This window comes from Poromitra crassiceps (genome assembly GCF_964638095.1).
Source record: "Poromitra crassiceps genome assembly, chromosome: 11".
Lineage (NCBI taxonomy): Eukaryota > Metazoa > Chordata > Actinopteri > Beryciformes > Melamphaidae > Poromitra > Poromitra crassiceps.
This window is the reverse complement of record NC_139643.1, coordinates 49,611,838-49,667,489: the sequence shown is the minus strand read 5'-3', so window position 1 is coordinate 49,667,489 and position 55,652 is coordinate 49,611,838. Positions and strand designations below refer to the sequence as shown.

Genomic DNA, 55,652 nt, shown 5'->3' with positions numbered 1-55,652 from the left:
TGCTTAGATAAGACCCTGGCTTCTGTCTATCCAGTGAGAGGTGCTTAGATAAGACCCTGGGTTCTGTCTATCCAGTGAGAGGTGCTTAGATAAGACCCGGCTTCTGTCTATCCAGTGAGAGGTGCTTAGATAAGACCCGGCTTCTGTCTATCCAGTGAGAGGTGCTTAGATAAGACCCGGCTTCTGTCTATCCAGTGAGAGGTGCTTAGATAAGACCCTGGGTTCTGTCTATCCAGTGAGAGGTGCTTAGATAAGACCCTGGCTTCTGTCTATCCAGTGAGAGGTGCTTAGATAAGACCCTTGGTTCTGTCTATCCAGTGAGAGGTGCTTAGATAAGACCCTGGCTTCTGTCTATCCAGTGAGAGGTGCTTAGATAAGACCCGGCTTCTGTCTATCCAGTGAGAGGTGCTTAGATAAGACCCTGGGTTCTGTCTATCCAGTGAGAGGTGCTTAGATAAGACCCTGGGTTCTGTCTATCCAGTGAGAGGTGCTTAGATAAGACCCTGGGTTCTGTCTATCCAGTGAGAGGTGCTTAGATAAGACCCTGGCTTCTGTCTATCCAGTGAGAGGTGCTTAGATAAGACCCTGGGTTCAGTCTATCCAGTGAGAGGTGCTTAGATAAGACCCTGGGTTCTGTCTATCCAGTGAGAGGTGCTTAGATAAGACCCTGGGTTCTGTCTATCCAGTGAGAGGTGCTTAGATAAGACCCTGGCTTCTGTCTATCCAGTGAGAGGTGCTTAGATAAGACCCTGGGTTCTGTCTATCCAGTGAGAGGTGCTTAGATAAGACCCGGCTTCTGTCTATCCAGTGAGAGGTGCTTAGATAAGACCCTGGGTTCTGTCTATCCAGTGAGGGGTGCTTAGATACGACCCTGGGTTCAGTCTATCCAGTGAGAGGTGCTTAGATAAGACCCTGGGTTCAGTCTATCCAGTGAGAGGTGCTTAGATAAGACCCTGGGTTCTGTCTATCCAGTGAGAGGTGCTTAGATAAGACCCTGGGTTCTGTCTATCCAGTGAGAGGTGCTTAGATAAGACCCTGGGTTCTGTCTATCCAGTGAGAGGTGCTTAGCAGTGGTGGCTGGTGAGCTTGGAAACAGGGGAGGAAGCTAGTGCGGCACTAGCCCCTTTTCCTTTTATAAAAGTAAAAGGTTTTCTGTGCAAGGCGAATAGAAACTCACGTCATATTAATATAATTCAAATACTATTCAACTTAAAAGGTCCCTTCAAAACATATTTTAAGATGCATAAAGACTATACTTTAATCGTCTAGTCTTAATCACTATGGCCCACTAGCTCAGAGAGTTGGATTGCTGTCTAGCAGTTTGGTGCTTGTGGGTTTGAGCCACAGTGACTTTTGAGGTTGTGGGTTCGAGCCTCAGTCAGTTTTGAATGTCGACAGCCAGAGGAAAGAGTCATTTAAAGCCCTGAGAAAACCTCATTCAATCAGTCTGACTTGGTGGCACAGAGTAGGCTTGCTGCCCGGCAATATTGAGGCCTCAGCCACTTTTGCGGTCGTGGGTTCGAGCCTCAGTCAGTTTTGAATAATGACAGGCAGAGGGAAGAGACAAGAGCGCCCGGAGAAGAGCTGTGAGTGTGAAGGGCAGCTGGTGGTGTGAAGGAATAATACACACAGTGACACCGGGGCCAGAGGTTGTGGGTTCTAATCCCGTTCAGCTGGCACTGCCTGGATCTAAGGGGGGGGATGTTCTCCCCCCCTGACCTCTGCAGAGACATGAGCTGAGGGTTATGAGACAGAAAACCACAGAGAGCTGAAATTTTACTGACATCGGAAATATGTTTTATGTAACTGTTCTGGTTGCTCCTCCTGGCTGCTGCTAGGCGTAAAAATAACTTTTTGAAACACTGCTCTAGACTCAGTATATGACATGTCTGGATCTCTTTGCAGTCTGTCCACAGTGTCCATTTCAGTGGATCTGTAGGAGGCGCTGTGTCGCTCTGTGTATCTGCCTGTAGGAGGCGCTACGCTGGTGATGTTAAAGACAGGGCAGTGCTGTAATATGTCTCCTACATCAGGAATCGAACCAACAGTCTACCTGTCAGACAGAGACAGCGACACAGCCGCTCAGCTGACTGAGCTATGAGCTGTTGGGAGTTAAACTTCTGATTTCTACACACTGTATTAACACTGACAATAACACAACATAAAGAGTGAGACAGGTGAGATTTCTACCAGTGAGTTTAGCTAGAGTCAGGGACTGACTAGTCTCCTTCATCAGCTTATTTATATCAGTGTTCAAACTACTGGTGATGATAAAGAAGGATCACTGCTGCAGCTTATAATGTACTGCCCAAAAAAATTTGGGTGTTTTTTTTTTCCGTGTGCGCGCCATACCTGTATACAGTGTGGCATAATTGTGCTTTAAGTAAAACAGTTGTCTAATGGTAAAGTAAAGGCGAAATGAATTATGCAAAGGACAAATAATATGAAAACGAATAAGCAAGAATATGAAAATGGATTAAAAAATGCACATTTTAAATTGCATTTTGCAAATCAGCATCAGTCTTTCATTTGTCAAATTAATTAATTTAATTTAAATGGCTCATTTATAAGCATTTTCATTAATAAGGTTTATAAATAGTTTTATCAAACAGCTCATTTAAAAGCATTTTTTTCTTCTAGAAGCCGTCTGGAAGGTGATGTAGCCTACAGTAACCTAAGCGAAAAGCACATTAGATTGTGCACAAAAGAAATCCATGCAGTCAGCAGAGAAATCCTTATCCAAAGCAAAAGATTCCCACCAGGAATAAAAGAACAGACACCGAATTGGGCACTGGGTGGGCAATTTCTCTCTCTCTCTCTCTCTCTCTCTCTCTCTCTCTGCTGTCCTCTTCCCCCTTATGTCTAGCTTGACGGTGCAGCTGAGCTGATAAATGCCGACTTGTTCAACGAGCAACAGGTTAGCGGATGTGATAGATAACATCATTATCAGTACAGGGGGACACACTCTCAACAGTGCTGCTGCATCAACATGTTAGTTACATTCCAATTCATCAACTTTGGAGCGTTATTTACCCCCCCCTTCCCGACATCCTAGGTCAGCGATCCTCAAAGTCCGGACTCCGGTCCGCATCCGGACCCAGACGCCGTCCTATCCGGACCGAGCCCTATAACCTACAAATCACTGAATAGTGACATTTTCACGGAGCGTTTCTATTTTAACCGGCACAGGCTTTTCTAGCCTTTACGGTACTGGTTTATCTGTCAGGAAGCTCACAGACCAATGCATGCATTGTAAATCATCACACGTGATGCTACTCAGCCAATCAACAAGCGAATCGATTCTGCCTGCTGCTGCTGCGGGAGAGTTGACACGGACGGATAGGAGGAAAGGCGAGACTCTGAATGCGGAAATGCGAGAAAAGTAACTTCACATCGCGTGCTCAAAAGAAACGGGTAGACCGCGAAAACAAAGCTTTAGTTTGAATCCAGAGCAGACAGACTCATGTTCATTCATTGGTCTGACGAGCAGTTCAAAACCAGTATGTCTCATGAAGTGTGATGCGATCCTGACCAGCTGTCTATGGAAGCGCCACACATGAGCAAACACACACACACACACACACACACACACACACACACACACACACACTCAAATCCAGGGCACAGGCACACATTCACTGCCGAATGGCATGCGAAGTTTGCATTGCGAGTGATTGCGAGCGACTGATAGATAGATAGAAAGACAGACAGACAGGCAGGCAGGCACAGACAAACAGACAGAGTGGGAGCTCACTTCTATCAAGAGAAAAGGAAGTTTGTTGGCTGAGAGCCTGACTGATAAAATGTGAAATGGAGTTAAGAAAAGGGGGAACTTATTTTTCTAAAATGAAAGCACTTTATTTTAAGATGCACATTTTTCCAAAGCACTCTGTTGTGTTATTTCTAAATGCAGCCATTATTTTACTTGAAATGAGAAAAGAACGTATTTATTATTAGTGTAGGCTAGTTATTTATAATTAATCCAGTTAAATATGAAAACTGTAAATAAACATTGTTGTTTTTTATTTTGATTTAACAGTCAGTCATTGACTACATACAGACATTGTACCATTAGGCTACTGCAATCATTGAAGTAGCCTAAGTTCAATGGCACTGAATCATAACGCAAGCTCAATGTTCCGGACCTTCGCTTGAGGAAATTTTCTCTATCTGGACCTCTTTGAATTTTAATTGAGTGCCCCTGTCCTAGGTTGACATGCTTCGTCCCAATCGATTCCTTATTTTTTCTAAATTATTAGGCTACAGACCGCTTTATAGATCCACACTGTTACAGCAGGCAACATCAAACTTAAGTTAGTTAGTTAGTCTGTCAGTAAAAGGCTTGATGGATGAACAAATCAATCAAAAACACTTCACTACGTCCAACATAGGCTACAAGATTCGTTGCAATTTGCTATGCAAATTGCTGTTTCGTTCCACGCTGGTTCCGCGCTGCCAAATTCAGTTAAAAAATGTGCGAGTTTAAGATCGCCAAATGGCGGGCTATTCAGCATAAAACAATATAATACGAAAAAGTAGCACTGCTTGGTGGACGCCGAATTTAGTAGAAGACCCGGATAACTCGAACTGAATTGACTTACTTGAATATCCATGCAGTCTGTAGCCGGTGCGAGTGCAGCCGATGAGGTTAAATTATCCCAGTGTTTGCTTGTGAGCCTCTGTCCTCCGTGTGAACCACGCTGCCCTCTCTAAACTCCGCGTAATACAATGCAACGACTGTCTGGCTTGTGAGCTAACTTACTGCTTGATAATATAAAAGATAGGTTAATAGGAAAAGAGAAAGGGGAAAATATAGGTGCTACTGTCTGTAACTCTATCTATTAGCCTGTCAGGTCTTCATTTCCTGTATTTCCAATGGAGCGCTGCGGATTCAACACGATTTTCAGACGTAGGCTATTCAGCATTGGACAATACAGAATGTCAATCACTGTCAGCCATCTATCCAACCAACAACCAATTAGATTTCACCTGGTTTAACCAGGGTAAGGGCGTGCAAACCTCCAGCTCAATGTGATTGGTGGGAAAACACATCACTCTCACGTGTTTCTGTCAGGTTTCTGTGAATTGCAAGTGCTTTTCAACCAATCATATTTTTCATTAGATAAATGACCAAATAAATAAACACCCACAGGGCGAAGTTTTTTTATCTGATTTTATCAAATAGATGTGGTTAAGATTAGGGTTTTCTTAACCACGACCATACCCTAACACAGAATCAGAGTGGGGGGGGGGGGGGGGGTATATATATATATATATATATTTTTTTTTTTTTTCAATTATTAATATTATTATTTTCACATTTACTAATCATTAACCACTCTATTCAGGAATTGACCGACTAATCAGCAACTATCTAATGATTAACCAATATATTCACGAACAGACATGTATTAATCATTAAAGAAACAGTTAACTACTCTGAGTCTGGCCCCTCCAGTCCGCGGCTCCACACTGACGAAGACATGCTGTGGCATGTGTGTAGTGGCAGCTTTTGTTTTGGCTGCAACTCATCCGTCTCGGTCTCGCTGCTTTTGGGTGCGCGCACGTCACTTGAAAATCGGCTCACAGAATCGGCTATTTAGAGTGACCGGCGCAGATCACCGATCGAGGCCGATCACGTGGAAATCGGCCATTTCCGGTCACGTGCCGATCGATCGGTGCATCCCTAGTGCTTAGATAAGACCCCGGGTTCAGTCTGACCAGATCAGACCTTCCCACTGAGCTTATAGATTAGCTGCCGAGTGACCAACATGACCACTTCTCTCTCCACTACAACAACTTGTGTTTACGCAAACTAAAGCAACTTGGTTCAGGTTAGGGTTAGGGTTATAGGGTTAGGGTTATAGGGTTATAGGGTTATAGGGTTATAGGGTTAGGGTTATAGGGTTATAGGGTTAGGTTTATAGGGTTAGGGTTAGGGTTATAGGGTTATAGGGTTATAAGGTTAGGTTTATAGGGTTAGGGTTAGGGTTATAGGGTTAAAAACGAAAGTAAAAAACATGTTGGCACACTCGGGATTCGAACACGCGCTCTCTCCCTTGCAAGTTAAGGATGCTACACGAAAATCCCACCCCTTCACCCTCAGACTGTCATTATGTTCAAGACCGCTAGCGGTCGCCTCGACCGCAACGTCGATATGTGATGAGGGTAGCCCACTATCATCATGTGACTAAACACATGACTAGCGGTCGCAACGCCCCCCCCCCCAATGTTGATTTCTCGTGGGCACACTGGGTTCCTGACCGAACGGCAGTATTTACCGAGTCGGGAGTGGAACGGGTTGGTCTGTCCGCGGCCGCTTCCCCGACTCTCTGCACATTAAGTGCACTTTCACTCTTCCTCTGTGCTTGTCTGGCCTCTCTATCTCACCATATATCTGCCGGCGTCTATCATCGCCCGCCATCTCTCTCTCACATAAACGTCTCTTCTCTCTTCTCTTCTCCGCCCTCCTCTCCCTCCCTCCCTCTCTCCTCTGTCACGCTCCCTTTCCTCGCCTCTCCTCAAATCAACTGTCCCATATTTCTCTGAAATGCTCCGTCTGGTTGTTTGATACAGATGTATTGTGTTTGTCTCTATATCTGTCAGAGATCTGATCTCGCTGCTGACATGCAGGCAGATAGGGCCCAGAGATCTGATCTCGCTGCTGACATGCAGGCAGATGACATTAGAAAGGCCTTTAGGAGAGTGGCGTCCTGCTGGCTTTTTATCCACAGTCCCTCTCAGTGAAGCCAGCGAGCAGAGTGACACTAAAGCAGGGCTATTCAATTAGAATTCAGAGAGGTCCAGTTCGAGAACATTTCCTCAAGCAAAGGTCCGCGACATCGTAATGTCTAACCTGCGTTATGATCCAGTGCCATAGAAGTACTCTAATAGTGGTATGAATGTCTGTATGTAGTCGGCCACAAAGAACAACTCATTAATTTCAACAATTAATATGTTAATATTTTCAAGTAAAGTAAGGGCTGCATTTAAAAATGAAAAACACATATAGCAGAAAGCTTTTGAAAACGCATCTTAAAATAAAGGGCTTAAGAAAAAATTAACAAAAGTAGCAGCTTGAGCTTCCCTTGTTCTGTTTTTTGCAGTCTCAACCAAAACAATCTCAACAATATTTGAACAATTGAACAGCTTTACACCTCCTCTTCTGTTCTGAGAGCAGTTGACTTGCTGACTAGGAATATTCATATTTAGCCTGACTAGTTGATGACTAATTTCACAAAGAACACATCCTTGTTTCAACAGACTAGCTAACCAAGAATACACTCATATTTAACCAAACTACCTGTCTGAACTCATTCAAACTACACCAGGCAAGGTGACCAACAATTCAACCAGACTGCAGCCTGTGTGGGCAGTTAGTTGTACTGGGAAGGGCGGGGGGAGGGAGGGAGGGAAGGGGGGAGACACACACACACACACACACACACACACAGCCGCTTTTAATAAGTGTATCGCAGCAGATCAGACATACGGGCTTTGAACTGGCGGGGAGGATAAACATGAACAAATCTGTCCATTCTTTATTAAAAACTCGGGTTCTCTCCACTTTTCTCTTTTTAGGGCACGCCATACTTCTTGTGTCTCACCTATTTCTCCAACATGTCTCGGTTTTCTCTCCCCCGTGTGTGTGTGTGTGTGTGTGTGTGTGTGTGTGTGTGTGTGTGTGTGTGTGTGTGTGTGTGTGTGTATCGCTGCTCACTGACACCAGCTCTCTGACAAGCAGAGTGTGGAGCGCTGCCGCACGGAGGAATCTTGAATGGTCATTGGCCGAGTAATGTCACGTGAGACTCTAAACCAGTACCGTAAATGCTAGAATAGCCAAAAGCTGCGCCATTTAAAAATAGAAACACTTCAACATTGAAGAAGAATCTCAATATAATAACAGCTTATAGGTCTGGTGTCCGCATAGGACGGCGTCTCGGTCCGGATTCGGACCGCGGTCCGTCCGCCTATTAGTGACATATGCACTAAAGTGACACCCGTGCCTTTGGCCTCTGCGTGTGACTCACTGACCTTTGACCTCTGCGTGTTACTCACTGATGCTATTTGGTTGACTGACAGGGAAGACTTAAGAGTAAAAGTCTGAGCACTGTTGATTGAGGCTTAGGCTTGCAACGGGAGCTTTTGCAGTCCCACACTGCCACTTGGTGGAAGACGTGGAAACTGCACAGTAGTGACTGTTCATTGTACAATCAGATCCACTCTCACTAGGAGCTACAGTACAGTAGGCTATAAGTGTGTAGTACTTGATTATAAGCAAAGAAAAGATTAAAAAACAGGTCAACAGAAATGATTATAGAAATACAAGAGATTTTTATTACACGTATTTCCTACACGAATTCCTACCAAATTAAAGTTCAAATTCTAAGCGTTTTTTCCCCCCATGCTTCCTCCGATACATACAGCCGCTTCTTTTCACCTCACAGCGAGGAGTTGAAACTTCCACCGGCAGGACATAGCGTGTGGGAGGATCACGCTATTCCCCCCAGTTCCCCTCCCCTCCCGAACAGGCTGACCAGATGAGGCACTATTAGTGCAGCGACCAGGACACATACCCTTAAACGGCTTCCCACCCGCAGACACGGCCAATTGTGCCTGTACGGATGACCGACCAAGCCGGAGGTACTGTAACACGGGGGCTCGAACCATGCAACCCTCTTGTTGGTAGGCAGGGAATCTACCCCGCTGCACTACTCTGGCACACAACATTTTACAATTAAGAGCTGATTGCAAATTAGCATTGCATTGATTAGTAGCTGATTTTTATACCATATTTTTTCTAATGTAATAATCCTGTCTCTAACCTCTCACTCCATACATACTCTTTGTCATCATGCTCACTGCTTCCAGCTGAGCCCAAGAGTCTCAGCAACGAAGGAGAAGACGTGCGCTTCCTCCAAGATGGCCTTGGCGGTGGGTTTCCCCGCGCCGTGCCCGCTGCGCGTGTCCACCCTGACCATGAGCGGCTGGCGCTGCGCGGGGCTGCTGCCCACCCCGGCCTGCAGGGCGGCGCAGTACTTCAGCGTGTGCAGGGGGACCACGCGGTCATCGTGGTCCGCCGTCAGGAGCAGGATGGCGGGGTAGGGAGGGCCGGAGTAGGGGGCGGGCGGCAGATTATGGAGAGGAGAATACCTGGGAGAGGAGGAGGGAAAGACTGGTTTGGAAGCATAGACCGTATAGAAATATGGAAGTGTAGACGTATAGAAATATGGAAGTGTAGACGTATTCACCTTATTCTTTGCCCACACATGGACGCTTCCGCATTACGTCATTCCGTAATAGTATTTCCGTTTTGACTTGCCAAAAACTCCGCAGGCAAGATGGCTGCGCACACTCCGCATCTAAACTGGCAGAATTACTCCGCCATAAACATATCTTGGCCAATACGTATGTAACATGCAAAATAAAACAACCCGTAATATCTTAATTTTATGTAGAATGCAGAGGATATGTAACTGTTTAGTTAAACTTGCATTCCAGGAATATTGTGCTCTTAAGATGACGTTAGTGGAGTCGAGGCTGTTGCGTCCTGAAACCCACTAGCGTAACCTATGTGCGATTCGAAATAACGCATCCGAGATAGAAACGTTATGAATATAGCCACGTTATAAACAACAAACTAACGCTGGTGATCCGTATGGAAACAGTGTTACTGGAAATGGTTAAAAGTTATTATCAATTTGGTCATTCAGTGGCATTTTACTGCCATATAACATAACTAACTAGTGGCTAACCACAGAAGCCACAGAAGGCAACTAGCGCTGAACCGGAAGAACAAATAAGTTTGCGTTGAACGCGGAAGAGAGAAAAAGTGGGCGTGGTGAATAAGGTGAATAGAAATGTGGTGTAATGTAACTAAGTATAAATACTTAAGTACTGTACTTAAGTATTTTTTCTGAGTATCTGTACTTTACTTGAGTATTTATATTTCTGTCAACTTTCACTACATTCAACTCCACTACATTTCTCAAATAAAATGGATACTTTTACTCCACTACATTTCCCCCAAGCATCTTAGTTACAAAGTAAAATCAGAAGAAATTGCGTAGCCTGCAAGCGATCAGGTTTGTCAAATCAGTGCTCCTAGTTTGCAAGTTACGTTAATCACGATCCACACGCCATTCCATTTGGTGGCTGTAATGCAACATAACGTTGTTTGCCAGCGGCTATAAAAGTCAAGAAGAAGAAATAGACTTCCACTTAAGCCCAGGGATGTCTTTTGCTTGATTTTTTTTGCAGCATTTACTTGTACTTTTTACTTTCAATACTTAAGTACATTTAATATCAGAAAATTACTTTTGATACTTACTGTAAGTACAGAAAATATCAAGTACTTTAAGACTTTTACTCAAGTAATATTCTAATGAGTGACTTTGACTTTTACCAAAGTCTTTTTCTGGGAAGATATCTTTACTTTTACTCAAGTATGGTTTTCTAGTACTTTATACACCACTGGAAATATGGAAGTGTAGACCTTATAGCACTAGCCGTATAGCACGTGTGTGTGTGTGTGTGTGTGTGTGTTTCATACTTGATGAGCCACTGGAACTGCTCTGGGTCATCGGCACAGCCGTAGTCGGTGGTCCAGGCGTGACCGATGGTGAATTTATGGAACTTCAGCATATCCATCACCCCCACCTCGGCCACGGCACAACCAAACAGCTCAGGGCGCTGGTTCACACACGCCGCTGTGTGTGTGTGTGTGTGTGTGTGTGTGTGTGAGAGAGAGAAAGAGAGAGAGGTGAGTGACTATTTAAAATCTGTAGAAAAATAAATAAATCTGTAGCTATTTATTTAATTTGCTTACAAACCTGCACACACACACACACACACACACACACACACACACTCTCACACACACACACACACACACACACACACACACACACACACACTCACACACACACACACACACACACACACTCATACACACGTTACCTATTACACTATAGAACACATTCACTCCTAAATGGCTGCTTGCAGTAGATCGACACCAGGGAAGCAGACGTTAGTTGGGTTTGTAAAATGCCATATGGCAGCCAGCATTTGGTAAATGATGTGGCTAAGCACTGTTTAATGTGGTGTTTAACGGCTAAATTAATTGAAGCTAAGCAGCTAACTATAGATGGATTTGACATTAACAATTATCCCGAAGACATGAGTGTAAAGAATATAAAGCACTGATTCTGTGCTGATCGATGTAGCCGAGAGTCCATTTGAAACAGCGACTTTAGCCTTGAGAGAGGTCGGCCTCAATTTGGTAGAATGCACATCCACAATATGCATCTAATTATGATTGTTATATTAAGGAGACTCATGGGTTACACTGAACGGGAAGTAGAAGCTGAACTGTTAAACACTCACGCGTGTACAGACACACACACACACACGCACACGCACACACACACACGCGCACGCATGCACACGCGCACACACACACACACGCACACGCACGCACGCACTCACGCACACACACACACACGCAGTACTCACCCACAAGCAGCCCTCCGTTGGAGGCTCCGTTGATAGCGATGCGACTGGCTGTGGTGTAGTTCTCCTGGATCAGATACTCTGCTGCACACTGGAAGTCATCAAAGCATGTCTGCTTGTTCCCTAAGGTGCCAGCTACACACACACACATGCACACACACACACACACGCACGCATGCGCATGCACGCACGCACGCGCACACACACGCACACACACACACACACGCACGCATATGCACGCACGCACACGCACGCACACGCACGCACACGCACACACACACACACACACACACTCATTATGACGCAGAAGAACGCATGTGAACATGGCAAACTCATATTTAGTGTTTTCTAACAAACTTTGACATGCATTTTTGCTTTCTTCTTTGCTTTTTTTTTTTTTTTTTACTAATGTTCACATTTTAGAATGATAGAAAAGAGCTCAAAATAACACAACTGAAATTGTGCAGCGCCCAAAAAACTGTTGAACAAATCAAAACTGTCAAAATCTGATATTTTAGATTCTTTAAAGTAACCGCCCTTTGCCTCGATGGAAAGACAAAGGCTTTGAAAAGAAAGTCATACCTACTGTGTAGGCATCAACCTCACTATTTATATTAAGAAACACATTTGAAGCATTTGCGCATAAGCATTTGGAGAATGAAAAAACGGTACAATTCAATCAGGTGTGTCCAAACTTTTGACTGGTCTGTTTTTTTCTTTCTTTCTTTTACATGTTCTGTTTTATTATCATTAATTCATTTGATCGCTGTACCTTTGTGCCAAGTGAGACCGTACTCTCCTCCCCCTCTGATGTTGGCCACTGCCAGGATGCCTCCCAGGTGTCTCATATACAGCAGGTAGGCAACGCTAAACAGGGCGGGGGAGAAAGGAAACTTGCTATCGGCATGGTCGATCATGGAAATACATCCCTTGGTCAGAAGGTCATTTTCTACTAACTTGTAGTGTGGCTGTATGGACGCCTCAAAGCCTCCGTATCCATACAGGAAGACGGGATTAGAGCCGTCCATCTTTAAGCCCCTCGAGTGGACGAGGAACATGGGGATCTTGGTTCCATCTTTACTAGGATAGAACACCTGGAAACATGTGAGAGAAGGTTCCTCATTATTTATTCCTCCATTCGTTCAAATAGAAGTCTTGTCCCAAAATGTCAGATGAGCTCCTTCAGATGATGATCTTGGCACAGTAACGATGTAACGATGGAGGAAGAGGAACGGGGGGGAGTTTGGAGGGTGTAACGATGGAGGAAGAGGAGCAGGGGGGAGTTTGGAGGGTGTAACGATGGAGATTGGAGAAGAAGGGCCCACAGCAGCAGAGGAGATAAGTGGAACAGTGTCTTTACCTGTGTGGTCTGGTAATCCTCTTGATCGATGCCTTTCACCTCCACCTGTCTGAACACCCGGGGCTCTGGGCTCGCCTCGCTCAGGTCACAGTGGTAAATGATACCTATAGAGGTGTCACATAGGTGCGGTTACTGGGGTTCAAGTTTGTCATGGACTGCCCAGGGTGTCATGGACTGGATGGACTGCCCAGGTACATTCTTGGATGCTGATGTACGAGTTGTGATAACGTTTTTCCACGGAATTGTGTTGCTAGGGAACAGTTTGAAACCTAGCTTATTTCCTGACAGCTATTGTATTAGCATCATAGACTGTATACACTGCAACAGGAAGTTAGCATCATAGACTGTATACACTGCAACAGGAAGTTAGCGTCATAGACTGTATACACTGCAACAGGAAGTTAGCGTCATAGACTGTATACACTGCAACAGGAAGTTAGCATCATAGACTGTATACACTGCAACAGGAAGTTAGCATCATAGACTGTATACACTGCAACAGGAAGTTAGCATCATAGACTGTATACACTGCAACAGGAAGTTAGCGTCATAGACTGTATACACTGCAACAGGAAGTTAGCGTCATAGACTGTATACACTGCAACAGGAAGTTAGCGTCATAGACTGTATACACTGCAACAGGAAGTTAGCATCATAGACTGTATACACGTGCAACAGGAAGTTAGCGTCATAGACTGTATACACTGCAACAGGAAGTTAGCATCATAGACTGTATACACTGCAACAGGAAGTTAGCATCATAGACTGTATACACTGCAACAGGAAGTTAGCGTCATAGACTGTATACACTGCAACAGGAAGTTAGCGTCATAGACTGTATACACTGCAACAGGAAGTTAGCATCATAGACTGTATACACGTGCAACAGGAAGTTAGCATCATAGACTGTATACACTGCAACAGGAAGTTAGCATCATATACTGTATACACTGCAACAGGAAGTTAGCATCATAGACTGTATACACTCAACAGGAAGTTAGCATCATAGACTGTATACACTGCAACAGGAAGTTAGCATCATAGACTGTATACACTCAACAGGAAGTTAGCATCATATACTGTATACACTAGGGCTGTGAATCTTCACTGGCCTCCCGATTCGATTCGATTACGATTCATCTGTCAACGATTCGATTCGATTCGATTAAACGATGCATCACGATGCATCGCGATGCATCTTAAATCGATGCATCACTTTTTCCGCAATACATGATTTATTTTTTCTCACTTTCTTTTTTCTCACTGTGTGGCTACTTTTAAAATAAAAGTGCATTTGGAATTGCATTGTATTATGATCCATAATTAAAATAAACAACTGCATGTACTTACATTCTATTTTATTTGATTATAAAAAAAAAAAAAAAAAAAAAAAAAAAAAAAAAAAAAAAAAAAAAAATTTAATTAATAATCGATTTTTGATATTTGTTAATCGATGCAGAATCGTGCACGTCCGCATCGCGATGCATCGTATAATCGATTATTTTTGACACCCCTAGTATACACTGCAACAGGAAGTTAGCATCATAGACTGTATACACTGCAACAGGAAGTTAGCATCATAGACTGTATACACTGCAACAGGAAGTTAGCATCATAGACTGTATACACGTGCAACAGGAAGTTAGCATCATAGACTGTATACACTGCAACAGGAAGTTAGCATCATAGACTGTATACACTGCAACAGGAAGTTAGCATCATAGACTGTATACACGTGCAACAGGAAGTTAGCATCATAGACTGTATACACTGCAACAGGAAGTTAGCATCATAGACTGTATACACGTGCAACAGGAAGTTAGCATCATAGACTGTATACACTGCAACAGGAAGTTAGCATCATAGACTGTATACACTGCAACAGGAAGTTAGCATCATAGACTGTATACACTGCAACAGGAAGTTAGCATCATAGACTGTATACACTGCAACAGGAAGTTAGCTAGGGGCAATTTAGAATGTTCATGTTGTCAAGTTGAAACCATCTATATCACGTCGTCATGATAGACCATCAGTCTTTATTCTCATATTCAGCCTTCAAATTCAAATTTGATCTTAAACCAAGAGAACAATTCTGCCAATGAGGCGAGATAATAACTCCACTTGCTTCCAAATGCACTTTTTGTTTGAGGACTTTCTAAACATGAGTATGAATATCTTGATACTCAGAAGTCAGAATAAGGCAAATCATTGCACTAATATCAACAAAAGGACACAATAATTCTACAAAAATTCTTGAAACAATTTGATTTGCATTTGGGACCAAGTGAAATAAATTATCTCACCCCATTGGCACATTTACTTTTACTTGATGATTTTAGGACTAAATAATAGGCTAAAGCAGTGGTTCCTAAACTTGTTTGTCTTATGTTCCCCCCTAGAAGCTTGTACCTGGTGTGGTGAAAGTAGGTGAACTTGTAGAAGCTATTTGTACCTGGTGTGGTGAAAGTAGGTGAACTTGTAGAAGCTATTTGTACCTGGTGTGGTGAAAGTAGGTGAACTTGTAGAAGCTATTTGTACCTGGTGTGGTGAAAGTAGGTGAACTTGTAGAAGCTATTTGTACCTGGTGTGGTGAAAGTAGGTGAACTTGTAGAAGCTATTTGTACCTGGTGTGGTGAAAGTAGGTGAACTTGTAGAAGCTATTTGTACCTGGTGTGGTGAAGGAGGTGAACTTGTAGAAGTTATTTGTACCTGGTGTGGTGAAAGTAGGTGAACTTGTAGAAGCTATTTGTACCTGGTGTGGTGAAAGTAGGTGTACTTGTAGAAGCTATTTGTACCGGGTGTGGTGAAAGTAGGTGAACTTGTATAAGCTATTTGTACCTGGTGTGGTGAAAGTAGGTGAACTTGTAGAAGCTATTTGTACCTGGTGTGGTGAAGGAGGTGAACTTGTAGGAGTTATTTGTACCTGGTGTGGTGAAAGTAGGTGAACTTGTAGAAGCTATTTGTACCTGGTGTGCTGAAAGTAGGTGAACTTGTAGAAGCTATTTGTACCTGCTGTGGTGAAGGAGGTGAACTTGTAGAAGCTATTTGTACCTGCTGTGGTGAAGGAGGTGAACTTGTAGAAGCTATTTGTACCTGCTGTGGTGAAAGTAGGTCGCTTTTAACTGCTGACAGCTACTATGCAAACCCAATGAGTCCTCTTTCTGCAACTGCTGCGCCTGTTGCTTATTGCACTTTTTATACTCTTTTTTAAAAGTTTTGTTAAATGTCCATTTTATTTCTTCTTTTCGTTTATTCTAATGCACTTTTTATACTCTTTTTTTTTTAAGTTTTGTTGTGATGCTTTTAAATGTCCATCTTACTCTCTTCTTTTCTTTTATTTTCCTGTCAACCATTTTATGTGAAGCACTTTGAATTGCCTCTGTGTATGAAATGTGCTATACAAATAAACTTGACTTGACTTGACTTGACTAGGTGAACTTGTAGAAGCTATTTGTACCTGGTGTGGTGAAAGTAGGTGTACTTGTAGAAGCAATTTGTACCTGGTGTGGTGAAGGAGGTGGACTTGTAGAAGCTATTTGTACCTGGTGTGGTGAAAGTAGGTGAACTTGTAGAAGCTATTTGTACCTGGTGTGGTGAAGGAGGTGAACTTGTAGAAGCTATTTGTACCTGGTGTGGTGAAGGAGGTGAACTTGTAGAAGTTATTTGTACCTGGTGTGGTGAAGGAGGTGAACTTGTAGAAGAATTCCGAGTGCTTCTTCTTGCAGCTCAGTCCGGCCACCGTGCCCACGTCGAGCGGTAGGTCCATCACCAGCCCGCCGCTGGTCAGCTCATACAGCTGCAGAACGTCCTTCACGTCGTGGACGTAGTTGACCAGCAGGTGGTGCTGGTTCACACAGGAGACAAAGCCTGCAGCAGGACATGAGGAATGCAGGGTGAAAATATTACAGAATGTCCGAGGGAAACTGCATCGCTAGAGTTGTTTGTTTGTTTCTTTCTTTCTTTCTTTCTTTCTTTCTTTCTTTCTTTCTTTCTTTCTTTCTTTCTTTCTTTCTTTCTGTCCATTAACATCTTATAACCCCAGGTACCAGGCCAGTAGTTGCATGCATTGGTTGTGAAGTTAAGGCGAGACACCCCAGAGGCCATTTTCTCTTTCTTATACTCTGTGCCAGAAATCTCCCCTTAAGTAGCACTTACATACACCAAACTTTCAATGTTCACTTCATTCTGTTCGGGAAAGGTATGCAAATGAGCGCATATTATATAATGCCTCATTTTTGCTATTCACCTGGGGTGTCCCGCCTCCAAGGAGAAGTGATAAAGCATCGTTTTAAGTAAAAGCTAATAGTAATCAGAATGCAGCCAAACATTATGGATTCATTTACTGTAACAACTTGATAGATGCTCGCCAACAGCCTGCAGGTGGCAGTGTTGTCATAATAACACAAGCACAGGACTCATCACATGAAAAGGCTTCCCTTGGTTACTTTGTTTAATTACAACAGTTCACCCGGAGGCCCATAGATGGCGATCAGTCTCTGTGCCGTCAGTGTCACGGCTGACACATTACATCAACAGAGACAGACAGCAGTTAATGGTCTGTAGGTGGCAACCAGACCATGACACTGGGGATTGGATGGGTTCTGGCAGTCCTGTCTAGCTCTCCTGCTCATACATGTTGGTTCCATGGTGACACCAATGATTCATTTATGGGATGACTTGTTTGGGGGGAAAAGCATGGAAAATATTGCCAAAGAAGGAAGAATCCTGCCCCCCTGACATCACCGATGGAAGTGTGCGAGAACTGCTTGGTTGTGACTGATAGAAAATTATCTCTGCCCATAGAGAGCAATACATGTCTGCCCCTAGAAATGGATTCATTAAAAATGTATTTTTGAAATGAAGTACAGGATTAATGCTATAAAAAAAGCCATACAGCTCAGTTAGTGCTGAATCGCTCTTTCACAAATCAAAATGTCATCCAAGAGCAAATGTAATGGCTTTAATTGACCTGTTTCACAATTGTGTTATAATCGTCACAATATTATTATTATTATGACATTATTTATATTTATATGAACATACATTATTTCACAGATTATTGCTTTCTTCAAAGTAGTATAGGAATAAACAGCGGTTTAAAACATAATAAATATTGATAATAACAATAATTTTTACTGCATACTGTATAACCATCTTTCTACCATTTATTTTCTCTGTTCTTTTATGTGTGTGTGTGTGTGTGTGTGTGTGTGTGTGTGTGTGTGTGTGTGTGTGTGTGTGTGTGTGTGCATGTGCTTGCGTGTGTGTGTGTGTGTGTGTGTGTGTGTGTGTGTGCTTGCGTGTGTGTGTGTGCGTGCGACGTGTGTGTCTAACCCTATTTGATTCCCTGTTGCGTGCACACTTGTGAGCATTAAGCATCAGTGGAAGCGTAGACATGTTTGTTTTGGTGACATGTCTCTGCTGTTACGAGCATTCGGATGACTCATAACGGCAAACTACAGCAAACTGCTTATGGCTGCGTTTTGAGCAGAGTTCCCTCTGACGGCCGTCGGTCAACCACACAGAAAAACTTCCCAATCGTTGCGGTTAGACTGTCGTCCAAACATCAGGACAGAACTTTCAGCAAAAATATTTTGCAATGCTGAAGGGGGTTGAATTGTGAAACTGCGATTCTTGCAAAATATTAGCAGACTTACTTAAGCTTCTCACACTCACTCATTTCACAGCAGACAAGCCAAGGGAAAGTGATATTTGAAAAATCGCTGATGATAACTAACTACCGATCTCCTAGACTGATTCTGCGAATGCATAGGGTGGGCGCCTCCATGTGGGCACGGAGCAGTACAGCAGCTGCCTTTGTTTTCAGCGTATTCCAACACAATTGCCATCTTGCCTCACCCAAGACATCCTTGTCATGTTGTGGGATGAGTGTCGTCCACTGCTGCCGGTCGGCGTTCTGCAGGTCGATGTTGATGAGACAATAGCGAGGGGCCTCCAGGTTGGAGCGGAAAGTGAACACACTGCCCTTGTTGGTGACGTAGGAGTACTGCGCCTCAAAGTTGTCCACAAGCTTGACCCACGGCAGCAGGCCTGGAGGAAGAGATGAATGAAGTCATCTATGAGCCCTGATCATAGTATCGGTGACTGGTAGGAATCAATTTTAGCGATAGCCTCCATATGACACAACAGAGAACCCCGGGAGCCTACGAGATCAGAGAATGATACTCAAGTTGCATTTCCACCTCATTAGTGCCATATAAACCCCTCATGGTCACAGTGTGCTATTGCAGCTTCCAGTCGGGTGCCATACCAAAGAATTTAACTTTGTTACACCATAAGGCCAGGGACATTGCTTAGGAAAACTAATAATATCTATACTGTTTATAAATAGGTTGAAGAGGCTTAGGGTAAAATCTAGGGTTAGGGTAAAATCTAGGTTTAGGGTAAAATCTAGGTTTAGGGTAAAATCTATGCTTAGGGTAAAATCTAGGTTTAGGGTAAAATCTAGGCTTAGGGTAAAATCTAGGTTTAGGGTAAAATCTAGGCTTAGGGTAAAATCTAGGCTTAGGGTAAAATCTAGGTTTAGGGTAAAATCTAGGCTTAGGGTAAATCTAGGTTTAGGGTAAAATCTAGGTTTAGGGTAAAATCTAGGTTTAGGGTAAAATCTAGGCTTAGGGTAAAATCTAGGTTTAGGGTAAATCTAGGTTTAGGGTAAAATCTAGGCTTAGGGTAAAATCTAGGTTTAGGGTAAAATCTAGGTTTAGGGTAAAATCTAGGTTTAGGGTAAAATCTAGGCTTAGGGTAAAATCTAGGGTTAGGGTAAAATCTAGGGTTAGGGTAATTTCCTAATATCTTTCTGCTCCTATGCAACTATGACTGTTTTACTGCTATGGTAATCCATTATTTCAGATAACTAACAAAAATTGTGTGACGTTGCCGTCTTCGGTTGCTTGGCAATGCCAGGCACACCCGTGTCAGTCCCGCCCTGTTTCACTTCCGTTTACTTTAGTTTTTAATTTTACTTTTCTGCAGAATTGTTGCAGCAACACATCGTGATACAGCATACTGTACTGTATGTTGTCATCCTTGTTGTCCCAGACAGACACAGGTGGGTGTTTAAGTGAATGTGCTGTCGACTTGCAACACAGTTTCAAAATGAAAAGGCATACCCAATATTTCATCATGTACCTGTGACTCGACTTCTCAAGAACTGTACCACCATGGACCGCAGGGCGATACGAAGAGTGAGACGCGCGGCCCAGCACGTAACAGGATGTGAGTTGCCAGAACTGCAGGAACTGTATAAACAGCGGTGCCTCAGGAGGTCCCTGACGATCATCAAAGACACAAACCATCCCCACAACAGCCTGTTCTCCCTGTTACCCTCAGAGAGGAGATACAGGGTCCCAAAAGCACGCACAAATCGCTTGAGGAACAGTTTCTTCCCGCAGGCCACGAGACTCCTTAACATACACAAATAGTGTAGTAGCCGTACTGTACCGTACTGTAGCTGCTACCATTACGTATGTCTAATGTTTAATTGTATGTTTAATTAGGTATATGCTATTTGCACCTGTACGTCAAATACGTCGATTTTAAAATGTTTAAGCACGTCTAAAGTATGCACATGACATGTGCACCTATGTGCAGTGAATATGCCACTGTCTCTGACTTGTCTTATCACTCTACTGCCTTATTGCTTGTTGTGTCTCTTGTTGTTTTTGCACTCATATGCCCTGTTATATTTGTACTATGTTGTAAACGGAGTCCACAGCACAAGAATTTCACACGTGATACTTGTACCACGGAGTAACAATAAAAAAAAATCTTGAATCTTGAATCTTGAACTACTTTTGGACGTGTGAAAACCGTGTTGGACTTGCACATCCTCTCATGGACTCCCGGTGTGAGATTTTAGGTCTTGTTTTTTGTTTGTTTTTAATCATTTAAAACCAAACCTGTAGGACTGACTGGATGTGGGACTAAGTTCACGGGGTGGGAGAAAACGGTTTCTTTTCAGATCAAGCACTCACACTGTCAATGTTGCCGTTACACCATATTTGTACATGCAGTTTATCTGAAGACTATTTGTTATGGGTTATGTCCCGTCTGTTCGCTGTTGTTGTTTTGTTCTGTTTTTTGCTTGGGTGTGTACACCTAACTGTTAACGGCACTGAACCGATGTCTGAAAATGAAACAATAAAAAAACGATATACCTAGAAGACCGTGTTGGACAAGTTACTTTCAAAATGTAATATACTACATATTACTAGTTACTTTCATTTGAAAGTAATATGTTACTTTACAATATTACTGTCTGTGTAGAGCAACTTATTACTTATTACACTACTTTTGCATTACTTTCACCAAAATAACAGCACTAGCAGAATGGCATCGCTGCCCCGGAACCATCCAGAAAAATAATTTCACCGGTGACAGCAAATTCCATAAGCAACTAACGTTTGAAGTTGATTGCTCCTGAACTTCTATGAATATGTGCTAAATAGGAAAAAATATTCTCTAAAAGTGCAATTTACATAATTAAAGGATGTAAGTTAACAGAAAGACATCAATATTGTATGAGCATAGACAAAAGTCAAATCAAAAGCGTAAATTGTGACGTAAACGAAAGTCTGCTTCTGCCGGTTGTCGCACAAACAAGTACACACCGCACAAACCGACTGTCTGTGGTGTAACGGAATGACTCACACGTGTGAGATATTAAGAGGAGGAGGCTTCTTTCTTGTCATTTAGTCCACAGGTTATGTCTGGATGCAGTTACCTTTGATGCCACCGGCCAGCTGCTGCAGGTCACAGTACCACAGCTGGTTGACGGGCTCACAACCTTCAGTAATGGACAAAACAGCATATCTGCCATCATCTGACACCTGGAAAGAGGGATGGAAGGAGGGAGGGAGGGAGAGAGAGAGGGAGGGAGGGAGAGAGAGAGAGAGGGAGGGAGAGAGAGAGGGAGAGAGGGAGGGAGAGAGAGAGGGAGGGAGGGAGGGAGAGAGAGAGAGGGAGGGAGGGAGGGAGAGAGAGGGAGGGAGGGAGGGAGGGAGAGAGCGCAGTGGTTATGTGAATGTAATCCTTTACACCACTGCTGTTTTGACAAGCTCACACCTCTCAAGATAGACAGAACAGAACAGCATCCATGTTTCAAAACTTTGAAGTTTATCATCCAGACATGATGTAACTTGACCTGATTGATTTTTGTTATTACTATTATTAGTATTATTATTATTAGTATTATTATTATTATTATTTATTTATTTATTTATTTATTTATTTATTTTTATTATTTATTTTTTCAGATTCCCCCCTATTTTCTCCCCAATTGTACTTGGCCAATTTCCCCCTGCTGCCCCGACGGTCGCTGCTTCACCCTCTGCCGATCTGGGGAGTGACCTGAGTGATTTGATTGAGGCTGGTAAAACGGGTGTATTTTACGATAAAAAAATAAAAAAAACTCGAACGTAGCTTTAAACGAGCATCCAATGTAGCTTTAAATGACTTTGATTGCAGGTAGAGTTGAATAGAATTTGAATTAAGTTTGCTGTTGGCTTACCGTCAGTGAACTGTGCCACTTGGGATGATCGGGGAACTCCGCAACAAGGATGTCCTCCGATTGTTTGGTGCCGATCACGTGGTAGTAGAGCTTCTGGTTGATGTTGGCGGTGGTTTCTGTGCCTTGAGTCACATACAGAGAGGTTACAGTCTCCCATACATGTTCATCAGACACTCATTGTATGGTACAGTCAGGGAGTTTGCATGTCTTCGTTATGTCGCATCCGTCAGTGGATTAGATGTCAATTGGCTAGTTTAACTGTCAATCATAGTTCATATCTGCATGGGTTTTGGGCTGTTTGTGATTGGCTAATCAACCATGACAGAGGGCGGGCCTGTGACATCATTTGCCCTGAGGAAGTGGGACGTGAAGTAATTTAGTTCATGGCAAAGGTCTGTGATGTGTTGAAGGAAGCTAGCTAGTGAAAGCTTAAATGATCAAATAACCCTAGGCGACGAGATTAAAACCAATGAGCCAGAATAGTATGATAGTTGGCGAGATAAAACACATTCAAGACCCCCCAGCTGTAACAGTTTGTATGGAGTGCAAGTGCGCCTCTTCAGCGCAACATGTGTAATTACAGCCTGTGTATTGTGCCTTGGCCCCTTGGATTGAACCACAGCATCTGTCTCCCTCACCATCAGTTTTGCCGTCTTGGCGCGGGTAGCTGTTGTAGAAGATGCCCTTGGCGTCGTGGGTCCAGGCCAGGCAGCTGAACTTGACCCTCTCCAGCACGTCGGGAAGCGAGCTGAGGTCATCGGCGTTCAGGAAACGCACCGTCACCCAGTCTGACCCGCTGGAGCTCAGACCGTACGCAAAGTATTCACACTCCTCTGACAGCCGTGCCACTGAGAGCAGAGAACAACAAAAAAGACATGAGTCAGCACAGTACTGCATTATCGTTATGGAAAACAACACCTTGAACAGATAAGCTAGCGGTAAGTACAGATATGACTGAAAAGGTGTTTGTTTTGTTAAAGGAAATAGAAGGATTTCTTCTTTTCTTTTTCAATATGAAATGCTGATATGTCTCTAGTCGGGTTTCCATCCACCTGTTTTGATGCGAAATTTCAATTTGCGCATAAAAAAAACTGAGTGGAAACGCTGCCTAATTCGCAAAAGCCTCCAAATTTCGCAAAAAAGTTTTCACGCTTGAGGGAGGCGGAAAGGTCGGGTGTATCGATAAAAGGAAAATGCGAAACGTGCGGTGGAAACAGATGAAGCGATATTCCGTTGTCTCTCCATTCAAAAACCAGGCAGTTTGCCTTGATCACTGCAAAACATGACATGCCGTGTGTAGCCTCCACACAATAGGGCTACACACGGTAAATAATGGTACGCGCAGCACAATACCCGCCGTGGTAAACAGAAGAAGACTGGGATATTAACTTTAAGGCGACTCACTTCTAGAATTGAATGAAATTATATTCACTTAATTACTATCTGCTCAGTGGATTATAACGTTATGCTTGCTGAGTCGAACTTGGTAATCAGAAATGGCGTTATGGCACCTTTGTCTACTTGTAGATCATCAAGAAACTTTAAATGAATAACGTTAGATGTGTTTAACAGAGCTGTATATCGGGTCTAGCAGCTGATCTGCAGCTCAGACAGCCTCAAACACCAGGTGATTGACAGCTCTATAATTCGCAAAATAGCAGTGGATGGAAACGCACATTATTTCGCATTTTATTGTGCCGAATTTCTGAAAAATTCGATTAAAAGTTGTGATACATTTGGATGGAAACCCAGCTTCTGTCTGTCACGTGGGGGTTTGATCCAGCTAGAACCTTCAGCTATTGAAAGATATAAGCTAGCTGCCTCGGCTCAGACACTGTAAATAAATAATATGTGTAAGAAGTGTGTGACTCACTCTTCAGCGCCACGGTGCCGTCCTCAGACAGTGTGTTTGGGTCAAAGAACACGGTGGCGGGTCCATGCAGGGAGTCCTGCACATAGGCCACATCCTGGTTCTGAAGACCCTGGTTGTGGAAGTAGAAATACCTGCAGAAACACAGGAAGATGGACAAATAGTGAGCAACAACAGAGAATGCAAATGTGATCCTTCTTATGCCTACCCCACACTACAGGATTTTCAAATCCTTGAAGATTATAAAAATCTTGAGAGCCCACACACTACAGGACAGAGAGAGCCGATTTTTTAACATTTCAATCTTGGGACACACACACAATCGCGTCTGTTCAAACGCAACCCCACACAATAGAAGATTATGCCGAAGATTCACCTTGGATTGGAAGCAGGGCTCGACGTTAACTTTTAAAATGCCTATTCAGTGTGCGCACCGGGTGTAGTAGTGTCATTTCGTTTTCTAAACAAATTTTATTTTTTGTTTTTATAATGCATTTGCACTGAAAGGATTTGTTTAACTAATATTTGCACGGACAGCCGCGTCCATTCGGGGTGTAGGCCTACTGTGCACGGCCAGGCGAAAACCGTCTGCACAGGTGTCTTGTGGAGGGGCGCGTCTGCTGATTTGACTCACTTTTCCGTGCGGACACTCGCCGATGCGGGAAGCTGAGACCTAAGCGCTTGTTGTAGGCTACACGCTTTGCAGTATAGCATTTAGTTTTCCGTCCCGTTCAAAGACGCACGGGTATTTCACCTCGATGACAATTTCCTCGTTCTTTGTTTCTGTGCGGGGCTGCGAGCGGACGCGGACCAGATTATTTTGCGAAAAACTGTAATGGAAACGCAGCTACTACTGGCTCTCTGCTCAAGATGCAATCGCCTGTCGGGTTGTAAATATCTAACATGTTAGATATGCCCGATTCACAATCGGGAAGAGGCAGTCTTCCCGATTGTGAATCTTTGAACCCCACACACTACAGGATCATTTGGGAAGATTATCTGCCCGACGCGCTTCAAATCGGGAGCACCCCCGAGAAAATCGGGAGGGGGGAATCTTGGCCATAATCTTGCAAATTATCCTGTAGTGTGGGGTAGGCATTACTCGCATTTTTTTTCTTCCCAATTGCACTTGGCCAGTTTCCTCTGCTGTCTCGGTCGTTGCTCCAACAACCCGTAGACTAGCACAAGCTTCCTCCGATACATGTGCAGTCGCCAGCCGCTTCTTTTCACTTGACAGCGAGGAGTTCACCGGCAGGACGTACTGTAGCATGTGGGAGGATCACGCTATTCCCCCCAGTCCCCCTCCCCTCTGAACAGACGCCCCGCCCGACCAGAGGAGGCACTATAGTGCAGCGACCAGGACACACACCCCACCGGGCTTTCCACCCGCAGACACGGCCAATTACGTCTGTAGGAACGTCTGACCAAGTCGGAAATACCGCTACCGGGAATTGAACCGATGATGTTAACCGATGATGTTAACCGCCTCTGCGGTTGTAGCCGAGTGCTTTTAACTCTACAGGACCCAGACGTCCCCTTGCATCCTTCCATCCTACTTGCATCATTTGAATCAGCGCCCTCTCTTATAAGGAAAGGTGTTTTACGGAACCTTCAACTGGTACCTGTTTCCTCTTTTGTAAGGGCAGCTGTATTTGGGATAGTCGTAGAGCTCCGTGAGACGCTGGTGGAACTGAGCTCGGACGGCGCACTGCTCCAGGTAAGGCATGGTCAGGTTGTTCTGCTCCTCAACAAAGGCCTGAGAAACAGGAGGATTGAAGCAGAAAGTAAGAAGAAGGTAAAGTTGCAAGAAAGAGGGGATGAAAATGGGAGAGTTTTGCTGATAGTCCTAATGGGTGGGTGCCCACGGAAACACAGCGTTCACACTCATGAAATGAACGAACCGCACCTGGGGTCAATTTGGGGACAAGTATGCTCAGAAACGGTCCCGGGTTTCGAAGTGTGAAAGCACACTTAATGGTGAACTATTGACTCTTTAACTGTGAACCGAACCCCCCATGATGTTTGTCAGTGTGCATGTGTGTATGTATGTCCGTAGCTGTGTCGTCACGTGCACAGCTGATCGGCTACAACAGCTGATCTAGAGGAGCGTGAGAAGGGGCAACGCCAGGCCGTGCGGGGAGGACAGACTCACGCTGAAAGAGGAGCCTGTTCCTCACTGTATGTCATTAAGACGTTAATCCTAACAATAAGCGTTGAATAAATAAATAAACGTTACCCTAGACAAGCGAGTTTTAAAACCATTTCAAAGACCCAGACCGTAACAACGCCAACATGGATGTCTGTCACCTCACATACCTTGGTCTCCTCACTGTCAGGGTCTTCCAGCCAGGTGTAGGGATCACAGATCTCAGTTCCATGGTAATTTTCCACCTGTTGTGAAACATGATGTTAAATATGAAGACACACTGAGGCACACATGCAAGCTGCACCTAGGTAGAACATGATGTTAAATATGAAGACACACTGATGGACACATGCAAGCTGCACCTAGGTAGAACATGATGTTAAATATGAAGACACATTGATGCACACATGCAAGCTGCACCTAGGTAGAACATGATGTTAAATATGAAGACACACTGATGCACACATACAAGCTGCACCTAGGTAGAACATGATGTTAAATATGAAGACACACTGATGGACACATGCAAGCTGCACCTAGGTAGAACATGATGTTAAATATGAAGACACATGCAAGCTGCACCTAGGTAGAACATGATGTTAAATATGAAGACACACTGATGCACACATGCAAGCTGCACCTAGGTAGAACATGATGTTAAATATGAAGACACACTGATGCACACATGCAAGCTGCACCTAGGTAGAACATGATGTTAAATATGAAGACACATGCAAGCTGCACCTAGGTAGAACATGATGTTAAATATGAAGACACATGCAAGCTGCACCTAGGTAGAACATGATGTTAAATATGAAGACACATGCAAGCTGCACCTAGGTAGAACATGATGTTAAATATGAAGACACATGCAAGCTGCACCTAGGTAGAACATGATGTTAAATATGAAGACACATGCAAGCTGCACCTAGGTAGAACATGATGTTAAATATGAAGACACATGCAAGCTGCACCTAGGTAGAACATGATGTTAAATATGAAGACACATGCAAGCTGCACCTAGGTAGAACATGATGTTAAATATGAAGACACACTGAGGCACACATGCAAGCTGCACCTAGGTAGAACATGATGTTAAATATGAAGACACACTGATGGACACATGCAAGCTGCACCTAGGTAGAACATGATGTTAAATATGAAGACACATTGATGCACACATGCAAGCTGCACCTAGGTAGAACATGATGTTAAATATGAAGACACACTGATGCACACATACAAGCTGCACCTAGGTAGAACATGATGTTAAATATGAAGACACACTGATGCACACGTGCAAGCTGCACCTAGGTAGAACATGATGTTAAATATGAAGACACATTGATGCACACATACAAGCTGCACCTAGGTAGAACATGATGTTAAATATGAAGACACACTGATGCACACATACAAGCTGCACCTAGGTAGAACATGATGTTAAATATGAAGACACACTGATGGACACATGCAAGCTGCACCTAGGTAGAACATGATGTTAAATATGAAGACACATGCAAGCTGCACCTAGGTAGAACATGATGTTAAATATGAAGACACACTGATGCACACATGCAAGCTGCACCTAGGTAGAACATGATGTTAAATATGAAGACACACTGATGCACACATGCAAGCTGCACCTAGGTAGAACATGATGTTAAATATGAAGACACATGCAAGCTGCACCTAGGTAGAACATGATGTTAAATATGAAGACACATGCAAGCTGCACCTAGGTAGAACATGATGTTAAATATGAAGACACATGCAAGCTGCACCTAGGTAGAACATGATGTTAAATATGAAGACACATGCAAGCTGCACCTAGGTAGAACATGATGTTAAATATGAAGACACATGCAAGCTGCACCTAGGTAGAACATGATGTTAAATATGAAGACACATGCAAGCTGCACCTAGGTAGAACATGATGTTAAATATGAAGACACATGCAAGCTGCACCTAGGTAGAACATGATGTTAAATATGAAGACACACTGATGGACACATGCAAGCTGCACCTAGGTAGAACATGATGTTAAATATGAAGACACATTGATGCACACATGCAAGCTGCACCTAGGTAGAACATGATGTTAAATATGAAGACACACTGATGCACACATGCAAGCTGCACCTAGGTAGAACATGATGTTAAATATGAAGACACACTGATGCACACATGCAAGCTGCACCTAGGTAGAACATGATGTTAAATATGAAGACACATGCAAGCTGCACCTAGGTAGAACATGATGTTAAATATGAAGACACATGCAAGCTGCACCTAGGTAGAACATGATGTTAAATATGAAGACACATGCAAGCTGCACCTAGGTAGAACATGATGTTAAATATGAAGACACATGCAAGCTGCACCTAGGTAGAACATGATGTTAAATATGAAGACACATGCAAGCTGCACCTAGGTAGAACATGATGTTAAATATGAAGACACATGCAAGCTGCACCTAGGTAGAACATGATGTTAAATATGAAGACACATGCAAGCTGCACCTAGGTAGAACATGATGTTAAATATGAAGACACACTGATGCACACATGCAAGCTGCACCTAGGTAGAACATGATGTTAAATATGAAGACACACTGATGCACACATGCAAGCTGCACCTAGGTAGAACATGATGTTAAATATGAAGACACATGCAAGCTGCACCTAGGTAGAACATGATGTTAAATATGAAGACACATGCAAGCTGCACCTAGGTAGAACATGATGTTAAATATGAAGACACATGCAAGCTGCACCTAGGTAGAACATGATGTTAAATATGAAGACACATGCAAGCTGCACCTAGGTAGAACATGATGTTAAATATGAAGACACATGCAAGCTGCACCTAGGTAGAACATGATGTTAAATATGAAGACACATGCAAGCTGCACCTCGGTAGAACATGATGTTAAATATGAAGACACATTGATGCACACATGCAAGCTGCACCTAGGTAGAACATGATGTTAAATATGAAGACACATTGATGCACACATGCAAGCTGCACCTAGGTAGAACATGATGTTAAATATGAAGACACACTGATGCACACATGCAAGCTGCACCTAGGTAGAAGCTCAAATTCTATGTGGCCATCATGCTTGAGTTCCTTGGAGGAAGGGGAAGCACAGAATGTCAACAGTCCAGTTCACGAGAAAGTTGCAGTGAAAGAGGTAGCTATGGTTCCTTTCTGAGGAATCCTTATTCCTTAATTCTTATTCAAATCTTCTACATAATAATAAAGTTGACGTCTGTAGTAAGTCCAGTTCAAGAAAGAGGTAGTAATGAAATCTTCTAAAATGACTCGGGGTAATAATAATAATAATAAATATAGCCGCAAGCGCCGATGCGGGGTCCAAGCTTCCGGTGACTTGGGGGGTATATGTCAGATAGTGCACATTTATTCAGACTTGGTATATGCACAAGTAAACAAAGTTTGGTTGAGATCCGGTGACCTGACGGTTTCCAAGCAGTACTAGTAGTAGTAGTAGTAGTAGCAGTAGTAGTAATAGTGTTGGTAGTAGTGGGAGTGGTAGCAGTAGTAGCAGCAGAAGTACTAAGAATAGTAAATGGTAAATGGTAAATGGACTGCATTTATATAGCGCTTTTATCCAAAGCGCTTTACAATGTGCCTACATTCACCCATTCACACACCGAAGGCGGCCAGCTGCCACGCAGGGTGCTGGCACAGCCATCGGGAGCAATTTGGGATTCAGTGTCTTGCCCAAGGACACTTCGACGTGCGGACTGGAGGAGCCGGGGAACGAACCACCAACCTTCTAATTAGTGGACAACCCACTCTACCTCCTGAGCCACAGCCGCCACTAGTAGCCAATAGTAGTAGTAGTAGCAGCAGCAGCAGTAGTAGTGGTGGTTGGCTGTTATAGCGCCACCATCTGGTAGATTGGTGTAATTTTTTCCTCTGAGTAGTGGGTGATGTCTTGAAACTTGAAGTAGTACTTGGATAGAAAGCAGTTTTTGTGTACAATATCCCTTTAAGTATCTGGACAGAAAGTGGTATTTGGGTAGAACATACTGTCAATACGACAAGTACTTCTCTGGCTCTGCAGATACATATAATATGGTCTACAAAGTTAAATACAACAGTCTGGATAGCTCACTTGGTAAAGCACATGATTTATGCTAACTAAAGACCATTGCCGCTCAAAGTTCAAACCCCACGTGGGATGAAAAACATTCAACTTCAGACAGGTAAGTCAGTAACAGTAATTAAAACCCCACATGCTGCCTCCTTATTTTGCGGTGTTTCATGAACTTTTTCAATATCTTGGAAATGTTAGCTGGAGATTGCGTGGCTGTGTTCAAGAACGTGTTTTGCAACAGGAGAGGTTAGTTCTTGTCTCATGATGGAGCTTTTGTGTTCTGAAATCAGAATTTTCAGTTGTCATTGTGTCTTTCCCACACACACATCAAACCATAGGGCGTAGTGGCGTCCACTACAGAAGGTTGATGGGGTTTATCCCTGAAATTGCTTTTGGTGACTATAGCCAGCACCCTGCATGGCAGCTTGTCATGCAGTCCATTTACCATTAAGGACATTTTTGTATTACACACATAATGCACCACTTTACATTAAAAGTATGCCCTGAATGGAGGTGTTTGAACTAATTGGTGTGGGTTGTGCTGTTACAATGAGCACATGAGTGACAAGGATAATTCAGATTGAATTCTCTTTTTGGACCTTTCACATGTGAAGACACAATAATGTATTGGAATGTTTTTCCTCTCTCATCTGAAAGAAGGCTCCCAGCAAACACAATTACATCATGATGATGTTCTGATATCATCTTTCAGTGACGTCCAGGACTAGGCCAAATCACAGCCGATTTGAGGATCATTTAGACATCTACACAGGAATGTCAAGATGACGTCGAAATATGACATTACCATGAATAGGCATATTCAGTTATTCTGCTATGTACACAGTGTGTATTCAGCAGCGTTATACATAATTATATCCAGATTAACCTTTATTCTACATTTTCAAAAAATAAAACAGTTACCTGGCCGTGGTTTGAACCCAGGACCTCCAGCTTTGGGGTCTGCTACTTTACCCCTACACCATCCTTCCACAGCAATGATGAGGCACGGATGTAACCTTATTATGGCATAAACTTGTTTTTATTCAAACGTGGGTGTCAAGTCTTTGTGGATCGGGCATTACTGTGTGACATCTAAACCAACTGTGTATTATGTTACAGCAGATGCAGAACCCCAAAACACATTAACCCCACCCAAAATGCTACATTCCAACTTCCAGTAGTAGTAGTAGTAGTAGTAGTAGTAGTAGTAATAGTAGCAGAAGTAGTAATAGTAGTAGTAGTAGTGTTGGTAGTAGTGGGAGTGGTAGCAGTAGTAGCAGCAGTAGTTGTAATTGACCGGTTAATGAGTTGTGGGCAATTTAGTGTTGGCGTGTGTTTCATTAAAAGTTTCGAGATTTATCATTTCAAAACGGTTTCACGTATCCAAAACCCTTTAATAACCTTAGGTCGGGGTAGTCCATAGATGACCCAGAAAAAGTTTTGTGTGATTTGGCCAAACGGTCTAGGAGGAGCTCGCAAAAGTAGGTTTTTGATCAAATTCAAAATGGCGGAAAATCTACCACACAGAAATGGGCGTGGCCTAGTGGGTTAGATACATGATGCTCCAGGGAAACCAGTAGATGTGGAATTTTGATTCTACAGCTCGCAGTTCAGAAGTTATGGACCGACAAACGTGAAATTGGCTGTTATAGCGCCACCGTCTGGTGGATTGGTGTAATTTTTTTACTCTGAGTAGTGGGTGATGTCGTGAACCTGTGTGGAAAGTTTGGGTGATGGGGGGTGTATGGTTTCTGAGATCCACACACTTTTAGGGTAGGAAAAGAACAAAAGCAAATACACAAAAGTTTAGACATTTATCATTTAAAAACGGTTTCACGTATCCAAAATCCTTTAATAACTTTAGGTCGGGGTAGTCCATAGATGTCCCAGAAAAATTCCCGTGTGATTTGGCCAAACGGTCTAGGAGGAGTTCGCAAAAGTAGGTTTTTGATAAAATTCAAAATGGCGGAAAATCTAGGCACACGGAAATGGGCGGGGCCTATATGGACAGATGCGTATTGATCCAAGGAATCCCTGAGAAGTGAAATTTTGAGTATAGGACACACGGTTCAGAAGATATGGACCATAACGCGAAATGGTCTGTTATAGCGCCGATATGGGTAATTTTTTGTTTCTGAGTAGTGAGGCACATTTACAATCTATGTGCCCAGTCTGGCTACGCTGAGCATTACAGTTTCTGCTGTACATACAGTTTTACCGGAGAAGAATAATAAAATAAAAAAAAATCGGAACAGATACAATAGGGATCCACGCACTTCGTGCTTGGACCCCTAATAATAATAATAATGATTGGATTTATATAGCGCTTTTCTAGACACCCAAAGCGCTTCACAGGAATCATTACTTCGACATGTCCCGAAGCCGTATGTCTCCCTCAGTCTGTCTGTGTGCCACCAGCGCAGACACCCAGAGTGAGTCTCCACCATAGAAATCCAGCGTGCGCTACACAGGGACATCATGTGACGCAAATCGGGACATCATCAGTAACATCATCAGTGATGTCATAAATCCCACAACATGTTACGACCCTGGCGCATCGTCTCCAGAGTCTCCACCCTATAGAACCCGAGCACTACGGCACAATTTTGCGGACGGGCGGTGTTAGTCACGATTTTGCAGGCGGGCAGTGCTAGTCACGTTTTGTCTCACAAAGTGAGACAAAACGTGACGCAAATCGTGACATCACCAGTTACATCATCAGTAATTTGACCGCACATCGTGACATCATCAGTGATGTCATAAATTCCACATGTTGCGCCCATGGCGCATCGTCTCCAGGGTATCCACCCTAGAAATCGAGCGCGCGCTACACAGTGACATCATCAGTGATTTGTGAAGCAAATTGTGACATAATCAGTGACATCATCAGTGATGTCATAAATCCCACATGTTGTGCCCATGGCGCATCATCTCCAGAGTCTCCACCCATAGCTAACCCTCTCACATTTTCACGGTGCAACAATGGGAGTATGGCCAAGTGCTTTAGGCTCTCAGGTAGTTGTAGAGTCCACAAAGTGACACAAGAGACAAGAACAACACTTTAGGCTATTTTAAATTGCAGTTATTTTCTCATTTAGATGCCCTCTCAACTTCTTCTAATACTTGAGAGAGGTATTAAATAAAACATTTTGTGTTCCTTGACCCAGTTCTCCCCCCCCCCTGATTTTTTATCCCCCATTAGTGCTAATTTTAATTTATTTATCCTGGTTGCTGCTCCTCCCTCTGCCGATCTGGGGAGAGCCGAAACTAGCTCCATGCTTCCTCCGAGACATGGGCAGTTAGCCAGCCGCTTCTTTTCACCTGACAGGGGAAGCTTCACCAGTAGGACATAGCACGTGGGAGGATCACGCTATTCCAACCAGTTCCCCTCCCTCCGAACAGGCGCCCCGAACGACCAGAGGAGGCACCACATCAGCAACCAGGATACTGCATGTTTTGGTGAAGGGGGCTCCTATGAAGGAAGCCCACAGAGAGCATGGGGAGAACAATGCAAACTCCACACAGAAGGGCCCTTTTGACGACCCCACCCGGGCAGCGGGCACTCGAGGACATGCGGACGGGCACGCATTCCTTCAGCGCTCACAGTGTCCCAGGTGGGAATCGAACCCAGGACCTTCTAGCTGTGAGGCAACAGCGCTTTCCACTGCACCACCGTGCCACCCCTTCTTTTCTCTTACTTAAGGCTGAATTATGCTCACCCTGCCGTGAAGGGCGCGGGGGTGGAGCGAGGGGCGGGCGCGTCAAATTACGTAAATTTGTTGGGCGTGGTTATTCGCTAGCTCTGTCGGGCGCTCACGTTGTGCCTGATTTTTTTTCTAACAGCGCAAGCTTCTCTCCAAACATGTCCGCTTTCGAACCACTGAACCCTGAACACTGAGCTGTGTTTTCGCCACATTTCTTGACCCATGTGGTAGGCTATAAACTTAGATTTGCAACTGTTCGTTTTTAGTCATTTCACCAAGTAAATGTGTTGTGTTGAGAGCATTATTGAGAGAGATTAAAAGCAGCACAGAGTAGGCTATCAGGGCTGAGAAGTAAAAACGGCTTTCAGTAAAAACAAGTTTGGTGAGTCCTTCATGTGCTGATGTGCGGTCGTTTGAGAGTGAAAGCGCACTCAGTACTGCACAGAGTTTCATTGCGACTTTTCACGGGCTGTTCTCACCATTGTACAATACATGCTGATCACTTTCTGAGTATAATGGCATCACCCCCAGCGCGAGGTCTGCACGGAGACGGAGACTCGCGACCGTGACCCGCCCCTTTAAGACAAGAATGGCAGAGAGAGAGAGAGAGAGAGAGAGAGAGAGAGAGAGAGAGAGAGAGAGAGAGAGAGAGAGAGAGAGAACGCACACCACAGGAATTTGACACTGACCTTACTGTCATCTCTCCGAGCGGCCGGGTATTTAAATGCCATGTAAGGGTCTCCACAAGTGTCCGTCTGTCTCCCTGAGCCGTCTGTCTGTCTGTCTGCCTGTCTGCCTGTCTGTCTGTCTGTCTGCTAGTTTATTTAGATGTGTCTGTTTCTGTCTTTCTGTGTGCTGCTCCTCGCTGGAATCAGTGGCACTGAGCCTAAAGTGAAAGTGAAAGCATGCACACACACACACACACACACACACAAGCACACAGCACAAACTGCCGGTTTGTCGCGCTTACAGGAAGTGATGTCATCAATGTCAGACAGTCTGCTGATGGAGGGGAGGGGCTTGTACTCACAGGCCTTCTATGGAAGTAGCAGAGGCAGCAGCAGTAGGTTGAAGCCAAGTCAAACAAGCCTTCCTATTGTGTAATTAACAGTGTGTGTGTGCAAATGTTTTCCATGCAACACAGATGCAGCGCGTCCAACACAAAGACACAGAACAAAAGATCTCCCTACTTGACCCTTTTCTGTCACAGAAGAGACTATGTAGAAAAGCAGGTTTGAGCTGTGCACCAGTGCCTGATAGAACACAAAGAATGACTGAACGAAAAAATGACAGACAGAAAAAAAGAAAGAATGACTGAAAGGAAGTAAAGAGAAAGAATGAAAGAAAATGGAAAGATGTAAAAAAAAAGATATAGTAGAAAGAAAGAAAGAAGGGACATGTTTGTAGGCTACTCACGTGGCAGCGGTACAGAGGCAGAGAGAAAGCTATAAGAGGAGGTCTTGCAGTGTGCTGCTCTCAACACACAGCTATTAAAATATTGCCTAGATGCTCCTGAGATGCTGCATAAGCAGCATTTATCTGATGCTGCCAGATGGTTTGTTTCACAGATCTGATGATCTGGTTCAGATCCAGCTGCCTCACAAGGTGACCACATGAAAGTGAGCACATGAATGGATCATGGGGTCAGTGTGCTAAAACCAGCGCTTATGAAAGTACTGTCAAGGGTCAACTCACGACTCACTGTGTGACACATGCTTAGAAACAATTTCTTGTTTCAAGATTTTCTGCATTTTACATCATAAAAATATAATAATAATAATAATAATAATACATTTGTTATTCATAAGCGCCTTTTCTGGGCACCCAAGGTCACTTTACAAGGTAAAAACAAGTGCAATAAGCAACAATAGAGGCAACACAACACAAACACAATAAACAACAGATAAAAGTTAACAATATGAAATGGGGGGGGGGAAGCGATCACAGTGAGTAGGCTATCTTGAACAGGTGGGTTTTGAGGCTGGATTTTTTTATTTTTTTATTTTTTAATCAGGGACAGTGCACATTAATCAACATCAACATCAATATCAATGTAAATGTGCCAGGGTTAGCTTAAGAGCTAATTTGCACCTGTAGTCCCTGAGCAGGAGACAATCAGAAGGTACATTAAAAATAATTCATACAAAACACAAAATATCACACATCATACAAACAATATACAAGTACAACTGGTGAAATCACACTGCATTATTAACATACAACCACAACTCCTGGACAGTGGACAGCTAATCCATTTGTATGTGCCCTATGTTTAAATCCACCTAGAGATCCACCCTATTTGTGCATACATGTTTGTTTAGATTTTAAATAATATTTCAATTTAATTTTAAAAGTATGGTAATTAGCACAATTCCTATAGGGAGGCTATTCCAAGTTTTTGAAGCTCTCACTGAAAATTCAGACTTTGCAAATGAACTGTGTCTGCGTGGAATAACACAGTCTCCTCTGGTAACTGACCTTGTTACTCTGGAGTCATTGTTCTTGATTTTGATGTATGCATTTAGAGGGGGAGGAGCTAATCCATTAAGGATTCTAAACACAAGGCACATATCTGTATACAGTTTAAAGCTGTCCATATTAAATAAATTATACTTAGTAATAATATTACAATGGTGGAAACCATTGGGTTTTCTGTCCAGGACTTTCAGTGTTTGCTTGTAAAGTGCTTCAACTGGTCGTAAGATAGTAACTCCAGTTTGAGGCCAGCTGGTTAGACAGTAATTAAAATGAGAGAGTATCATCGCATGCATGTATAATTTGGCTGCCTGCAGCGAGATATAAGGTCTTATGATCCTAAAATTGGATAATCCAAATTTAACTGTTTTAACAACTTTGTTCACTTGTTTTTTAAATGTTAGATGAGAATCCAAAATTATACCAAGGTACTTAAAATTATCCACAATTTTTATGTTTTCCCCATTTATAGTCACATCTGGGTGTGCAGTACTATTGGACCTCTTAGAAAAGTACATGCATACAGTTTTACTAGTGTTCAGGTGCAAACAAGAGTCAGCCAGCCACCCGGAAACACTGGTCATAGCCTTTGTTAATTTCTGAGCCACTTCCAGCCTGCTTTTCCCATGAACATACAACACCGTATCATCTGCATACATTTGAATATCCACCTCTGGACAAATAAGCGGCAGATCATTAATGTAAACACTAAACAAAAGAGGTCCTAATATTGATCCTTGGGGAACTCCAAAATTGTTATATAAAAAGTCAGACAGACTGTCTTCCTCTTCCCTCTTCCTCTTCCTCTTTGAAAAGAGGAAGAGATGAGTGGATGTTTTATGGGTGTCAGGTGGGAGTGAGTTCCAGAGTTGAGGAGCAGAGCGGCTGAAAGCTCTGCTCCGCGTGGTGCTGAGATGGGCGGAGCGGAGGGCACAGCAAGGTGAATGGAGGAGGAAAAGATCTGAGGGAGCGAGTGGAGGAGACAGTATGGAGGAGATCAGACAGATGAGGAGGGGCGAGAGGATTGAATGCGTACAGGAGGATCTTGAATTGAATTCTGAAATCTGACCGGGAGCCAATGGAGTTGCTGAAGGACGGGGGGTGACGGGATGAAATGAGGGGGTTCTGGAGATGATGCGAGCAGCTGAGTTCTGGACTCAGCTGAGTTCTGGACTCAGCTGCTCAGCTTATGGAGGGGAATATGACATCATATTGGCATGAAGTGAAATGTATTGAAAACAACATGATGATCTGTCTGGTCTAAGCTTGTCTGGGCGCGTGACATGAGCACATCTCAAATTGAAACTATACGGCAGTTATTTTCGCTCATCACTTTGTCAGCAGCTGATATTCACTGGAAGTGACCTGGATCACAGACAGATCATCAGTCCTCTTTATTCATTAATAGCAGTCAATGCTGTCATTAATGACAAACAGACTGTCATTACTTCCCTTTATTAAGGACTAGTAGACCTTGAATGCGTACAGGAGGATCTTGAATTGAAAAAATCTGACCGGGAGCCAATGGAGTTGCTGAAGGACGGGGGGTGACGGGATGAAATGAGGGGGTTCTGGAGATGATGCGAGCAGCTGAGTTCTGGACTCAGCTGCTCAGCTTATGGAGGGGAATATGACATCATATTGGCATGAAGTGAAATGTATTGAAAACAACATGATGATCTGTCTGGTCTAAGCTTGTCTGGGCGCGTGACATGAGCACATCTCAAATTGAAACTATACGGCAGTTATTTTCACTCAGCACTTTGTCAGCAGCTGATATTCACTGGAAGTGACCTGGATCACAGACAGATCATCAGTCCTCTTTATTCATTAATAGCAGTCAATGCTGTCATTAATGACAAACAGACTGTCATTACTTCCCTTTATTAATGACTAGTGCAGTGCCCGTTCCCCTCCCTCCCCTTTCCCCCCATCCACGCTCTCCAACCACCCGTCCACGTTGCACACACGTTTTGGTGTTATTTCGTCTTTTCAAATAAATGCATTCATCTCTCAATTGGGTATTTATCATGAGAGATGATAGAGTTTGGGATCTAGTGGTCAAAATGACCACTTACGGAATTCTGGTCCTTCTAGTGTTAAAACAACACAATAGGCTACAAACAAACAAACAAACAAACAAACACAAAGCAGAGTGGTGCAGAAGGAGATGATGTACAAAAGACCAGACAGGAGTGCTCACCTGACCTCTGACCCTGAGAGGGTCAAGAGGGTCAAGAGGGTCAAGAGCGGTCAAGAGCGGAGCGACCCTATCAGCCCAGGGGGGCCGAAGCTCTTAGGGCCCCCCCACCCCCATTTTTTATTTTTTTTCCAATTAAGGCCGGCGGCAAAGAAAATTTTGCCTTTTTTGCATGTTTGAATCTGTTTTAGCCATATTTAGTGGAATATCTCATTTTAAACACACCAATGTTATTGTCTATTGATTGAATTGCTCTCACACTCAGGCCTGGCCTGGCATGCATTTTTTTTTTTTTTTTTGATGGGGGCCCACTGATGAGTGGGCCCGGGGCCCGGTGTACGCTCCGCTACTGGTCAAGAGGTTTGAATGTAAACCAGTGTGTTGTGATGGGTCGCATCCAGGATTACCACCCCCGCCCCCCCCCCAAGATGGAAGGATGGGGGCATGAGAGAGAGAGAGAGAAGAACAAAAACAGAGTTTCAGACGTTTAATCTGTCTAATCCACAAAGCTGTGAAAACGACTGGGGGGAAAGGGGGAGGAAAGGAGGGAAAGACTGAGGCCAGGGAGTTAGAAAGAGGGCTAATTTCAAACTAATTGAGCTCAGGTGATTAAGAGAGACAAGGTGATTAAGAGAGAGACTGTGGCTTGATGAGAAAATAAGCCGTCCAAAGGTCTCTGACCTCGCTTCAATGCACTCACATCTCTGTCTCAGGGTCTGTCTGTCCCACATCAGACAAGCAAGTGATTAGAACTTGATTTCTACAGCATATGCAGAATCAATGTTCTTTTCATTAAAAAATACGAAAAAATATAACAATTTTTTTATATCATATTACTACTAATTTATAGACTTACAGCCTTTGCATTTGCATTTGTCATTAAGAACAATGCGTGATGCATCGCTCGACAAACAAATGAAAGTAATCGTGGTGATTCCAAGGTGAATTTATTTGCGATAGTGGTAGTAATGAAGATAAACGTTAAAAAGAATGCATAGTAGCAACATTGATGATGTAACGATCATTTCGTCACAAAAAACTGATCAAATTAGTATGATCCCTTTTGATTAATTTTCTTGCCTATTTACAATTATGTATGTTTATCAAATTTATATATATTTTTCTGCTGCAACATCATATCATCTTATCTTCATCATTGCCAGCATGCAGCCTTCTGATGATGACGGTAGCAATAGTTACAAAAGGACAACAATGGGCGCCAAAAGTAGCCTAATTACCACTAAGATGAATCAGTGCTTCAGCGATTAGCAAACAACTGTATGTCAGCAAAGTGCCTTAATTGGTGGTGGAGTTGTAATCTTTGGAAAGTGGACCCGGCCAAAGCCACAGACAGATGGACTGTTCCTGGAAGGAGACAGACAGCCTGAGCCATCGCTGAGCCCTGCACAGGTCCGTCTGTCCGTCTGTCTGGGCCCGTCAAGGCTGGCTTTGGCCCCGCCCGCATGGCGTGCCGGGCGTTAGGGCTCTAATTGGCTGGAGAGAGCCAGGTATTTTGCCAATCTGCGGAGGCAGAAAAATGAGATTAGCCATGTCAGATTACAGCAGGGCAGTCATCTGACAGCCCTGCACCTCCACACTCAGCCACTGGGAGGAGAGGGGAGAGGAGAGGAGAGGAGAGGAGAGGAGAGGAGGAGGGGAGGGGAGGGGAGGGGAGAGGAGAGGAGGGGAGGGAAAAGGAGAGGAGAGGAGGAGAGAGGAGAGGAGAGGAGAGGAGGGGAGGGAAGAGGAGAGGAGAGGGGCGGAGAGGAGGGAAGAGGAGAGGAGAGGAGAGGGGCGGAGAGGAGAGGAGAGGAGAGGAGAGGAGAGGAGAGGGGCGGAGAGGAGAGGAGAGGAGAGGAGAGGAGAGGAGAGGAGAGGAGAGGAGAGGAGAGGAGAGGAGAGGAGAGGAGAGGGGCGGAGAGGAGGGAAGAGGAGAGGAGAGGAGAGGGGCAGAGAGGGGGGAAGAGGAGAGGAGAGGAGAGGGGCGGAGAGGAGAGGAGAGGAGAGGAGAGGAGAGGAGAGGAGAGGAGGGCAGGAGAGATGAAGAAAAGGTGTGAATGAAGGTGTAGAGTAGAGAAGTGGAGGGAAAGAAAGAGAGAAAACTTAAAAGCAAAATAGAAAGGAGAGAATAAAATAATCAAAGATGTGTTCAAATCTGTCCGCAAGAGCATGTGGAAAGAGAAACAATATGGCTGCATGCGCGCGCGCACGCGCACGCGCACACGCACATGCACACACACACACACACACACACACACACACACACACACACACACACACACACACACACACACACCCCTGTCCCCTCTTCAACAGATGGTGTGGAGCGCAGCCACTGACAACAGATAATCCGTTATTGTTCTGAATATTTTGATTATTGTCCCGGTTATCATTTTAAAAATCATTCACATCGCCCCATAACCTTTGTTTGATCGCGGGCTTACTACTGCGGCGCTAAAGCTAATATTATCTTTGGATCAGTGCCCAAAGCCGTATCCCATCATAAGCTTCTCATTTTACAAACGGACAATGTGATTCGTTGTATTTAGGCAGCATAAAATGCGGCTAAAGGGAGATTTGAAGACAGTGTTTACAACTGCTGCTGTTGCTTTAAAGGCAGGTTAAACTTCATGTTTCACCCCCTCTCATTTCCAAACAGTGAAACAGTATCGTTCACCTCGAGGGGCAATGTTGTTCATCCGTTATTTTCATCTATTTTCATCTATCATGTTTTCTTTATTTGGCAAACGACAACTCCAGCTCTCTCTTTATTTCAATTAAACACATCACCAGCGCAGGGCAACCTTCCGCTCATTGATATATTTGAATGTTATTTTGTAATGAGTGATAATGAGCAGAGATGATGGCCTATAGGTTGTGGCCTGATGCCACGTATCGATTGGAGGTTTTGTCTTTTTGTCCTGCAGTGCAACTCGAGGCCCCCGGGGACAATAAAAGACCAGTGAGATTAAGACAATTAGGGGCTTGATTGTTGTCCAAAAGACGAGGAGGAGAAGAAGATTAAAAATGGAGAGAATTAGGTCAAAGTGATAATGGCCAAAAGAAGGAGGAAGGAGGGGCAGCGAAAAGGAGGGGGGTGAAGAAACGGTGGGGGGAGGAGGAGGAGGAGGGAGGGGTCAGAGAAACTGACCGCTGTAGACTGCAGACTGGGGAAGAGTGATGGACGTGGCATTGTGGTTCCTGGGTTAAATTGCTGGCTTGTTGGGGAAGCTAAGCAGGTGTGACTGTGGTTAGTCCTTGGATGGAGACCATAGTGCTGGAAGTGGTGTTGGAGGACCAGTAGGAGGTGCTCTTCCCTCTGGTCTCATGAATAATATCCCCATCCCCAATGCCCTAGGGCAGAGACAGGGGCCCCTATTCTCCCACAGGCCTTCGGCGCAAAAACTGGCCTTACACGCAAAAAATAAATAATATTAAATAGCGGCCTAATGATATCTTCTGACCTGGCGTTAATTTAGCGCTTTGCGCTTTTGAAAACCAGGCCTATTCAGTGCGCTGGTTGCGCGGAGCGCTCCTCTGGCTCTCCTCTGTCACCCTTCTCTGTGTCACTCCCTCTCTCTTGCTCATATCAGTCTGACAGGCACAATACGACTCTCTCTCTCTGACTCCCTCGCTCAGACAGACACAACACACGTCCCATAGAAAAAAGAAGTTGTAAGTTCACTGCCTGGCTTGTGAAATCTCCCAGCATGCAATGGGCTAATCCATTTCGCTACTAAATAGCAACCAAATGAGCCGAAATAGATATAAAGGTAGATCTAAATAATGTGTAATGGTAACACAACCTGCAATTGTAGAACATTTCAATATTGGACCAAATAAAACATCGAAATGAAAACACCACCCTATGTGAAACATATATGTCATCCTGGATCTATATACTGTATATCCCTCGTCGATTTAACATGATTTAGATAAGTGACCGCGTAACGCGCTTCTACTGTCATGTCCTATACTGTGATGTCTGCTCCAATAACTTGGCCCTACTTCACATTTAGTTTTACAATAAAAACACATTTCTGCAATGACTTTACATAATGTAGGCTATATTTATGTGCATCATCCTACCTGCAGCAGGGGAGAGAAAACGATATCTTTCTGGACAAACTTTCACCAATCTAATTAATCTCATCATATAGGGATAGGCTATATTTTTCTAGCTGATGCGTTTAGAACATTCTTTTCACTTTGATCTTGCTATAGTGTAGCGTATTTACATGCTTGCAGTATTTAAACTGCAGTTAGATTGGTTTGAGAAGCATAATAATATGGAATAATAGCCTATATATGGAGACAGACAGACGGGATGAAGGGAGGGGGGGGGGAGCAGAGCGCTTGGCTTGTCTGGTTTTACTGGATTTCTCCGTGGAATTGGAGCTTAAAAGGCAAGCTTGTGACTCTTTACTGCACTTCTCCAATGAGCAGACGGTGCATAATTTTACGCTTAAAAGGCGTGGTTGTAATGCTTGAGGCCGCGTGTAGCGCCGACACCAAGATATCGAGTGCGCTGGTCCACACCCACTAATCTGGGCTGCCCTAAACGCAGTTTCTACGCCGATGCAACGATAGGGCCCAGGGACTCTGTCCTGAGAGTGAGCACTGTCCTTCAGTCTGATGAGACGTTAAACGATATATTATCCAAACTGCCTCAACTCTCCATCGTGATGGCTGATGTGTGGTGAGCGTTCTGGCGTATACGGGCTGCCATGCATCACCCAGGTGGGTGCTACACATCCATACACACACACACACACACACACACACACACACACACACACACACACATCCGCTGATATGTAAAGACGGTTGTGAGAGTGAGGTAATGCGTCACCTACTGCACTTGGCCTGCTTTCCTCCACAGGCACGCGCACACCTGTCTGGGGGGGTTTCCCTGACCTCTCCAGGCCTTTGAATGCTCTACTTGTCTTTCTCTTGTTTCCTCTGCTTGTCCAGACGCCAGAATAACGTGTCATCATTGTACGTTTTTTGGAATCCACCAAAATGTAAAATAGGAAAATTTCGGAACCAAAATATGTCGCTATCATGTTTCTAGATTATGTGAATATGAATGTTGTACACATCAGAGAGTCTGACGCAGGGGTCGGCAACCTTTACCATAGTAAAAGAAAGAGCCAAAAACGAAATAAAAAAGATGTCTGGAGCAGCAAAAGATATTTGAGCCTTATAAATAATGAAGGTAACAAGGTCTATTAAGTCTAAACATTACTAATAGGTCGAAGGGTGCTTTCTCACTGGCGCCCCGGTACCGTTCCCCGAGCACACTTGTCCCCAAATTGTCTGGTGTGAACTGTCTCACCCAGTAGCGGAGCGTACACCGGGGCAGAGGGTGCGTCCGCCCCGCCCCGGCCCCACTCATCAGTGGGCCCCCATCAAATCTTTTTTTTTTTTTGCAGGCCAGGCCAGGCCACCGGGCCCGGCTGGCAACCTGTGTTTTTCTTTTTCTTCTTCAGAACAAGCTTGTCTGTAAAGTGGCTTCACTGTAGGCTTTCTTGGACATAATATTACTTGGCTCAATGAGTGACAAATTGTGTTTTCGGATATAGGGGCTATCAGCTATTTTACAGTTGTGACTTAAAATGACTTTATTTAATAAAGTCAGTGGTGTGAGTGTGAGAGGAATTCAATCAATAGACAATAACATTGGTGTGTTTAAAATGAGACATTCCACTAAATATGGCTAAAACCGATTAAAACATGCAAAAAAGGCAAATTTTTCTTCGCGGCCTGGCTTGGCCTTCAAAAAAAAAAAATTGTGCTGGGGCCCCCCTAAGAGCTCCGCCCCCTCAGGGCTGATAGGGTCGCTCCGCCCCTGGTCTCACCTGTTAACGAGGACGCCGAAATGAAACTGCATGGCTTCAGCGTGGCTTTGGCGTATGGTGTGAACGGCCACTTAGGGTGAAAGGAGGATCGGTGGATGGGTAGCGTTCCCGTCTTGCAAGTGAGAGAGCGCATGTCTGACTCCTGAGCGACGCACGTTGTGTTTTAATTTCAGTTTTTAACTCCAACCCAAACCACAACCCACCCTAACCTAACCAAATTGTTTTTATTTGCCGAAACATACTGTATAAGCAAAGTTGTTTTATTTGGCAGAAACATAACCAAAGCTAATTTATTTGCGTTTTACGCTGGAAAGGCAGCGAGTCTTTAAAATCAAGTACTGCTTTGTTTCAAATTGACGTTGAGATTATAGACGTCAAAATGCTAAAATGTATTTTGTAGACGTTTTGTTCCAAATTGACATTGATATTATACAGTGCATACATGTATGCCTGGTTTTGAGACACTTTTGCCATTATTCTGGCAATTGGGTGGACTTACTCATAATGTCCCCCTCCTTTTCCTGCCCAGCCTAATTAGCAGACACTGTTTTTGATCCGCTGGATTTGGGTCTGAAATCCGCTGCTCTCGTCTGCCAGACAGATCTTTGCTAAAGTCGTCCTCTATCTGCTGGTCTATGAGAGTGGGGAGGGGGCCGTAGTAGACCCCAACCCACCTGTTGACCACCAGCCCAGACGGTGACCTTACATCACCCCGTCCTCATCCCCTGTCCCTCTCTAGCGCCCCCCCCCCCCCCCCCCCCTCCCCCTCGTGTTGTGTTGTTGGGGGGCGCACGTGGGTGGCGTGTGGTTTGAGCCTGTGGGATATTAATTGCATGGGGTGTTATGGGGGATGGCTCTAGAGTTAGTGGTAATTAGGGTTTTAGGCGAGTGCAGTCTCATTAGTTCAGATAGTAGGGGATTGAGATAAACACCCTCTAGTCATTGAGTGGCATGGAATGATTATGTATGAATCACAAATTAGCAATTAGCAATCAAACCGACATCTGTTTGCACTTAAGTTAAGTTATCCTTTATTTATCCCCATGGGGGAAATTCATCCTCTGCATTTGACCCATCCTCTACTAGGAACCTTCCTAGAACTATAGGAGCAGTGGGCAGCCACAGTGCAGCGCCCGGGGACCAACTCCAGTTCTTTTGCCAGTGCCTTGGTCTGGGGCACTGTCTGACAGGCCATGTTTTTTGGTGGTGGGAGGAAACCCACATGAACACGGGGTGAACATGCAAACTCCAGACAGAAAGGACCTTGTCACATGAACAATCCCCTACCCCCCTGTGGTTCAAACTAAGTCACGTGATCTATCCCCTACCCCCCCTGTGGTTCAAACTAAGTCACATGAACAATCCCCTACCCCCCTGTGGTTCAAACTAAGTCACGTGATCTATCCCCTACCCCCCTGTGGTTCAAACTAAGTCACGTGATCTATCCCCTACCCCCCTGTGGTTCAAACTAAGTCACATGCATGATGGTACAACAGGCCAGCATGACGGTGCAGAGGCAGGAGGCTTGTTGAGGCCTGTGTGGCATCATGTGCTCATTGCTCCTTCCTTCCTCTTGGGTGAGGGCATGCAGCAGCACAGAGGAAGGTGTGAAAACGACATGTGGAGATGTGGTTATTTTAGTCTGTCGCTGCACTCAGCCGCCCGCTCAGAGATTCTCTTAACTGTGGTTTATTACACTCGCACGTGAGAACGTGTGAGCTCTCACTTCTTGTAAACTCTTAAGAGGATAAACAGGCAGCACTGTGATTCTGATCATAACAATAATAATAATAATAATAATGATAATAATAATAATAATAATAATAATAATAATAATAATAATAATGATAAAGGTAATAATAATAATAATAATAATAATAATAATAGTAGTAGTAGTAGTAATAATAATAATAATAATAATAATAATAATAATAATAATGATAATGATAATGATAATAATAATAATAATAATAATAGTAGTAGTAGTAGTAATAATAATAATAATAATAATAATAATAATAATAATGATAATGATAATGATAATAATAATAATAATAATAATAATAGTAGTAGTAGTAGTAGTAATAATAATAATAATAATAATAATAATAATAATAATAATAATAATGATAATAATGATAATAGTAATAAACAAAACTGGCTTGCTTATTGATTAATTGCAACCTTCAATAACTGATGAAAAAACCCCTACAGTGTCGTGTACTTGCAACTCTCGCTGTGCAAGGCAATGTGTCTGCAATAGCATGATGGTAACGGAAACAGCTTCTGCACATGTGACATGAGTGACATGTGACATGAGTGTACGTCCATCAGAGAGCAACACAATCAGCCTGTTAAGTGTGACTGTTAAGCATCATCAGTGGGACACAAATTTAAACGGAGAGAACAGAGAGAGAGAACAGAGCTCCCTTTTATAATAGGGATAATTTGATTTCCTTAAGAAGGTTGAAATAAGTTCAAATCAAGTCAGGCCACAAACATGTTATTTGAGTAAAGAAGATGGCTAAGAAAGAAGACCCTCAACTACGTACAGTCTCATTCGCATGGACTCTGAAAAGAATATGAAATGGCAGATGATGTTGTGTGTTATTGCAGATTTGACATGAATCTACGTACTAGTGAGGTGTCCAAGTATGAAATGAAGATTTAACAGCTCCCTTCTTTTCTCTTTATCTCCTTAGCTTTGCCACATGTTCCCTATACGCACAAACCTTACAACATCAACCCACTGACCAATCAAAACAGGCCCACCCTACAGTGTCACTTTCTCCTATTGGTTGTTATGTGTCCTATGTTTCCTGAGATGGAGTACTTCCTCACAAGGGGAAAAACAGACAACAAGGGAAAGGAGGGGGAATCTGCTGCAGGAAAACAATTGCTGCCACATGACGCCAATCTGCAGACAGATGGAGAATTTATGACGAGGGGGGATTTAAGTCTTTGTTATTTTGTTTGTTGTTAACCCCGACAAAAGCTGGACAACATATCTTTGGATACTGGAGGTTGGATTGACAGATCAAGATTACGATTATGCTTTTGCGTCTCAAATTAATGTATGTTGACCTTGCTGACCCCTAGATTTTATTTTTCTGGTGGAAACATGATTACTTCCATAAGCTCTTGAAGCAGCGCTCAATCTGTTGTTCATTTGCGTCTCAAATAGAACTCAGAGGCCTGTTTCAGTTCATCTATGTCCTGAACGTTAGCAAGCCAAACTCAGGAACACAGGAAATAGAATGATTTGATTTGATTCATCCTGTCCAAAAATACTTCCTTGATTATACAATAGAGAAAAGTCATGACACATCATTATTATTATTATATAATAATATTGTTGTTGTTGTTGTTGTTGTTGTTGTTATTATTATTGTTATTATTACTATAATACAATTATTATTAATAATAATAATAATAATAATAATAATAATAATACTAATAATAATTGTATCTGTCTGATTTTTTTCTCTTGTGAAAACAATGCACCCCATGGACAAACTCTGACGTCAGCATTTTCCATTGGTATAATTTACAAAACAAAGGCACCTCCTAAAGAAAGAAAGTCACAAAAACGACACAAAAAAAGACAAGCAGCCTCACAAACACAGATGTTTCCAGGAATACAATGTCCCGTTGCACTGTAGTGATGAAACAGTAAATACTGCAATCTAACATATTGAAGGTTCTGCCAGTGGGGATAACAGATAATAATAATATAATATAAAGGTTATATTAGAGGATAATCCCTCTGGTTAAAGGGTTCTGACGAAACGCTAAGCTCGGCCAGGCTCGGTAAAAACAACGCACCCCCAAAAGTGATGGCATTGGCTCTTCTCCGCAAGTCGTCTTCTCCGCGGTAGAGTGGGTGTGGTGGTTGTTGCCAGGGAAACGGCAGCGACAAATTGCTCGCTAACCACAATAGCAGAGACAATAATGCATCAACAGAGAAATAATCCTCTTTTTCTCCAAAGATCTATGGCTCAGCTGTTTGCTGTTTACAGTGCAAAGCTGGAAAACAACTGAGCGGCAAGGGAGGGAGGGAGGGAGGGAGGGAGGAGGGAGGGAGGGGTGCAGGAGAGAGGGAGGAGGGAGGGGTGCAGGAGAGAGGGAGGAGGGAGGGAGGGGTGCAGGAGAGAGGGAGGAGGGAGGGGTGCAGGAGAGAGGGAGGAGGGAGGGAGGGGTGCAGGAGAGAGGGAGGAGGGAGGGAGGGAGGAGGGAGGGAGGGGTGCAGGAGAGAGGGAGGAGGGAGGGGTGCAGGAGAGAGGGAGGAGGGAGGGAGGGGTGCAGGAGAGAGGGAGGAGGGAGGGAGGGAGGGAGGAGGGAGGGAGGAGGGAGGGAGGGGTGCGGGAGAGAGGGAGGAGGGAGGGAGGAGGGAGGGGTGCAGGAGAATGGGAGGGAAGGAGGGAGGAGGGAGGAGGGAGGGAGGGGTGCAGGAGAATGGGAGGGAGGGAGGGAGGAGGGAGGGAGGGGTGCACGAGAGAGGGAGGAGGGAGGGAGGGAGGGAGGGAGGGAGGGGTGCAGGAGAGAGGGAGGAGGGAGGGAGGAGGGAGGGAGGGGTGCAGGAGAGAGGGAGGAGGGAGGGAGGGGTGCAGGAGAATGGGAGGGAGGGAGGGAGGAGGGAGGGAGGAGGGAGGGAGGGGTGCAGGAGAGAGGGAGGAGGGAGGGAGGGAGGGAGGGAGGGGTGCAGGAGAGAGGGAGGAGGGGGGAAGAGAAGTTGTGATGCACAGAAACTGCAGCAAATTCAATAGATCAGGGTGTGATATTTTCCTATAAATATTGTTATAAATAGCATGTTTTGACAAGGCGTGGCCTACTTGGCATCACGCAGGGATATTACAGTCAGACGCATGACTAAGATAACATGACCCGCACCTGTCATGGTCTGATATCTCACTCGACTCTTTTCACTTTCATTCTCAGCGAAAGAAAAACACAACAAGAGTCTGGTTTTCAAGTCCCTGTTTCAACATCACTCCACTTGAACTTTGCGCCCATAGGGCTTTTCTCCAGATAAGGAGGTGCTGTGAGGTTAACCCACAAGATTACCTGGAACTAGGTTAGACCGCAAGACGACAGCTTACCTGGAACTCCCTTTTGATATTTGTTGGCGTTGCACTGAGGGCTTAACGTCATATGATCTCTGCATCTATTGCCAACTAAAAGTCCCGTGGCCTGTTTGCATTTTCTCCACTGCAGTATTCCACTCATTTTACCTCATGTCATTGACTTGGCCTACAGCAGCATACTATTCTAGATGTAAGGAGTGACTGTCTTGCCTATGCGCATTTGAAGCAAAACCTCTGCAAAATCCGCTTCTAAAACGTCACCATTTTAAGGTCCACAATCTCAGCGTAAATTTGAAACCAAAACCTTGTTGCCTTGCCTATGTTAAGCGCGAGTAAAAACAACGTCGGTTATGTTTAGGCGAGTAAAAACAACTTACTTGGTTACTCAAAGGTTTAGGCCGGAGGCCCCAGGGGGGCTCCAAGCAGTTTCAGGGGAGGCTCAGTGAATGGCAGTGAAAACATATTACATCAGTTATTACATTAGTTGTAAAAAGAAAAGTGATCAAATCACATAGACTAGTGTAAATGTGTGTGAGAGATAGTTCAGAGATACAGTAGTTTGGGATTATTTGAGTGTTTTTCCCACTTAGAGGCAGAAACCGAAATGTATTTGGACCAAGGTGGTGTAGTCTGAAGTGTGTCAAACAGCAATATCAGGCTATTTTTGGCTCAATTGTTGAGTATCTATGGGCTCAAATAATGAATTTAGCGAAACTAAGTAACTAAGGGGGGAGGCACCATTTTCCAAGCTTCATCTGAGGGGGGCCCCATAGTCTCAGACTTTTGAAAACCCCTGGTTTAGGCAACAAAGCAAAGCTTGGTTAGGTTAAGGCAAGTAACGCAACTCGGTGGTTATGGGTTATGGTTGGAGTTTGGGGTTAAAACCGAAAGTAAGAACATGACGTGCCTCGCTCGCTCGCTCGGGAGTCGAACCGGGTGCTCTCTCACTTCCAAAAGGGGGTCGGGGGACGCCGTCTGGCGCCTGTTTATTTACCACCAGCAGGATGCATGACGCAGACGAGTGTTTACTCGTAACGCTGTGTTTTCTTTGACAATAACAACACGTTAACTCTTGATATTGCTCACACTGTAAAACGCTGTAGCTGTCTTGTGACAAAACAATCCCACTGGCGGGTTTAAAAGTCCCCTGATTGAGAGCCTGTTGTTGGGCCTGCTGGTGACTCACGGAAGAAGAATCGGATAAGAAAGTCCTATCGTTGCACCTGTCGTTATCTTAAAGCGAGATTACTTGGACGCTGTTGCCGTTAGATCACTAACTGATTACAGGAACGTGCCTGCTGCAGTTAAACCTATGCTGCAGTGCCCTGAAGCTCAGAATGTTTTTATGATCCTACTGGAGCATACTGTAGAGAAAGTAAAAGTCCCTGACTCATTTCCTCCATCCCCTCAGGCACTCTGGAATGTTGCAGTTCAACACGACACTAAACGTTTCACTAGATTCTAATCTGGTTAAAGGGATACTCCACTTTTTGGGGGGAGTTTAGCTCATTTTCCATATCCCCCCCCACATAACCAAGATACACCCTGCCTTATCGGCCTTTTTGGAAGGAAAAGAGGTAGCCGACACTACTTTCCAAACATGGCCGCCAACCTCTTTTCCCTCCAAAAAGACCGATTATGTGCATTTTTGATTCATATTTCATCGTGTGGTGAGTTAGTACCCGAAGCACAACATGTATTTTGGCGCCGTGAGATGTGTGTTTCGGTGGATTTTAAACAGCTGTACCATTAGCCTCCATTCTATGGAGTTAGTTCTATACTAACTAACTTCACGACTGTAGCTCACTGTAAACTGAGCAGACAGTGCCGGTAAAGGCAGGGTGTATCTTGGTTATGTGGGGGAGGATGTGGCAAATGAACAAAATTCCCCAAAAAGTGGAGTATCCCTTTAAAGCGATACACTGAGGTTTGGGGAGACTGGTCATTGGTCACCTCATCATGCTGCAGTACATGGTGATTTGCACTGGCGCTGCATCCATGCTAACTCTTTAGCATATAGGCCCGTGCTGACTAGCAGGGTTCCAGAATCGGAGCTTTGTGGGCGTCCGACGTAAGGGGCTCACGGGGGCAATGGGGGTGTTGGGGGCGGTCGGCGAATACAAGTGTCGGTTACTTTTCTTAAGTGGTCAGTTACAAGAGAGAGAGAAAGACAGAGAGACAATACTTTCACTCTCGTACACATAGGCCTACACACGCATGTGCGTGTACACACACACACACACACACACACACACACACACACAGCACCCCATTTTCGCACCACACAATAAACGGCGCTGTCCAAGTGCTGAAAGATTCAACACTTGGACACCAAGATAATATGTTTCGTTCTTTTGGAAAACTGAAGACATGTTTATTTTAGCCTATTTATCTCGTTAACATAAATAATATTAATTACATTAGAAAATGCATTATTTGTGATTAAAATAATGGTTGTTGGTTGGTATGTTAGACCCCCACAGGTGTTCAGGGGGTCTCAGACTCTCCTTATGGGAGCCCAGCCCCCATTGGCCCCCACATAACTTGAACCATGCTGACTAGCATAGTCTAAGTGGAAACGTTAGCTTGACCCAAGTCATTTTAAATGTTGTTTTGTGTAAAGTGGTCAGAAGAGCTCTGCTTGTTCCTGTAAATGTGTGATGAGTGATGATTGGAGACAGTGTGTGTACAGCTGGATGAATATTATAATGCTTACCTGAAATAGTTCAACAAAATAAACCTGGCTACCTCACTGATTTACATATTCATTTTATTATACTATATTTGTCAAATTTAGGAATATGTGACAACCAAGAACTCAAACAAAGGAGGAGTCAGTTAAAGTTAAAACAATACATGTAATGTATTAAGTAAAACTAAGGGGAAAACCAGGGGCGGAGTGACCCTATCAGCCCAGAGGGGGCGAAGCTCTTAGGGGGGCCCCATCAAATTTTTTTTTTTTTTTTTTTTTTTTTTTTGAAGGCCAGGCCAGGCCGCAGGGCCGGTTCCAGAACAAGATGACTAGGGGTGCATCCTAGATAGGAAGGGGTGCAGATGCCCAGCCGAAGGCCGGCCGGCCGAAAAATTTGACATGTTATTTTACTAAAAATAATGCATTTGACCATCATTTCAAGTAGAATGATACCACCCAAGCAAGAATATTTCAAGTGTTTCAAGTGCTTTACTGAAATATTTGGACCATATAATGATAATACAATTATCTCAACCTTAAAAGGTTACATATAGGTGCCAAAAAGCCATAAAATCACATCAAAGAACAAAGAAAAACAACAACTATAATTCAAGTTTAAACAGTAAGTGTGCAGCTGTAGCATTTATACATTTTTTTACTTTTCAACTGAGCATGCAGACAAATAAGGGTGCAATGCATGCTTTTGCACCCCCGTAGAACCGGGCCTGCCAGGCCGCGAAGAAAAATGTGCCTTTTTTGCATGTTTGAATCGGTTTTAGCCATATTTAGTGGAATATCTCATTTTAAACACACCAATGTTATTGTCTATTGATTGAATTCCTCTCAGACTCACACCACTGACTTTATTAAATAAAGTCATTTTAAGTCACAACTGTAAAATAGCTGATAGCCCCTATATCCGAAAACACAATTTGTCACTCACTGAGCCAAGTAATATTATGTCCAAGAAAGACTACAGTGAAGCCACTTTACAGACAAGCTTGTTCTGAAGAAGAAAAATAAAAACACAGGTTGCCAGCCAGGTGGCCTGGCCTGCAAAAAAAAAAAAAAAAAAAAAAAAATTTGATGGGCCCCCCTGACGAGTGGGCCCTGGGGCGACCGCCCCCTTGCCCCCCCTCTGGCTCCGCTACTGGGGAAAACACAACACAACACAAACTACAAGTTTAAACAAAACCCCTACTGCTGTGCAAATCACATTTACTTATTGCAATCATCTGTGATATTTTTATAGCTCTATTAACAATTAGTCAGTATGAAAGGCTGCTGCAGTGCAACACTCTCAGTGGCTGAAATTTGACGCAGTCTTGCCTTGTTTCACATAATAGCAATATTAAACCAGCCAGCGTCTTTGTATTTTGACTTTGGTACAGTACGTCATTTTGGATATCTGATCAATTTTGCAAAATGTAAAAAAAACAGAAAAGAAAAGAACGAAATAACAAAAAAAGACGTCTTCTCCATTCCCTAAGTGTTGATTTTCTCAGCCGATTTGATCTGTCACAGAGCCTCATTCATTATTGTATTAGTGTTGAATATGAATTATTCAGACCTTTACTAAGTGAATCTAGACACCACAACAGAAGGAAAGTGAAATGTGAACAGAAAGGAGTGTGTGAAAAGGTGTGTGTTGTGGGTGTGTGAACAGATGTGTGTTGTGGGTGTGTGAACGTGTGTGTGTTGTGGGTGTGACTGAGGGGGGGTGGGGGTGGGGGGGAGGTGGGTTTGAGGTGAGTTCTGGTGCATGAGTCAAGACGAGGGTGGCATTTCAGCCGATAATTTGCCACCAAACAAGTCAAACCTAACTTGCTCGCAGTGTTGCGCAAACTACTGAACTTTAAAATGGTAGTGTACCAAACTACTACATCAATAGTACTGAATAGTACTACAATGTTACAATGTTACAATTTCACTTAGCAGACGCTTTTCATCCAAAGCGACGTACATCTGAGCTTTATACAACACAAGCAATGATCTAGTCAGAAGACAACCTGAGTAAGTGGCGTGCCATACAGTATGAGGCTAAGCTTGAGTCCGAATGGACTACATCTTACTACATCTTAAGCAACTGTCTCTTTCTCCAAAAACACCAAAAACTAACACAGAAAACGCTTCTCAGACTAAAACTAGTAGTTCAACTACATCCAAACTACACCAGGAGAAATGATCCCAATCTGAGTGTGGAATCTCATATTGTTCCACAGCGCTGAACTGACACTGACTAAAGTGTACATGTCGATGTGTTTGATTTATTGACGAGGACAGGTCAATCCTCAGCTGAGGATATGTTTAGAGGAAATAGGATAGGGGGAAATTTTTCTGAGGTGGAATCAGGAGATTAGCAAAACTTCTCTGGAAATTCACAGTACTAGGAATCCCTGTGTGAGTCAGGCCTCGCTCACAGAGTTGCACGCAGCCTCTCCTCCCTCTCCCCAGAGCATTGTCATCATCCACTTCGGTTACAACTCCGCTCGCCTGTGGGCTCCTCCACTGGAGCACCTGTGTGCAGCTCTCCATGGTGCTGAACCTGTCTGGAGTCAGTTTGGCCACTAATAGCCACTTTTTTCATGGCTTCCAAATATGTTTTGGCAATTGTTGCTTGCTATTTCTTCTCTATTCTAATGATAAAAAGGGATATCAAAACTTCAGTTAGGGGATGAGGTGTGGGGAGTGCCACACCGTGCCAGTTGATGCCCTTGGGGTAGATTATGTGATTATGTGTATGGGGTGCGGGTGGTGTTGGTGGGGGCTGAGTGGAGGCTGAGTCTGTGATTAGTCATTAATGGGATTAATTACACTGTACTGTATACTCTTAATTGCCTTCTTTTTGCAGCATACGGGGACAGATGAACCACATCCTAAGCTGTCTTCTAGTTCTTTGTTAATTGTTGGCTAATGACTTTATGCTTTGCCAATTAAGGCATAACTTATGTTATGTTTCAGCATTGTTTTTTATTTTATTTTGTGGAATGGAAATCAGCAAGAGATACATTATGAATATTTCAGTAATGCTGTGTAAACCATATGCCTATTATTGCCTTTCATGTAAATGCAAAGGGAAGTGTAGTAGCGG

At 43.8% G+C, this 55,652-nt stretch overlaps 1 protein-coding gene across 2 annotated transcripts; it reads right to left on the bottom strand.

Annotated features, from left to right (window-relative positions):
- Window positions 1-8,329: 8,329 nt before the first annotated feature.
- LOC310785135 (prolyl endopeptidase) lies at window positions 8,330-35,122 on the bottom strand. Of its 2 annotated transcripts, none has more exons than XM_083646123.1 (15): window positions 34,939-35,122; window positions 26,590-26,664; window positions 25,896-26,029; window positions 24,277-24,407; window positions 23,042-23,251; window positions 22,404-22,525; window positions 21,618-21,723; window positions 18,734-18,925; window positions 16,544-16,741; window positions 12,872-12,975; window positions 12,469-12,605; window positions 12,284-12,378; window positions 11,515-11,646; window positions 10,553-10,709; window positions 8,330-9,153 (listed from the first exon to the last, which is right to left on the bottom strand). In XM_083646123.1, exons 1-15 carry the CDS (start codon window positions 34,978-34,980, stop codon window positions 8,859-8,861), a joined length of 2,130 nt encoding a protein of 709 aa, XP_083502249.1. In that variant the 5' UTR covers window positions 34,981-35,122; the 3' UTR covers window positions 8,330-8,858. The 2 variants fall into 2 exon arrangements, with proteins under 2 accessions (XP_083502249.1, XP_083502250.1); XM_083646124.1 differs by having other exon boundaries at window positions 34,944-35,114.
- Window positions 35,123-55,652: the final 20,530 nt, after the last annotated feature.

Coding starts and splice junctions, on each gene's coding strand:
- LOC310785135 (XM_083646123.1), bottom strand. CDS start 34,980: ATGGCATTTAAATACCCGGCCGCTCGGAGAGATGACAGTAAG. Junction 26,030..26,589: donor CTGACAGTGAGGAGACCAAG/GTATGTGAGGTG, acceptor CCTGTTTCTCAG/GCCTTTGTTGAGGAGCAGAA. Junction 12,379..12,468: donor TCCATACAGCCACACTACAA/GTTAGTAGAAAA, acceptor CGCCCTGTTTAG/CGTTGCCTACCTGCTGTATA.